Raw genomic sequence first — 71,845 nt, forward strand, 5'->3', positions numbered from 1 at the left:
GTGGACACACAGCTGTGGCTGGTATGGACTGGCTGCAGTATCCTCTTCTGTGGGAGCAAGGAGGAGAAGAGGAAAGAGATTATGAGTGAAGAGGGTGAAGAGAAGCTGTTTATATGGGCTATAGTAGATATCTAATTTAAGTCCTGACCTTAGGATGCTAATAGCTACCGTCTTTGTGTATGAAGGTAATCTCTATTAGGGAGACATTCAGAAAAAAAGACCCTGAATTAAATGCTTTGAATAGACTCTCTGAGGGACTTGCTCCTACACCTAGATGTGACAGTGAAGCAGCGACACTACCCTTACAAATGAAAAACGTAAGTGTGGTGGAACACTTAGCAAGCATGGATGTCTACCAGGTTCTGAGTTTGGACTCCTAAACATAAATGGGGAGGCTGGCATGTGGACCCACCTGAAAATTTATTCCCAAGGACAGACACTTGAAAACATCTAGCAAAGAAGACAGGTAATTACTAAGTATTTTGAGTGTGGTGATGCATCTAAATTCATTTCCCATTGACAAATGTCAGGCAGTTCTACCACAAGCATCTCACTCAGAGATGAAGTCTACTCTGTTGCTCTGTTCTGGCACTGGTGGTGACACTGGAGGCTTTCAAATTTGACATTGAGGCCTTACGGTCTGCATGTGCATCAGAAGCATGGTTAATTGTGAGCTATGATTTTTAGGATCATAGGATAATTCAGATAGAAAAGGACCTCAGCAGATCACCTAGTCAAGCTGTAAATGGGGTCAGCTCTGCAGTTGACCCATATGCATTTACAGCTGTAGATGTCATGTAATTCCTAGTGAATGTTTATTTTTTTCCTCTGTAGAACACACTTTGTTTAATACTAAGTGTAGGTGTAGACTAAGGAGTGTGTATTATTTATTACTTGTAAAAGTAAAAACTGAGAAAAGATTGCTAAGTACAAGTAAAAACTGAGAAAGCATTACTAATGTTCTATAAATAGTTTTGCTTGGCAAACAAATTTCAGATTTTTTTATGATCATTTTGGAAAGTCATTTCTTTGTCATTCGTTACGTTAAAAATGGCTTCTAGTAGCAGACCTAACTCTGACATCTTCTGTGCCACTCAGCAAGCAGAAGAACCACATGAAGTCACCTGGTTTGCATCACACATCTAACTCAGAGACAGAAAAATAGGGTTTACTGTTGAGCCTTGTTACCGAACAATTGCCTAATAAAAAAAAAGCAAAACCAAAAAACCAAAGCAATATTAAGAAATGCCTGTTCAACCACCCCTGCCAAAAATCTTTCTTAAACTACAATTTAGGATTAGCAAATATGCTCATTCAATTTTTCTCTCAGTGGGCCTGTTTTATTTTAAAATCACTTCAGAAGTCATAGAAATTTGAAGCATGAGCAATTTGTATTTGACATTTCATCCTATCTATCTATTATATAAGGATGATGTATCTGAACATGAAGGATCTTGAGGCATAGGAAGGTTGCCTGGTGATTCACAAATAGACCACAAAGGGAGTTTTCTTCTCTCTCATTCACATTATAATTCTCTGAAGGACAGTATCATTTTTATATCTCCTCCCTCAAGCAGCGTGAAGTCTGCATCCACAGAGCCTGAGTATTTGCCCTGGGAAAGCAAAACAACAAAGAGAAAACAAAAAAAAGTTTAAAAAATCTTAGAAAGTAAGGGACAAAAAAACACAACCATGTTTTGTGGTTGTTGCTAGTAAGTTATTTTTAAAATCAGTTGCATCTGTGTGCTTCTGGAAAAACAATCACATGAGCTATTACATCAAAATTTAAATAAGGAAGATTATTCAGAACAGTCCAATGCGTTTTACTGGCAGGAGAAATTAGTCCCAAATGTTTATGTAAGCATTTGACTGTTCAAACTATGTATATAGTAGTCCTTGATGCTTACTCCCTGCATGCTACGCAGTGTATGCACACAAAGTGAAAAGAAGTCTGAGTTAAAGTGCAGGCCCTTGCTTTTCAGTGACCAAGGTCTACTCTCACTCCACTCTTTCTGTGGGTGGGAGAGGGAAGTAACCTCTGGCAGAGGAACAGCAATAAACAGCTGGCGATGGTAACTTCTTAAACTGTTCCAGCTAGGTCTGCCAGATTTAATCTGATCATATCCCTCTTTTGCTGTCACGGGAAAGAAATAATTTGTAATTACCTAAACCGACCCTCTCGAATGCACTCTCTAATTTGAGGTGCCTCACCGTTCAGTGATTTATGAGATACATGGGACATGACTTTTTGAAGAGCACAGTAGTTAACAACTTATTAAAGCAAACAGGAATTGACAACACACACCATAGTTTTAAATTTGGACACATTGCCTCAAACAAGAGAGGGAACGGAGACGCATAAATGGCCACTTTTAAAAGGGCTCTGCTCTTCCCGGGCACCCTGCTAAAGGATTTGTGCATGTTCATCATGCAAGCATCCTGCATGGGTCCTCTCTTTCCATGAATCATCCCTTTTAGAACCCCTCTGATGTTGAGTGTTTCAGTGCTAAGAAGAGCAGTTATCTTCCGGTCACTGGTGGCCCAGACTCATTGCTTAAACAGAACAGATCTGATGGGTCAGTCTGATGGTCAGCAGTGATTATTAGTTATTACTTCCTTGTAATCTCGGAAGATTTTGTTCAGTAAAGGGCAGAGACCCCACAGAGATGTTGTGAAGATATTTCATGAGCATTTGGCTCATGAGAGCAAGATGTGATGAGCTATATGGCCCAAAGCAAAAAAAAAAAAAAGACAGAAAGAAAAGAAAAGAAAAAAAATCCCATAAAAATGAGAGAACCTTTGAAATTTATTATCTGTGCTACGGAAAATGCTTACAGATCCCAAGGAACAAGAAACCACCGAGCAGTAGACACAACAAAGGTAGAGGCAATGCCCTAAACCTTATAAGCTGCATAGATAAGGCTAACAAATGAAGAGAAGACAAAGTATTCTGTTTAATTCCTATCTTGCAGGTGGAAAACTGAGGCAGAGAAAGATTAAAAAGTGACTCACTCAACAGCACATGGGAAATCCCTGGCTAAGCCACAGATCATAAACCCCAGATATTTGAGGCCTTCAGCAGCATCATCACCAAACTCTCTTTTGTACCCAAACTCTTCTCTCTTTCACTGGTGGTGTTTTTTTTCCTGCATCAAGACTTTCATGTTACTTCAGAGCTGACCTCTGCTTCCCTTTTCTCTGTACAAAAGCTTATATATATAAAACTATATATTGCGGTTGATGCCACACCTTAGATCAAAGTGTGCCTTCTTTAAAAGGCAAGCAGTTAAACTTCAGGGGGGTTTGAGCTGACCCTTCTCCTTCCCTGGCATGACCCTCCCGAATGCTTGATCGAGTCATGGGAAGGACAGTGATGGCTCGGAGAAAGGCCACAGTGACCTCTGATAATACTAACAAGTTTCACTCCCTGTGAACGCAGCAAGGATTCATTAGTGCAGGGAGGATCCAAAAATATATAGGATGAAGAGAATTAGGCAAATTAAAGATGCATTCAATTTTGCCTCCTCTAAAACAGATTCCCAGAGGAGCACAGTCAATTTAACTAGTTTAAAAAGCTGTGGTGTCTTGAGGCGATGTACTTAACTGTTCCCTCCCTCCTTGCACTTTTAGCACCCAGCTCCTTGTCTTTTTCTAGTTGCCAGATGGGTTTATGCAGGGTTTTTGCCCCCCTCACAGCCCAACATAGGTTCTTTGCATGTTTTCCCTAGACCCCTGGCCCCTATCCCTGGGCTTGCCTCCATGACTGGCTGGCCAGCCCCCACCAACCCACAGCAGTGCAGCTGCACAGGCTGCTTTCTGGGTTACCCAAGGCTGGAAAGGCACTCAGGATCCCCAAAGTCTTTCAAATCCCTCCAGTTCCTCTTTAATGCGGAAAGCAGGAGTGTTCCACCATAGCAATCAATTGACACAGTGCTCCAGCACGGTCCATATGAGGGTTTAGTTGGAACCTCCCTGCAGCAGGCAGGCGAACCACGGAGAGCTGATAATCTTCTAATTAATAACACGGAGTTAGTGAATAACTCATGCTTTGCAAATAAGTCAGCACATGGAGGTCTCAAGACCCCAGTGTATCCAAAGGAAGCCCGAGAGAAACTAATTGACATCTGTGGGAGCTACAAGGTCTGTTGGCTAGCCTTGCAGCTCTCCACAGCTGCTCATGCATACACAGAGGAACTAAGGGGAGGCTGCAGGTGGCCAATTTTTAAGCAAAACCAGAAACCTCCACAGCTTCATCACTGGGTGAATGTTTGCACTCATGGACATGCAGCGAGGGGGTTAAACGGGAGCTCATGGTGTGATTTGGGTGCGCAGCAACCAAGGCCCTGCTTATCTGGCAACATCAAGGACAGAATTCCCCTCTTTAAGGAAAAATAAATGAATAAACAGTCTTCATTCTGACAGCGACTCCTGCCCCCTGCCCCAAAAGGAGCAACATTACTATGTCATTAAACCTTTTCTTTCCCACAGCTTTTCCTCACTCAGCATTAAATGAAGACCCAGTGCAGCAGAGGGAGCTGCAGATGTCAGCCCTGTGCCTCAATTTCCTTGGGGCTGATATCAGGAGACCCAACTATTTATGATGGTAGCACCTTTACTGCTGAGCAGCTGAGCCCTCGCGGGCAAATGCTGGGCAAATCACTGGCAGGGAACTTCTTGCCCTCACAGAGGTGGGGAGAAAGTACAACTGAGAAAAAAGAATATTATCAGATGGGAAAATAAGCCCCAGAGCCACTCCAGCTGGGGGAGAGGAAGTAAAATATTCCACTTGGCTGCTCCTGGTGCCAGCAGCCCCACCAGCATCACCCTCTCACTGGTGCAGCAGCCCCACTGGGGCTGGGAGGTTGGCCCTGTGACTTCACAGATGTCCGAGGACTGTCGCTTATGAGGGTTCCTTGGATGCCAGCACCATACCAGATCCTTCTGCATCACATAGGCTTTGGGGGTGATGGCTCACCTAAGCCTGGCAAGGGCTGTGTGCAACATGCAGCCCTGAGCTCACCGCTTTCCTCTCAGCACAAGCAGCAGCAGGGTGGTTTAAATCGGTTGTTTCAAAAGTCAGAGATTTCACATGGCAAGCGCAGGGAACCCTTGAAACAGCAGTAAAACACATGGCAGAGTTTCAGCTTTCCCTGTGTTTCTAAGTCTAGTCAAGTCTAGTCTTCAAGCATTTCTAAATCCAATTCATCTACAGAAAGCCTGTGCGCTTGCGGGTAATTAGCTTGGAAGATCTCTTTGTTGCCTCAGCCTGGCTCTGTATAATATGCTCTGGTGAGTCAAAGAATTTAGTTCACTTAGAATGGGGTCATGTTAAGAAACAAGCTTGCAATCCTCAAACTGTCTATGTTATTAGAAAAAATAAACCCTGCTCTTTCAAACCCTATTTACAGAGGCACAATGCAAGCCCCCATCAGCATAAGTGTCGTGACCCTCCACTGTGTGTGGTAGGTGCTCCCCAGGGCTGTGTCCTATCCTATCCACAGGCAGTTTTCAGTGTTAAAGTGAAGCCAAGGGTGAAGCACAGGCACAATGTAAGGGAAAACCACAAGGACGGGATGTTCCGGGAGTAATGAAACACCAGGGAAATTAGGAGTGGGATGCATGTATCTGGGAGACGTTTTGATGCCCTATTCAAGGGCTGAATGAAATGAAGTCTGTAGTATCACTTATCCCACTGGTTTTCCTCTGGCAGAGCATGGCTTTCTGGCTATTTCCACTCTTCTTTTCCTGTGCTAGTCACAGGGCTGTGTTGCAATGAAGGGCAGTGGAGCTCAGGCAAAGCTGAGGGTGTCTCATGTGGGTGAGCATCCTCCCACCAGTGAGTTTGCTGATGTAGTTTCGCTCTGTAGGAAGCTGGTAATGATTATGGGGGGACAGCAGCCTTGCTGTAGGGCTGGTGCTCCAGCGGTGCCTGCTGGTGGCACCCCCCCCCCCCCCCCCCCCATGCTGCCTCCCGGAAGCTACCCTGCCAAGGGCGCCATGGAATATAGAAGGGAATTAGGAGCCTTTTCAGGCAGATGCTCACAGGGTAGAAAAACAGTAACCCCTTTTTCTCCAAAGAGGGGAAGGAAGAGAGGGCAGGGGAAGGAGGAGAGGGCAAGGTGCTTCTTGTACTACCTTGCAGACCCCCTCTTTCCCTCATGTTATTCTTGCCCCTTAGAGCCTCATTTGGCAGGGGGCTTCAAGCCACCTCAGGCTGCTGTCATGTAACTTGGTCACACCACTCACTTGCTTCCACCTAGAGCTACTGTTCCCGGGCTTCCCACCTCCCCAAGTCTCACCTACAATAATCCCTATCATAAGCACCTCTGCATAACCCCCCTCTGCAGAACTCAGGGGGAAGCCCTGCCTGCTGCTGGTTGTAGAATGTCTCCATTGTGGCCCTGTCCAGCGGCTGTATATAATCTTTCTCTGCCAATATATGTCTTCTCAAGCTGAACCCCCACCTTCCCCTCCCGAAAATAAAACGACTATTCTTTTCTGGTTTAAGTAGATCTCGTGCAATAAAAAACATTTTATTGCTTCCAGTAATTGGTATTTAATTTGCAGGCCTTTACAACTTGCAAAGAACAGACTGCTTTAGCCGGAGAGCTGGTATGTGTGTGCACTTTGTGGATTTTATTCCACTGGCACTTGCTTAGTTGGCTGGTGTAAAACGATACAATTATGGTTTTGCAATCAGAAAGGCTGCAGATAAAGACCTGGAGAAACGTTAAAAGGTCCTGGGTCCAATTTGAAGCAGCAGGCAAGACAATATAATTTTAGGGGACGCTGCCAGCCTCAGACATCAAAACTTGACTCCTGTTAAGTGTTTTCCATTTTACTGTCAAAATATCAAAGGCTGTTATTGAAACCCAGGGTCTCTTAAAGTTGATTTTCTTTCTCTACCCTTCTCCCCCACCTCTTTCTTCCCTTTTAACTACCCCGATAAACCCGAGGCCAGGTAACCTGTGAAATGTTAGCCCCTCGCTCCGCAGCTCGCCGTGCAGGGGCGCTGAAGCCTGCCGCAGCACTTAATCCATTTTTGGGGTGAAATCTAGCTCCAGCCGACCCCATCCCTTACGATGGCCGCTGGGAGGGAGCAGTGGGGGCTTTGCCTCTCGAAGGCCACGGCTGTGGGGAGTCGCGGGGGACAGACTTTTCCCCGAGGGAGCCGCAGCTGCAGCACCCACCGATTCGTCCTCCAGGGCGTCAGGGCAAAGTTAAGCAGAAGGGACCGGTCGGCTCATCTCACTTCACCCACAGCCTGCACTAGTGGGGACTGGGGCCATTAACATAACCGCTGCCCGGCAGGCTGGGAGCCGGTGCAGCCGCGGGGATGGGGTATCCCGCCCTGTCCGGCATGGAGGCAGCGGGGCCTGCGGAGCCCTGGGAAGGATGGGGCGTACAGTGAGGAAGAGTTTGGAGGTGCATCCCGCTGCTGATCCCAGCCAGATCGGCTACTGGGGGGATCACAGGGCTACTGTGTATGTGAGTGCCTGCGTCGGTGAGTCTGTGCACTCACGCCGGTGTGCACGGATCCGCCTGTGTGCGAGTGTCCAAGGCGTGTGCGGGGTCTGGGGGGACTGAGCCGGACGAGGAGAGCACCACCTCGAAAAGACCCTCTAAAAACACGCGTGTCGTTTCCAACTTGTTTTAACTGTGCAGTCGCGGCGGAGCCCCCGGCTCAGCGGGGACCCTCGGCACCCATCAGCTCCTCCCGGCACACTGGGGGGGGGGGGGGGGGGGGGGGCTCCTGTACCCCTCGAGAGCCACTGACCCCCTCGCCCACGGCTGCGGGCAGCTAAAAGGGCGGGAGGCTGTTCTCCGGCTGTCCCTTGTTCCTATTTAAAATACAGGTAAATACGCGGGCTTCTGCCGGTAATCAACTGGCAAATGAATTATCCCTTCCCCTGAGTATTGAACTATTATCTGATTTAAGTTTACTCAAATGTTTCAACAATTTCATTCTGCTAAGGGAAAAGGGGCGACACATGACAAAGTTGTGCCCTTAACATAATAAATAAATAACCCCCAAATAGTCTTCTGTAGGAAAGAAGTTAATATACTCAATTATTTTCTGAAAAAAAAGATCATAACATCTGGAAATTGATATCAAATGGTGTACAATCCCTGAGAGACGATAAACTTCCACTGTATAATATTTCCACTAGAAATCTTAATAATCCCATAAATCTTCCCTGTGAATTGGGAAAATGTAACAGTTCATTGAAATACTCATTGGGAAATAATTGAAAAAATGTAATAGTTCACTGAAATATTCGTGGGTTGTTGGTTTTTTTCTTTCTTTGGTGCTGTTGCTAACTCTGTGCATGTGTGTAAATATTCCTACTTCATTTTAAAGACATACACGGAATATTCCCTTGAGCGCTGCATACCATAAAAGAAAAATATGCCCTTTTGACTTATTAATCATTATTACAGAGTTTAAAATCGCAGCGTCCCTCGCAGATTACTGGAGGAGGCAAACAATTCTCTCTGTGTGTATTTTGTGTAGCGAAAAGCAGTATAAACTTTACAGCTCGAAACTTTTTCTTTTCCCCCTTTTTTCTCCTCGTTTTTTCGGATAGACTCTCCCAGTCCTGCTCGAGCTAGAGAGGGCGACTGAAATGAAGGGGACTACTCGCCCGTTGTGCTCGCCCAGTACATGGTAATTAATTATACACACAGGCGATTGCTTATTGCGATTCACCACGTGAATGTTTAATTTTCCAGAAGTAAAAGTAGGTGAGTGAGGATTTGAGCGAGTCTGGGCTGCCTGTAACGAACAGATGAGTAATTCATGGAGCTGGAAAGATGCAGCTTTTAAAAGAAAAATAATGATAATTGTGATAGAGAAGAAACGATGAGCATGAGTGTGTTTGCATGTGCTTCCGTGCAGCGGAGAGGAGTACGTTTGTGTGGTTTTGTACTGAATTAATGGATCCCTTCGGTTGCGTTGCTACAAGTCGGAATAAAGACAATTAAGCCCTTAGCATTTCTGTCACACTCCATTAATTACTGCCGCGGCTCCTGTCCCGGCAGCTTCGGAACCTACTCAGCAGGTACGATGCTCGCCCAGCAGCCCCAGCCTGGGAAGGAGGCTGTTGTTGGTTTAAACTCGAGTCTTTCGAATGTTCTTCTTTTAACTTTTCAGACAAGATTGTTTTCCTCCCCTTTAAAAAATGTTTTTCTAAAAATAAAGCTCAACATAAATGTTTTAAGATCAGATTTGCGGCGAAACCGTTGTAATTTTCCCCATATGTCGCCACAGCGGCTTGTAGATTTTCTTTTTTTAAATAAGTATTTCCACTGAAGCGACCAAAAATAAAAATCTAATATGAAAATGTATTCTTCCCGAAGCGTTTCCCTCCTGTGGGCCGTTTTACGGCTCCCAAATAAATCTTTAAGGTTGCGGGGGGGGGGGGGGGGAGAGGGGGGGGGGGGGGGCGGGGTGCAAAAGTGCCCTGATGACGGAAAAGCAAGTCCTGCCATGATAATGTCCTTTATTAATATTATAGATGTGCAGTGTGCTAGATGGATCAATCGTATCCATTCACAATCAGGATTAAGAGAGCCTATTTTAATGAAAATCTATTAGTCTCTCACTTGAGACACGGATGTTACTTAAATCAATAAACAGCATAAAAGAGAATACGACGCAGGTTTCTAAATTAAAAAAAGAAAAAAATCCCATCTATGAAATGTGTTAAGATGTCTGTAAAATCCTGAAACCCTCGATCGATGTTTATAAATATTTAATGTTAGGGTTTGTTTTCTTTTTTTTTTTTTTTTTTTTAACACAAATTGAAAACCATTAACACTGCATCCATTCTTATTATTAAAACAAATTGTTCTTGGAATTATATGCTGTGGAAATGGAGCCAGATTGAAAGAGCACCCTCTGAAATATGTTTACCCGCTTTCATGTAAACCAATAAAAATCTGCAGGAGTCTGTAGCGTGAGCAGAAAGGTTTGATGTACAATGTCCATGATTACAGTCTCTGAATTAATCACGAGAGAGAAGGAGGGAGGGAGGAAGGGAGGGAAAGGGGGAGAGGGGACTCAGTTATCTACTCAACAAAATCTAGTTCTTCTGGTCAGCGCTTATTAAAGCGTGGTTTAAACCCGTGATTTTTCCTGTTTGTTTATTTGCCCCTTTTCGACCAAAATAAGCTGAATCCGGGGGGGGGGGAAGCGAGAGGGGAAATAGGTCTCGCCCTACGTCACACCATGAGCAAGTATACAAATGTAAATTCCTCTTATAAATATGAAATCCCATACTTCGCCTTGGAAATGCTTAAAGCTAATGAGACGCTCAAACTCATTCATAATCATCCCTCTCGTCTAACTCGGAGAAAAACCGCGGTGGTCAAGAGGTTCCTTTGAAAAAGGAGTAAAAACTAACACGTGTGTCGGTACCGCTTTAAATAAGCCCTCCTCTGCGACACCGGGTCGGGGGCTTTTCCCTGCCAGAGCTAGATTCCCGGCTCCTAAAGGTCCCCTCGCATTCCCGTCTCACCGGGTGGGCAGCACCCGGGGCCGGACACCGATGCCCGAGGCAGCCGGGAAGGAGGCGGCCCGGGGCGGGCTCTGCTTTGCGGTGGGGCAAGTGAGGATAAGGGAAAGAGAGGGGAGTGGAATGAGCAGGACCCCTGTTTGTCAAGTTAGGAGGCCCAGCAAGGCGGAGGACTCCGGTCAGGTGCCCAGGGGCGGTGGGAAAGGAGGGAGGGAGAGAAAGATTTGAGGTCCTGATGTCCTGCAGGTGCCCCGCAGGCTACTCTGCCAGGGGAGCCCTCAACAAGCAGCTGGTGGACAGTCCTAGGAGGGACTGGGGGGAGTTGGGGAGCAAGGAGAGCGAGGTGGCTTATGCTGCCGCAAAGGGGTACCCAGGGTGCCGAGCTGAAGCCGGGGGGTACCCGGGGTGAGAAACTGATCCGAAGGCAGCTCTGAGAGGCGCTGGTGACTTCTCAGTTTTGCGACAAGGTCCCAGGAGCTCCGTGCCTGCAAGGGAATGGGGTTTGGACGGCAGCTCCTTCCCTCCCTCCCTCTCTCCCTCCCTGCCTCCTTCCCTCCCTCCATCCGTCCCTCCTCCCCAGCCCGTTATCAGGAGCAGCAATAAGCCTAATTCCCCTCTGAACTCGCAGCCAAAGTTTGCAGAGAGGTCATAAGTGCCCCCCACTTTAGCCTACACCCGCACCTCGTGCCCTAGGTGTCAGCAAGGCCGTGGACAGAAGTGGGGGCCAGACCCACTCCCCGCCGCCCCGCCGGGACAGGCCGGGCTCCTCATCCCTCGCAAAGCTGCACGGATCGCGCAGTGGGGCCGTGCGCGCCCGAGGGGCTGTCCGCGCCTTCCGCCGTCAGTCCCCGCGGGGGTCAGCGTCGTGGGGAGGCGGCCGGATCCCGGGGAAGGTTGCGACTATGACCTGCTGCTGCTTTTTTTTTTCTCCTTTTTTTTTTTTTTTAATTTTATCATTATTTCCCTCTTTCCTCCCTCTCTCCCCCTTTTCCCTTTCCGGTGCTTTGTTTCGCTTTTCGCTTTCGGCAAGTTCCCCTCGTCTGCCGGGCTCCCCCCCGGCGGCCTCCCCGCTGCCGTCAGGGGCGAGGAGTGGCAGTGGACCACGGGTTGCCGCGCTACTTGCGCGCCCAGTGGCTGCCCCAGCCCGAGCTGCGCCCCGCGGGCTGAGGGAGCAAGGGGGGAACGGGGGACCGGCTTTTCCATCGAGCGCTTCCTAGCTGCCGGGAAGCGGAGAGAGATGGGGAGGGATGAGGGCAACGGGGTTTTTCCCTCTCTGTTTTAGGGGGGCTGGATTTGCCCCTGTGTTGGGGAGCAGAAGGGCGGACCCCCACACACGTGTGCTGCAGTCGTAGGGGGAGCCGCGGAGATGGGAGCGCGCTGGGGGCGAGGGGGAGAGAAGTCGGGTGTCCGGAGGAGGGGGTGTCAGTTCACCGTGCTGAAGAGCACCCTGCCACCGCGGGACTGCGGGAGGGGGAGGGAAGCAGAGCTATGAAATGTCTATCCACCCGTGTTTGCTTAGGGAGGTAGGACGGGGGTGGGGGGCAGACGGCGGCGCCGAAGGCTGGCGAAAGTTTCCCCGTTGGCGACTGCTCAGCTCCCCAGAGCCTCTCCGTGTCCCTGTGCCTGCGTGTGCCCGTGAACCCTTCGCCACCAGCGTGTGCGACAATCCACGCGAGCCCTTTACACGCGGGGGCTGCATGAGAGAGGCACAAGCAGCGTGTCGTGGCGGGATCCTCCCTCAGCCATACGTTACTACCACGTCTATCGTTTGCCTTTATTATTTATGTGGTGCCGTGTGATATACATTAGAGCCTGGGATTTGATTGGCGTTTGCGATGACAAGACCTGTTTGTTAAGTTGTAAGGCTTCCTCGGCTCCCTCATTTGTTAAATGAACTCTGGAGGAAGGATGACACCGAGACACAACAATATAATAAATGTCAGAGATATCCGCAGTGCCGAGATCAAATGATCAATCCTTGTCCCCTAGATAATCATTTTAAATTTGCACAGGGGAAGATTGATTCCCCCCCCCCCTTTTTTTTTAAGCCCTTTATTAATTGCTTCCCCTATTATTATTTACACACACACACACCACCACCACCCTTCCTCCTGTGGAGGTGTTAACACGGGTGCTGCGGGCACCTTTGGATTAATTAAACGTATTTTTAGTGTTTTAATGTTCTGCTAATTTTCGGAGCAGTCCCACACTCCCCCGGAACAGAAACAATGGCCCCTTGCTCCGACGAGGTTGCGACTCAGAGCAGAGGGTGGCGTGATGTTGATGGGCTCTGGTTATCCCCAGCTCGAGGTGGGAGAGGGAACGGGAAGGACGCAAAAAGCCAAACAACCAGAAGAAAAAATTCCACCAAATACCAAATAACCCTCCTCGTTAAAGCTCGATGAGAGGACGCAGAAATAACTAAATAGGTGGGAAGTCGGTTCTGCGGGAGGATGAGGTGGCGCGCGGTGGCACTGGAAATGCCGCCGCTGTTATCCGGGGCTGAATTTCAGGCAGCTATTCCGGCGCACGGGATTAATAATCATTACTAGAGCACAACAAAAATAACGGCAGCGTACCAAGAACAAGGTGGGGAAATTATTGCCATTCCTATCCTAAACCCGGCAGGATAAGTTTTGCTAGGGAGGAGAGAGAAAAGAAAAAAAAAAAAGAAAAAAAAAGAAAAAGGTGGATTTAATGCTCTATTTGTCGCGCACAAACTCTCGTGTTAACAAGTCATCCCTCTGCTGCACGCGGCAGGACAGCTCTACCGCCAAAGAAACGTTTTAGGTTTTAATTTTCCCCAGCAGTACCTTCAGACAACATAATAACATTAAACAAGAAAACAGAACCTACAACATTTACGCGTATCTAGAGAGCTCCCCTAGCCATGGATCCCCCCTTCCCTCACCCCAGGCAAGCAACCCCCTCCAAATCCTCCGAACACACCGACACCGAGCTCCGAGACACCCCATAACTTGTTTAACTGCACATGTTCCCCCACTCCCACGCACCCCCACCCGCCACAACAGGCAACACTTTTAAAACAGCATTTTCGGTTCGCCGATTTTTTTGATCATTGAATTAAGCGAAATTAGCCAAATAGCAAACCGGGTTGAATTCCCAATGACTACAACAAATGCACATCTCCGGCTTTTTATTCATTACCTTTTCTTTATTGTACACTCATTTTCTTTTCCTCTTGACAGCGATACATTTAATTGCAGGAGCATAGTTATGTGATTAGCTGTGGGTCCGTTTTTACCCTCAGTGTTGCCACGCACAGGATGTCCTTATAATCAATTAAGTCTTCCTCGACTTTCATTTCTGCAACGCGCTTACAGAATGCAGATACCTATTTTCATGTTTTCCTCTTCCCCCATCCCTCCCTTTTATTCCTCTCTCTCTCTCACTCCCCTCTCTCTCTCTCCCCCTCTTTTTCGCCGTTGCTTCTTTACTTCCCTAAATCAAGGTGCAAAGATGCCAAAGAGTGATGAAATGAAAAGAAAGCCAATTGCTGGACTGAGGTGGGGGAGATAGCTGCTCGGAGTCCGCCTGCAACTATGGAGCAGTCAGTAATTGCTGGAGACAGGGAGAGCTGGGGGCTGGGCTGAGGTAGCCATGTATAAATAGTGTGATCTCAAATTGAAAGGCATAAATAACAGCAGGAGTGATCTAACCCTATACAGCCCATCCTCTACGTGCAAAAACAGCGTGCGGAGGACGGCCACATCTCCGACTGCAAACAAGTGGATCTCTGTGGATAAGATCACCGGGCAGCCATGGAAGAACTTACGGCTTTTGTATCCAAATCTTTTGACCAGAAAAGCAAAGAGAGCAGCAGCGGCAGTGGCAGCAGCAACAAGAAGGAGACGATCACTTACAGGGAAGTTTTGGAGAGTGGGTTGGCTCGCTCTAGGGAGCTTGGAAACTCTGACTCTAACCTGCAGGACATGACCGAGAGCAGCAACCATTGCCCGGTGCATCTTTTCAAAGACCACGTAGAGAGCGACAAGGACAAACTGAAGGAGTTCAGCACAGGCAGGACGGCGGAAGGTAAGAGCGGGGCAGGGTTCCCTCGGCCCCGCGACCCTCACCGGCAGCCCCGGCCCCCTCCTCGGCCGCCCCCGGTTCTCCGCAGCAGGACTGAGCCGACACCAGCCCCGGTCCCGGTCCCTGCGGGGGGAGCGGGCTCGCCTCCCGCATCATGCCTCCCTCCTCTGGCCGCCTCCCTCCCGCAGCGGCGGGAACATAGGCTAAGAAACACAGATGCCTGCACCATAACACGAACATAGCCGTGAAAAATAACTCGCAACTTCTGTCCTTTCCCCCCCCCTCCCCATCCCCCTTTCTCCTCGGGCCGGCCCCAGTTCACATCCGAAATCGATCCCGTGCGTTAGGCATTCGCTCGCCCCGGGGAAGGGGGCAGCGCAAGACGTCAGACATTTTTGTCTGCCTGTGTATTTTTGTACGAAGAAACCTTGTCCGGGCAGTTTTAATGCCATAAGAGACCTGCTCTTCCTGTTTCCGGGCCGTCAGGATGCTGCTGCTGCTTCTTCTGGGAGAAAGCTGGATGTGGAAAGGACTCTCCCTGGACATTTTGTCTTGTTTTGGTCAGCTTGTCCTAGTCAGAGGAAGGAGCTGCCCGGGCCCGGTGAGACAGAACATCCTCGCGGGGAGAGGTACCGGCCGGCCCTGTAGCCTGGTCCCTCGGTCCCCTCCTGCCCTTCTCACCTGGGCCCGGGCAGCACCGCATCTCTCTGGCCTGCCCGGGTCCCTAGAGCTAAAATGCCATTCCTTCCTTTAGAGCAAAGAAATTAAATTAAAAAAAACCACAATTTTTAAACCAAGCCAGCTAAAAATCCCGCATAGGCTCGCAGGGGAAGGAGAGAATAAAAAGGGCGGGGGGATTAGAAAGTTGAGAAAGTGTTTCTAGGCAAGTTAGACAGGCGGACCTGCCTGGGGAGCTACTGGCTAGCACGGGGTAATAAAAACCGGTTAATAGGTTAGGGAACAACAACCAGTCTTTCAGCTGTTTCCTACTGTTTGATCTTGTTTAATATAACATTGGGGGAAAGGCAATTTAATTTACAGCCCAAACGCTTATTTAATATCCTCCTCTCTTCCATCCACCCTCCCCAAACAGAAGGACGGGTCATAATCCCATATTCGGGTATCCATACTTCTGCGCAAACCAGCACCGCTCAGCGCGGCTGATTTTCCTTCTCTAGTTGAGATTACGAAACGAGAGGGTTCAGTTTAGAGGAATCATCATTCGCACAGGAGGTGGTTTAAAAAATAATAATTAAAAAAAAGCAGGAAAATAAAAGTATATTAAAAAATATAACGCCAACGAAAGAAAAGCCACCCATCTTTGCTACTCTCCCTTTTCCCTGTGTATCGAAATTCTGGTTGTATATTTAGCTCATCTAATCTATGGAGAGGGGCTGGGGGTGGGGATGGAAGGGAGGAGTTGGAAGGAACTGAGATGCTTGTGACAGTTTAAATTCATGCCAGGTTTCAGTCTAATTCCAACTGATTCCGGCGTGTGATTTCAGTCACACCGATGTGCTAGTTAATATTTCATGCCTATCGCGGACATGCTGTAGCCTCGGATCTCCGAAAGGAGACAGAGCTTTTGAACGCGCCTTGTTTTCCCTAGGCATTTTCTGGGTGAGAACCCTCGTCTTTTCATAGGGGTTCCTCTTCCCAGAGAAATGTGAACAAAACGCCGTTAAACCCAAGCGGCGAACGCCCCGCTCTGGAGGCTAGACCTTTACCAAAGTTTTCTGCAGCCGATATCCAGCCCGGAGGAACGGTTATACGGCCAGGGACAGTTTTCTTTTGGGAAGTGAAAACGAGCTCTTCGGCTTGGGTCCCCGACTTACTTAAGCACTGATGCGGTTCCGGACGTTTTTATTATGTTCAATTAACTTACGATCTGCAGTTAGTCATTTGGGTTTTGGGATGCCCCCAAGTACATAGGTTAATATGTATGTGCATGCGCACAGTCGTGTGTATGTATACACACATATATACATAAATATAACACGTGTATTTGGTGACGGAAAAAGGATTTAACTCGGAATTATCTGCAGATGTGGCTTCCGCCCCCTTCCCCTCAGCCCCACACGGCCCAGAATGTGAAGCAGGACAAAGGTGGCAGCCGGAGCAGGCTGGTCCCCGGACTCCGCCGGTGCCCGCGCTGGATGCGCTCCCCGGGATGTGCAGGGGATCCCGAGGAACCGGTTCAAGCTCCAGAGGTGCCGCTTGCTCCAGCACCGACCCTCTTTCGTTAGCCGGATTTAAAAGAGGGCCGGTGAATTAGGCCGCCTGGAATTGAGGCAAAGAGTGCGTGTGGGGGAAGTAAGGAAGAAAGGTAATTTGCCAAAGCAAAATAAATCCCCTTCCAAGACAAAAAAAAAAGAAGCAACTTTTTCTCCCTTGCCTCCCCAGCCCTCCTTCCCTCTGCCCAGGAGGAGCTCGCTCCGAGCCTTCTTGGGCTCCATGAGAGCTGGGATGGGGAGTGGAATCTGCTGTTTTGGAGGGGCTGGGAGTCACCCGTGGTCCTTGAGCTGGCTCTCCCCCGCCTGCCCGTCCAGGCCCGTAGCCCCGTGGGTTTCGACCTGCCGGCAAGTATTTGAGGGAAGAAGCAATGATAAGAGGGAGAAGGACTGACGGTCTCTGTCTCATGCCCATGGAAAGTTTCTTTTACGAGGCAAATATTTTCACCGTGCCTTCACTATGACAGTGGTGGGGAGCTTCTTGCATAACCCTCTCTATATTACTTTGAGAGAAAACGGCGACGGAGAACGCCCTGTCCCTCTTCTTTTCCCACGGCCTGGAAGTACCAGGGAACCGGAGGTTTTCCTACTAGCCGCTTCCCCGAGCTGCCCGTGCCAGCCGGCGGCACGGCTATCTCCTCGCCCTGTAAGGAAAATACAATTAATTATATCGATATATATAGTTTTGCTGATGGGACATCAGCCAGGCAAGGCAGAGCTGCTCCTTCCTTCCCTCCCTTCCTCTCTCTCTTCGGCCGGCAGCCGAGGTGCCCCTGCCCCTCGCGGACCTGACAGCGGGGCTCAGCCCCGCCCGGTACCCCCGGGCCCAGCTCGCCCCTCCGGCCTGCCGAGCCTAGCCAGGCCCGGGGATCCCCCGTCCCGCTTCCACAGGTTGGGTTGAGTTTGGGGAAGGAGAGAAGGGAGGGAGCGGCCCCCCGTGTGCTGTGGAGAGAAACTTCAGAGAGATGAGAGGGGAAGCTCAGTGTCGTTTTTTCCTTCCCCCTCCCGGTAGGGATCTACGAGTGCAAAGAGAAGAGGGAAGATGTAAAATCAGAAGACGAAGATGGACAGACCAAGCTCAAACAAAGGAGGAGCAGAACCAATTTCACACTAGAGCAGCTGAATGAGTTGGAAAGACTTTTTGATGAGACTCACTATCCGGATGCCTTCATGAGGGAGGAACTAAGCCAGAGGCTGGGACTGTCTGAAGCTAGGGTTCAGGTAAGAGAAAGGCTCTGTTCCTGGAAACGTCCTCATCTCACTTCCTAACTGCCAGCGGATCCTAGCACAGTGCCCCGCTTCATCCAGAGCGGGGAGGTGAAGGCAGAGACGACACGTGTGATGGGGGAAGCTGTTTGCAACTCCGCCGTACCTGTCCTGCCAAAGAGTAATTCTGCTCTGGAAATATCTGTCCGTGCCTTCCGTTTCCTAGGAAGGCGGTTTAATTTCTTTTTTTTTTTTTCCTAATATATTTTGGGGTGGTGATGGTGGGGTGGTGATAGCGTTGACAAGCCTCTAATAACTGAGCAACTAGCTATTTTTTTACAATTATTATACTTTGCCTTGCAAACGTGCCATTAACTCCCCCTTAATCCTCACTTTCTTCCCTCTCTTTCTTTCCTGGGGCCGTTGAGAAAAAAAAAAAAAAAAAAGCTCCCAGGAAACAATCGCTGTGAATAAGACTAGACTGTTTGGGTGCAGAAGGACGGGATTAGCCAGAGCAGGGGGAAAGGTGCCCTCTCTGATTCGCACACAGGCATACGAATGCATGGCACCCCATCTGCTGGTGTCTCCCCTCGGCCCTCCCTGTCTGCTTCAGATACAGCTAAACACCAATTAGCCTTGGAAACCTTGAAAGAATGGTCCGGGTTGCTGCAGTTCTGGGGCCATTAGATGGGGTCTGTTTGGGTGTCTCCACATTGATTATTTTAAGATTACATTTTTAGTTTGATGTAGGGGAAAAATACCAGTCCCTTCCTCCCTTAAGCCATCTAGGGAATGCCTTCCCAAAGAGATATATGCATATATATAAAAAAATATATAAATGCAATTAATAAGATCAACCTGTGGCTCTCTGAGCAGGCCCAGAGCAGGAGAAACCTGAAGGAAATCCCGCCTTGGGTTATAACCCTGTGTTTGGCCTAACAGACCCTAAACCAAACCAAACTCCAAGAAGAAAAAGCCACCAAGACAACCCTTCCACTGAACAAACCGCCTTCACACCCCCGAGATAGAGGTGCACATGCAGGTGTGTAGTATCTATGCATGTGCTTGTGTGGGTATGTGTGCACAGGTGGAGGAGGTCTCCGTGCTCACCTTCATCGCCAGGGCACAGTGAGAGGAGAAACCCAGCCCCGAGCTACCGTGGGGAGAGAGGCTGGCTTGTGTGTTGTTCCCCCTCCCCCCCCCCCTCCCCCCAAAGCATGATCCCCCCCAGGAGGAGTAGGCAGGCAGGGCTCGCTCCTCGGCAGCCCTTGCCGGAGTAAAGCACTACCTCTCTTCAAACAGCTGCCTCCTGGAGGCATTTCCTGAAATAAATAGAGTAGCTAGGTTGTTTTCCTTCTTGTTTTGGTTTATTTATTTTTATTTTAAAGGCTCTTTTCTCCCTTCAGTTCTTGCCTTTTTCAGTATAAAGTGAGCAGGGCTAGGGATGGTGCCGAGCACATGCCTTAGGAAGAGTGGCTTGCGGGGGATATTGCAGGGGTTCAGTGTGCTGCTGGTCCTACTTGCTCCTGGAAGATTGATCTAACCACAGCATATAAATTAATGAAAAGATTAAACTTTTGCTGAAGGGGACATCAACTCTTATGTCATCTTCCCAGATCTTCTTACTTGGGCTCTGTAATATCTTTCCAAGGCCTTGATGTACTGTTTCTATAAAAATAAATTACTTGTAATTGAATTCTGCACTCTTTCTTTCAAGTACTTTATTACTGAGCAGCACCTTAACAGGATGTTCATAGTTACAGGAAAATTGGTGCTTCAAGTGCTTGCAGATCTTAAAACAGCACACCAAGAAAAAAAAAAAAGGGAAAAAAAGGGGAAAAGGGAAAATGGATAATTAATTGGCAAATAAGCAGAGAGTTTGATACCCATCAATACATGGAAGCAGAGAAAAGAAGTGAGGAAAAGGGAAAGTTGTTTTTTTTTAATACTTTCAGAATTGTTCTCTAATTCCTATTTGAACCGCTTGTCCCTTGCTGTTAAAGGATATAGTTTCAATTTAGTGTGGAAATTTGCTGTAAATAAATTGAAGCTCCTATGGTAGCTAGTCCTTATTAACCTTTTATTTTTGGTGTTGTACTGGAAACTCATATCACCCAGCTGTCAGGGTTATAATTGAAAGTTATGAGACCATAGTGAGGAGCAGGCAGTAATTCAATTACAACAAATATCTTTGGGTTTATGGTGCAGGGCTAAATTAAATGTCATTATTCACTGTCTCTAATGGAAATCAAAAGGAAATCAGATTAGAGCATTTGTGAAAGAAATCACTGAGTGATCCTTAATGAAGAAATAACTGTCTAAAACAGTGTACTGTGCTTTACTTAGCATATTCATGACTAATTGGAATTGATCGTGAATCACACCAAGACTGATTTATTATCGCTTAACGCAGTGGCTAATTCATCACTTTTATTCCTCATAATCTTATTTTTTCATAGCTAAAGGGAAAGGGCACTTCGTTTCCCAGATTTAAATATAATTTCTATTTGAAAGATGTTCTGATTTGCAAGAGAAGTTGTTTAAAGGCTGCTTAAATTCCTTCTGACAATTTACACTACTTTGGCGGGGGGGGGGAGGCGTGGGGAAAACACACAAGGAGATTTCCTGCAAGCTTTTGCAATCAAAAAAAAAAAAAAAAAAGTACTATTGTCTCTGAAGCTAGATGATATTTTGCCTGCCAATATTTTAAAATATATATATATAAATCCCTAACGGCCCAGTTAAAAGGAGAAGAGCTCTATGTTGTTAATACTGGGATATTGCTCGTAGGGAAAAATAGGCTGTGCCGAGCTGGGTGTTTCAGGGCAGAGAGGCGACAGCGGTGATGCGCTGGTCGCAAGCCGGCGGGGAACGGGACCGGGACTGGTCTATTTGTCGGTCTGTCGGCTTCGCTCTCTTCCCTAGCCACCCCAGGCAAGCAAAATGGTGCTCCAAACCCGAGAAGGCCAATTCCTACTTAAGAAAATCACTGATGTACCCGAGGTAATTAATGCCTTTGGAAGCCTTTCTTTGCACTAATTACTCCGTTGTAAATGACCATCATTAAGGCAACTGAAGAAAGCTTGAAGGGAAAATTTGATATAGGAAGTGCAGTTAGTATTAATTAACCGTATGAGCTCTTGGCAAGTGCAACAACATCAAAGGTTGTAGGTGTTTGCTCAGCTACAAGATTTTATCAGCGGTGAAAGTCAATGTTTGTCCATATTCGGTAGATTTTGGTGTAAGGATAAGGGCCCGAAAAACATTTTGGTCAGTGCCTCTGACAATCGTTTGGGGAGAGCCGCGAAACCGAGCACGTCGGAAGGGGAAGAGTAAGAAGGGTCTGGAATACCCTTGGAAAAGAGGCAGCCGAGGCGCAGCGGTCTGCTTTATGCTTGTTGCAGTAGGAACGGCTGGAGCTGGGGCAGGATAAGGATTGTTGGATTGCAGGCAGTTCCCGCTAATAAGCGCTTCTTTACTCCCAGCCTGCAAAGATGGTGCTCTTGTCTGTACAGGATGCTGCAGAAGAGGAGTTTGCTTTCTTTTAACGTTTGGGAAGCGAGGAATGATTTAGACCTTTCTGCTCAAATTCGGTATCTAGCATCTTCTCGGAGAGCTTCACCATTCATGTCCAAGTCCAGCTTGGGGGAGGGCAGACGGTCCGGTCCCTTAGGACCAGACCCGGAGCTCGACCTGGCCCCCGGCGGTCTGTACCCGGGATGTCCGAGGTGTCACTGGAAAGGGACCGAGGGTCCCACTCAGCCTGCGGGTGGGATTATTTTGGGTGTTTGTGGGGGAGGCCCCTCGCTCCGGGCGGGTGGCACAAACAAGGACTTCCACTGGCCGCCCGGGAGGTAAAAGGGGGCACAGAGGTCTCGGTGCGAAGCGACCGGCTCCCTGTGCCCCGGGTGCGAGGGCAATCCTCACTTCCTAGGTTCAACTCCTGCTGAGAAACCGCAATAGAGAACAGGACCCTTCCCCCCTCCCCCGAAAAAAAAGACAGCCCCACCGCAGCACATAGATGGGTACATCCCTCTGGGCTGAGCTCCGAAGAGAGACCTCAGCAAAGTTGTGGGGAGCCCCTCGCCGCCTCTTCCTCTCCCCCTGAGAGAGCCCTCTCTCAGCAGCTGCCTAGCCTGCCTCCATATATTTCTGTCGTTTTGTTTTTGTTTGCGTTTTCTTTTCACAGGTCTGGTTCCAGAATAGGAGAGCAAAGTGTCGAAAGCAGGAAAACCAGATGCACAAAGGTGGGTCGGGGCAGCGGGCCGCAGGGAGGGGATGGCCAAGGAGCCGCGGGCGCCTTCGCCACTCATCCGTCCCCGTCTCTCTCCGCAGGTGTGATCTTGGGAACCGCCAGCCATCTAGACGCCTGCAGAGTGGCCCCCTACGTGAATATGGGAGCCCTAAGGATGCCTTTCCAACAGGTAGTGAGCTCCGGGTTTATTTTCTTTCCCCCGGCAAGCTCCGACCCTCTATCCTTTGCACGGGAGGAAGCCGGACACGTTTACAAGTGCCATTTATATACAAGTTGGCACGTATTAAACTCGGGCTATAAAGCTTCGTGAAGGAGCGCTCGCCCGCCCGCCTGTCGGGAGCTCAGCGTCCCTCGGGCCCGGCGACCGGGACGAGCGGGGGAGGGGGGGCACGGCCCTGGGAGGCGCCGCCGGTGCTAAGCCCTCCTCTCCCTCTGCCGCCTGCCGTGGGCTGGCACTCAGCCTTGGGGCCTCCCGCCCTCGTGTCAGAGCCCAGCTGGCCTCCCGGGGTAGGGGAGCACCGGGGGACCCCGTGGGGACGGACTGGCCTGGTCCTGAACCGTCCAGGGTGGGCTTCGGCGCCAGAGCAGGGTGTGGGAGGAAAGTCTCCCACTCGAGGGGCGAAGAGAATAAACCGTGCAGACCCTTGCGTTGCCGCTCTCCCCCTCCTTCTCCTGCGGGCTGCCGAAGCCTCTCCCGACGGCAGCGGCGCCGCTACGGGGCCCGGGCCCCCCTGAGGGAGGCCGCCTGGGAAAAACCGGACGAGGGGGTGAAATTCTGTCCCGCTTCCAGCCATCGCTTGTATCCCTCCCTCTTCTTCTTCTTCTTCTTTTTTTTTTTTTTTTGTCAATTAATCGAGGAATCGATTTTCCCAGCCCAAAGGGACCCTCCACCACCTTCTCGGTTTCAAAGACACGTGGAGCTGACAGATTAATTGTATTGATTTTTTTTTTAAGACATATTTGGACCAAAATAATTAAATACATAAATAAATTCCCCCCCCCCCCCCCTTTCCCCCCACAACTCCTTCCTGAACCTGCCCGGAGCTGAAATCTCTCAGTCAACCCCACGTGTTCGTGTAGGTCGAGCAAGCTCTAAAGCAAACACCACCCCGCTGTACAGGGGACCCGTGGCCAAAGAGTTTTTAGCAAAGTAGAAACAAACATCCCTGAAAAAAAAATATTAATATATTTATATACATATATATTAGCTATTCTCTCAGTCAACCCCACGTGTTCGTGTAGGTCGAGCAAGCTCTAAAGCAAACACCACCCCGCTGTACAGGGGACCCGTGGCCAAAGAGTTTTTAGCAAAGTAGAAACAAACATCCCTGAAAAAAAAATATTAATATATTTATATACATATATATTAGCTGTTTCGCTTTTATAGATATATAAATTAGGTATTATATATATTGGCTATTTAGCATATATATATATAAATAAATATATATATATAAAAACATTAGCTATTTAGCACTTGTTGGCGGCAGTGCGTTGGGCCGTATTTAACATATATATGTTAAGTTTATTTTACTTTGCACACGCACGCAGGATTAGGTGCGTCTCCGCGCCCCGCGTTCAGAGGTTTGCGGGGGTCTGCACCGACCGGTGGCTCCGGGGAGGGCCGTGGCACGGCGTGTGTGTGTCGGTGCTGCCCTATGTTGACGCCGTGTCTCTGCCGCCACTCCCCGTCCCCCTTCCTCCCCCCCTCCCCACGCAGGTCCAGGCCCAGCTGCAGCTGGAGGGCGTGGCCCACGCGCACCCGCACCTGCACCCGCATCTGGCGGCCCACGCTCCCTACCTGATGTTCCCGCCGCCGCCGTTCGGGCTGCCCATCGCCTCGCTGGCGGAGTCCGCTTCCGCCGCTGCCGTGGTGGCCGCCGCCGCCAAGAGCAACAGCAAGAACTCCAGCATCGCTGACCTGCGGCTGAAGGCCCGGAAGCACGCCGAGGCCCTGGGGCTCTGACACGCTTCACACCAGACCCCCCCTACGCCATACCACACCATATCCCCACCTCACCCCGGGGCGGGCGGGCGTGTGTGTGACCCGTACGGACCTCCGGTCTGACCCCGCTCATCCTCCTCTTCCTCCTCCCCGGGCCGCCCTGCCACCTTCTTGTTATTATTTTGTTTGTTTTTATTCCTTTCCCCTTTCCCAAGGTCTGCGAGCGCTCGGCGGCAGCCACCCCTCATCTCACACCTTTCCCCCCGCACCCTTCCCCCGCTTTCCTCGCCCTCTTCCCGCTCCCCAGCCCCAACGGGGACTTGTCGGCCCGGGGCGAACCGGGCGAAGAAGGGAGGCCCCGGCGGCCGTTGACGCTCAGCGCGCGCGCGCGTGTGGCGGCGCGGTTGGGGACTCGCACCCACGAGTCAGAGACTCCGCCGAGGATAAAGTAGGTGTGAGGAGAGAAAAGAGAGAGAAAAGAGAGTTAAAAAATCACCCCAAAAGGGAAAAATACTGCAAAAACAAACCACAAACCCCCCAAAAGGAAAGAAAACGATATCTAAATTATGTTAATCTGTGAACACTGGGGACACTTTGGAATTCTTTTTGACCCTGGCAAAAGTGATCGCTCCAGCATAAACGTCACCTGCTGCTGTCAGTTTTGCTACTACCTTGTGCATGTGTCAAACGAAACACGTTTTGAAGATCAGAAATATATTAGAACTAAGCTAAACAACAGAAAAAAAAACCAAACCAACAAATAGTAATAATAATAAATAATAAATCCTTGGGGCTGGTCTCCATTAAAGATGACATTTCTTTGTTGCCAACAGTATTATTTCACTGCCATGAATCTCTTCCATCACTGAGGAGCTGCTGCAGCAGAACTGGTTTGAATTTAAATGTGGAATTTCAGATCTGAGGCAAGGCAGGTTTTTTTTTTTGGTTTTACGTTTTTCTTTTCTTTCCTTTAAAAAAAAAAAAAAGGAAAAGCAGCAATAACAAAAAAAAATGTGCGTCTCAAATGGCCATGTCCTTTGAAAGGAGGAAAAGAATTTGCTAATTATTAGTGGTCACTTGAAAGATGGGAACAATAAGAAATGCACCTGTTTTGCCAGAATCATCTGAACTCGATGAGCTGCGTTGTGCCATAGAAACAGGTCAAGTTATTTTCATTTTTTTCTTTTCCAAAATGTCTGGATCTTTCGATCAAAATCTCTCTGTTTTTACAGGACGTAGAAAGAATGACTTATACAACAAAGACGGACATATGGTTTTAAGGCATAATACTGATGCAGCGTTAATTTTAGTGAAATGCAATTAAGTGCAGTAAAGTGCAATACTGTAAATATTATAGATTAAAAAAAATAAATAGCCGTACTTATTCTGTTAAAAACCAATTCTGCAAGAACCATGAATTAAGTCCTTTATGCTCAGACTGGTGCTTTGCAGCTCCTTGCCAAAACGACGGCCCAAGTCTTCTATGAATGGATAAAGTTACATCTATCACATATGGGAAGAGGTAGATGCCATGATTTCTAGTCGAGTTAAATGTGCCATATTTTTGGGAAGTAAACTGAAGAGTCTGCATGACACTTTCACAATTAGTTTAAGTCAAAGAATCCAAACCAAAACTAAAGAAACAACCTGCAAAAGTGTTTTGTAGAGGTGGACAAGTTCAATATTTGGGCATTTTAATTTTTGCCTGTGGTTTAGACCCCAAGTCTTAAGCTAATGCTTAAGCAAAGTAACTACCATAAATCCAGAAAACATGGGGAGTAGGGAAATCCTTTAAATTACATTACCAAAGTGTCTGGGTTTACTGACCCCCCATGTTTTACTTTTCATGGTATTCACTTCAAATTAGTTCATTATATGTTTTCTGTCTTAATTTTTGGTGGGAAGAAGGAAGTGCAAATATTGGTCTTGTCTACATCTAACAAGGATAGCTACTTGTTGCTTTTGTTACCAAGGCCTGTGCTGATGGAAGGTTATCCTCTCAATAATACTGCTGTTAAGCCTGCTTTTTATGTCTCATTTAGCAATCCATTACTAGTTTTGGCTTTTGCTGATATTTATCAAATCCAAATATTACTGTAGGACAAAAATCCATGCTGTAGAAAAATTTTAGACACTTGTCTTCTTTTGTTATTTCTCCTTCAAGTTTTATTATTTTCCAGCAAGCATAACTTCTGGAATGTCAAAGTTGTGCCATTTCCCTTTTATTTATTATGTGAGGAGTATTTATATTTTGGATTTGCTAGAGCTGATAAATGTTACCTGCCTTTTCTACCTCTCTGTGAAAGCCCAGTACGTTTTAAAAGCACGGCCAAAACATTAAGGTAGCATTACTCATTGCTGAGGAATACAGACAAAGATCTCAGGCAATTAACAATTTCTCATTGAGACAAAATACTACCTAGAAAGTAAAACATTATTCATGGTGATGTATGAATTTCTGGCTAAAATAAGAAACATTTGGAGTGGCTCCAGCACTTGTAACATATGGATCTGAAAAATAATAAACATTACTACAGAGATGCTTTAGGCTGTAGCAAGTAACCTGTTGTACTGGATACTGACAGCCATCAAAGGAGAATTCGATACACATTGTTGAGGACTGGAGGCATAAAACTGTTGCCTGAGTGGAGAGTGCTTGTTACCTGTACCTCTGATGTAATTGTTATCCTTTCAAACCGTCTTTTGAGAATTTAAGAGAGGCTTATGTGATTTTTTTTTTTTTTTTTTCCCAGTCCTGTGCTGGACTTTCACAAAGGAGTAATTTTTACCTTCAAACAATTCCACAGAATGAGCTTGTTGGAGCTGTGGGTTTAGGATCTGAATTTTCTTAGACGTCTTCTAAGGGAGGCTGTGAAGTGCTACCGATCTTACAGTTGTGTTACAGGATGCACGTACAGTATGCATCTGCCTCAAATTGGAAGGAATAACTTTTCCACCTTTGCTGTTTTACTAGGTACCAACACAGCAAAAGTGCTTCTAGGTTTCTCTCAGATATTTTGCTACGTACAGTTTCTTTCTTGTATTCAAAAGCCAGTGGTAACTTAAACACAGTTCCCTGCTAACATGAAACAAGGCTGGTAGTGTAACATACATCTTTTCAGAATGAAAAATTCTTACAGTTTCTTCTGATTGCTTTCAATGGATGTCTCAAGGACCATCTTGCCCTCTACTGCAGAAGGGAAGAAGGTGGCAAGGTTTGTCAGTTTAGCCTATTTTGAGAGAAGGACCATAGATCAGCCTGGGGAAAGGGGCAGGGTGTTGCTGTGAATCTACCAAGTCACTTCATGATGCTCTTGCATTCCATTTAGCATGAAAGGAAACAGTGCACTGTGCAAGGGTTGTAGCTGAAACTGGTTCTGCTTTGCTTATTTCTCAATGGGCTAATTGCATCAGTGGTGGTATAAAAGCTTTGCCTTGTTTTGGATGATGCACTCAGGTGGCCTCCTTGTCATCCTTAACATCTCTTGAAAGAAACGAGGAGTCCTACCTGGGCTACCATGAACTGTATGTGTCCCTAAGTGTAAGTCCCTGTGGCTCCATTCACCGTGTGGAGCACCAGGGACCCATTCAAGTTGAGAATCTGGACCAAAGCATCTGCTGCGTTTCTGTTAATGTGTGGTCTTTTTTTTTTTGTTTTGTTTTGTTTGCATTTACTTCATTATTTTTCTTGAGGGAGTTGGAGGTTGAAGATAAGGTAGTCAAGGTCCTAAGATACTTATTAAATCTTAAAAGTATTGTAATTGTGTTAGATTCTCAGGCATGACAAAACTCTTTTTTTTTTTTTTTTGTACACCATCATACAGCCTGATGCAATCTTTCATTTGAGAAGTGTGAGATTTCCAAGATCACCAGAGCAGTGGCCACTGGGAAAAATTCCCTTGGAGGAGGCCTTCAGTTAGTGTATGTGGATTGCTAAAGAATCTTCCTCAAAAGTATGGTTTGGTATTTGAAAAATAACTTGAATGAATGACAATTGAATAATGCTGTTTATAAACAAGTCCATAAAAAAAAAAAAGGCTTTATGCATGACATGGGCCCCTTTATAGTGGAAAAATAGTCTCTAATTTTTTTTGAACTGTCAAATAAGCTGAAGTACTTCATCCATTTGTATCAAAATAGCAAGCTGATTCCACGGCTCATTTTTATTGACTTGGAAACGTGAAAAAAAATTGTACTGGAATTTTTTTTTTTTTGCTTAGTAAGGTCATATAGATGTAGTGGCATTTTGGTTAATAGCATAATACTTAGCATATAATGTTTATTTGCAAAGCACTGTATTATAAATGTTTATTATTTAACCCTCACCCATTATGAAGTAGATAAGAATTATTATCCCCATTTTTGTAGAAACTAAGGCATATAAATTATGGGCCAGGTTCTATGACCCATTGTCAAAACTGAGTATTATTACTTTTGGTTTTGTAATGTAGTAGCATACCCCAGATCATAATCTGACATGAACTTGCGGTGCTAGACACCTTTCAAAATTGGAGGAGAGGCCCTGCTCCAATAAATTTAAGCTCCATACCTGGTTTCAGCAAAAGTCTTAAAGGGAGCATTAAATGTGTTTCAGAGTGGCAGAATGTGTCTGTGAGTTATTTCCACAGAACACAAAGTTACTGCCCAGTCCTCTGACCCATATGTCACTGGGAATTTGCTTTATGGCGCAGTGGAGCTGAGCTGCAGCAGTGCTAAGACTAGAACCAAAAATCTGAGTTCCCAACAGCATGCACAAATTGCTGGAAAACCCTGGTTTCCAACTTCCTCTATTATAAATTTATCACACAGCCCACATGTGCTGATGTCAATTCTTTGCATGCTCTATCTGCTATATCTTTTAGTCATGTGTTTACCTGTAAAATAAGAATAACACACGGTCTTGAATTGACATACCATTGATGCATTGTTGCCTCAAAGACAATAGACATATAGACCTATGGAAATCAGATCCCTAAGGCAAACCCAGATTATGATTTTTTTTTCTTTTTTTTCTGACAAAACCCACACATGTTTTCTGCTCTTTTTAATGTGCTAGGCAAAAATAAATTGTTTCTCTTTTTTTTTAAACAGAAAATTTTAGGTTTTGAAGACGTTATTGCTTTGGAGGTGGCAGGCTTTTCCCCTCTTCATTTTGAAGAAAATTTTCAAAGTATAGGAAAAAGATTACACATCTGTCTTAGAAATGTGTTTAGTTTTATATCTAATATCTAGTGATCCAACTGGTGTCCTTGTCATTGCTCATTCTCTACAACCCTCTAAAGTGCATGCAACCACTATGGTTGCAAATTTTTTGTGTTCCTGGTTAGAAAGGATGGTCAAAGTGCCCCACTCCTCATCTGTAAGCAGCCTACTGACCCCACTATTTTGTTTTCTTTCCCCAGTGTGACAGAATTCCCATGGCTAACAAGTTTCCAAACAGCTGTGGCTAATATGGCAAGAGCTTGCTATTGTCTACTGGTTGCAGTAAGATGTGGTAGGGCCAGAGAAGGTCTGATACTGCTTGAAAATGTATATAAAAAATAACAACCCTAAAATGCAGTGTGCTACAGAGTGTGATCTCCTCTCCTTAAGAGTAGAGCCTTCTGCTTTATGACCCATGCTTTTTGTGAAACTGCATCTCTTAATCATATCTTGAAAAGGTGCAACATGGATCCCATCAATGTAACCCAGAGGCTAATATGCTGGTTATTTTTGTTGGCCTTTCTAGTCAGGTTGGTGGAAGGCCATAGGCTTTGGTGTTTGAGGCATTCTTCAAAAGGGGATGTGATACCGGATACCCCTCAAATTTTGTTTGTCTGTTAGACAGATTTGATGCTAAAAGTTGGTTCCTAATTTTAGTAAATCAGCCTAGAAACTGTTTGATTTCTGATAAATAGTTGAAACTTGATGCAGTTCATACACCTTATGTTGAAATTTGATATTTAACTAAAATCAGTTAAATGTAGAAAATATCAGATTTTGAAGCTGAAGATATTTATTTAAAAGCAACGTTTTCATGAATCTAGGCTTATGGTATGTATTAATTACATCAAAGACAGGCAAATATCTCTGTTTCTTTGTATTAATGTATGTGGATGTTTTATTTATTTTTTTGTTTGAAAATTTCTAAAAGTGTATTTTAATTATGTTGAGTGTAAATTTGACAATGCTTTGCATTTATTTTTATTTTTTTAAAACTTGTTGCTTTTGTAAACCTATGAGCAGCCAGTATGATTTGCAGTACCATTGCATTATTTTGGTTATGTACACCTGAATTTCCAGACATTTCAGGGATTACTAAAATGAAAAAAAAAAAAATCTCCAAAATCAACTCAGCTCAAAAGTTTGTACCCCTTTGATATTGTGGAAGAGAAAAACAAGCAAATAACTTTTTTCTTTAGGTTTCAGTTATGCCAGCATGCTCCTACATGAATTCACTAGACATGCTGAGTTCCAGTTTCAGAGTGTACTATGTTGAATTACATGATATGAATTTACATCTTGTAAAAGTGAGATATGAATAAACTTATAAATATTTGTAATCATGTGTTAACGGATAGCCCCAATAACTACTACCAAAGGGACTATTGATAACAAGTCATTTCCCCCCCCCCCCGTTAAAATAGAGCTTTTTCTTCTGTATTTAATGCTTTTTCTTTTTTAAGCACCTTATATGCTTTCTCCTTGCACGGAATGAATGCAGCACATCTTACTCTGAAGCCATGCCACTTACAGATCTGTCTTTGGTTTCTGTGTAAGTTTTACAAAACAAGGTATAGCTTCTTATTAATCAGAAGCTACTTTTACATCCTATCACTATATATATATATGTATACATATATATATATATTGTTTGTTTGGTATCCTGTTATATTTTTAAAGGATTGATATTTTTTTTGTCATGTCAGGAGAAATAAAGGAGTCCTCATAGCGGACCATTCTAGGAATTGTACTTGATGGCCCCAATCTGTTGTCTGTTCAAATCAATAGGAGAGGCACTAGATCAGGCTTTTATTTCCAGGTGATTAAGGAGTTTTTCCAACGTCCCTGTTTGTTGGTACATTAGATGTAATTGTCTCCTATAGTTTTATTCTTTCTAGTTGTAATCCAGCATTCTGATGTTGAAAAGGATACCAGGGAGTCCTCATGTTCCCGTGCACTGTGTTGTTTCATCGATAGCACCAAAGCAAACTGGGCTGGTGGAAGTCTTTCTGCTAGTTTACAGTCTGTGCAGCAGGTCCTAAACTTCTGAACTCATCACAGCTGTTAGGTTAGGCTTGTCTTGTTTGAAAGCCAGTTTGTCCAACATGTATGTAGCATTCAAACTTCATTAGCATTACAAAATGGGTAGTTCCATATCCCAGCTCTTACCCCAAGTCCTCCCAGCATGTCTTTTTTTCTTTCTCATCTGCAGCTGGCTGTCTAAGCTGTCTAAGCTGAACTCAAAACCTGTTTGTAGCTTTTCTGCCCTTGCATTTTCTGCAAGTATTTACATCTATTGGAGCTCTGACCTGGAACATAACTGGAAAGCATTTGGTAGAATATTCCCACATCAGGGTTACTGTTTCTCTCTAAACCAACACCACAAACTGACATCCTGTTTTTCCTGTCATAAGCTATGTAAGAGACAGGCTATTATAAGAAAATTAATCCTTCCTTTCTGTCTCTTAAAGATATGTGGGCAATGAATGGTTGTCAGTGTCATGTACTGTAAGAGCAATCAGAAAAAATATAAAGTGTGTGCTGAAAGCTTAGTTTCACCAGAAGACCATCTAATAGCAATCTTTAAATAATTATGTTTTGACACTGATTTTTTGTCTATTCATATTCAGTTCAGATGTTGAAAAGAGAGATAAGTTCTTTTGGCAATTTGGTTGTTTGGAAGAGGGTTTTTTCCCCTCTTCATTTTTGTTAATTAACATGTTTTTCCAATGGCTACTTGTTCTCTTGATTTTTGAAATCATTAACAGCTCTGAGGGAGGTTTACTCTCTTTTGTCTTTGGGTATATTTTTATTCTTTTTTTGCTTGAGAATTTATTTTTAATTCCTTCAAAATTACACTTTGACCCTATTGCCATCAGCATTTTTGGCTGCAGAACTGTCTCTAGTTCTCTCTGTAGGATCTGAATTGAATTGGATAAGAATAAACACAATAATACCTTCCTCATGAATTGTCAGTAAATTTTTTATTTCTTTCCTGAGTAGCTTCTCTCTTAGACTGCTATTTTTTGAGCTGCAAACATGTGAAAAGAAAATCATAAGGTGCTACACAGGAAACAGAACTGAGTATCTGCTGGTGTGAATACCTGTGAACTGTGGAAATTTTACCAGTAATGTGTGGTTCAGTTCTATGTTGCTTGCATATCCAAAAGTTCAGTTAAAGTTGGACAGAGATCTGTATACTCAAGCCTGCAGAAGCCACCACAGAAAGACAGATTTGTGTTCAAGGACCGCATGCAAATGACTAGAGATTGGACAACAGAACAAAAGGAATTGTATATCATTTCATTTCCTCAAATCAAATACTCAGACTTCATTACCAATATGATTAAGGGTAGTGATCCTACTCTTACGTTTAATTGCAGGTTTATAATTGCTACCAAAGGGCTATAAAACTACAGGGTCAGAAAGCTGTATCCAAAAAAGGGTCTTAATGCCTCACTCTAAAGTTAGACTTCAGAGGAATTTAAGCACTTATTTCCAAAACCTTAACACAGGGCCCTTGGCCACTTCTCAAACTCTACTGAAGCCTGAGGGCTGCAGGTCCCCTAGTTCCACACATTAAATTTCTCCATGAACCTCATGTTCTACTTCTGTGTGTGCCTGGCACCTGACAGGTCTCTGTGGCTGGGTGGCTTGCTCTTAGCCTGAGTTACGAAAACCAGGCATCTGTTTCATCTTCAGATGTTTCCAATCAGAAGTCTACATCACAACTTGTCAGTGGAAGTAAGGAGACACTTTTAGCAGATACATCTCTAGTGAGTATATTAAGGTTTGTCTTAGAACCAGACTAGCCCAAATGTAGCCACCTTCTCAGTAGACAGACATGTCCAATTCCATGGCAGGTATCTTCCATGTTCTTCCTTCTTGTGTCCTTCACTGCCTAAATGACAGCAGTTCCATTACTTTGTTTTCTTCAGAGGGGGGAAATTTCTGTTTACACAATGACTCAGTGACTAGTAGATTCACAAAGAACTTTACAGTCTGGGTTTCCCTGACTTCCTTTGCCTGAATAGATGGAGTAGCTGAAAAGGTAGAGCTCTTGGTCCTGGAGATATACTTTGCAGAACGTGCTAGACATGGACCTCTTGGATTGGGTTGACTGTAGCTGAATACACTTTGATAGCATAGGAGACAAATGACATTTCTGCTATGATTTCTGTTCTAACTGGTTTCCCTACTGTGTTTTCTGATATTATAGTCAACTAAAGCACAAATTGGTTTTCTACAGATTCCTGGGAAAAAGAATTATCTTAGTGTTTTCCCTAGGTGGGGCTTAATGCAATAGCATTTGAATATTTCCTAAGTATATCAGCTGTGCACCACAAAGTTCCTAGATTTCATGAAGTTTCCAATTTTCCTCTCTTCCTGGTTGCAAAAAGACTTCTTTAGAAGAGCGATATAGATGTACATATACATTTAAACACTAATAAACAAATCCCTCAAAAAATGACAGAATTTAAATTGCCACATACATAACCTTAGGGTTTTTAATGAAGCAATCTCATATGATTCCATCTCACATTATCACTTACATTCTTAACACAGGACCTCTGTTTAAGTTGCTGCGTGAGGTAAACCATGCTCGAGGAGCAAATTTGGACTGTGAAGAGAATGAAGCCATTTTCTAAGAATATTCCTCACCTGCATGAGATACCGGTAGGTGTCTGTATGTAGGCAATGAGGGGAAAACATGGCTTCATCATTAGCGCAGTAAATGATCATGTAGGAGAAGCAAATGTGGCCTGCTACTGACTTTCAAGATGATACATTGAAGGAGGTAAGGCATATCCAGGATATCACCAACTGTGTGCTTTCTGTTTTCTGGGGGTTAAAGTCAGAAGACCAGGAGTTGATGTACAGAATGCTCACTGTTGATTGTCACAAGTTTAATTGACACAAGCTATGTAGGTTTGGGACTTGGAGGAAGCAGATCACATTACACAGTGATGTAGATTCATGCAATATGCCATTGACTTACAGTCTTACATTCAGCAGGTCATTGTGTCTTTCTGCTTCAATCTATAAAATGGGTTTAATGACACTCTCCTAATGTGTACATAGGAATGTCACTCTCCTAGTGTGTACACAGAGGGACTATGACCATAAATTCATTAATCTTTATAGTACACTGATACACTAGATTTGCATGCATCAGCACAAAACCCATGAGGCAACAAGTAACTCTGTATTCAATGCAATGTTCAGAGGATGTGCAGTAAATAAAGCATGAGGATAAAGTGAAATATTGAGCAGCTGCTTTATTTACTGAACACTGTGCACTGAATAAAGTTGGGGTCTTGTGTAAAAAAAAACCCAACCAAACAACAAAACTCAATTTTATGGGCATTGAAGCCCTCTGATATTAGGGATGTTGAGGGAAAAGAGTTTAAGGGGCTCTTCTTATTAGGGATCAGTAAGAAGTAGGCTTGCAGCTCACATAACCTTTCAGTGCAGTGTGAGTCTTAATAGTAGAGGAACGCTCGCAGGTATTAACTGCAGCCAACAGTCTGTGCCTTCATCTTAGGCCAAATGATATTTTGAATTGGGAAAAACAGTCCCAGTCCCCTTTTGTTTTCATCCTATCCAGATGTATCCTATTGCACCCCATATACTGTGTTCTCCATCATCACTTTTGATCCGGTGCTGGTGTTGCTGGATATATAACTGTTCAGACTGTAGAAAGCTCAAGGCTGCAAGCAGAATCTAAGCTGCCTCAAACCAAGGGAAACAGCTGGAAGATGCAGAAGCTGGCCACATCTGAAGGAGTTTCATTAGGACATGCACAAGCTCTAACCTATCATTAAAGGGTGAGATGAAAGTTTTATCACTGGATGACGAATGAGGTCTTTCTTCAAGGACTAATTTAATTTAGTTTATATAATTTTTGCCGTCTACGAACATGTATGTGAATACTTGCGGATGAACGGAATTTTCTGTGTATCAGGGCTGTAGGCCTATTGGTCATGACAAAAATTTTGCAGGTGGTGCCAGCCATTATTAATATAGAGAGATTGCTACTGCTCCTCCTGTAGTTACTAACTTTGCTATAAAGGGAAAGCTGTAGTGTTGATAAAATTCTGAACTGCTTCTCAGTGTGGTAGAATTAGGACAGAGTCTGATTTCCTGGGCCTTTTATTTCTGGGCCTCATGTATTTTTTCTTTAGTGTTTGAGACTTGCACTCTTACAGGGACACATAGCTTTTGTTGACCAGTGGTAGGCAGAGATAAATTTCTAATATAAATAGGTGCCCATGGCTTTGGAAAGTCCCGCTTGGGGTTGTCATGGGAGCCAGGGTTTGAACCAGGATGTTGTGCTCTAGGAACCCTTCATCCTTGTTGCTAATGGATTGGATATGGAGCATTTGGAAATGTTCCATTTGGAAATAAAGCATGTCTAGGCCTTGAATGGTGTTCAATACCTTTTCTTCAAGTTCAGTGTTTTGTTCATGGAGAAGCAGAAGAAAGATTTTTTTGCCATGAATACTCTTCCTGAATAAATGATACACTAGATGATACTGTGAAGCTTGGAGTAATTTTGACGGAAAAAAAAAAAAGGCAGAAAATAAGTGAGAAGATGCTGCTGAGTTCAAATCGCTTATCTCCTTTATCTTAAATATTCAAGTTCTAGCCTTTTATCAAAACCATATATGTCTCGGGAACTGAGAAAATCAGGTTCTCAGTGCTATTACTGTGAATGTCTCTTTCTGAGCCTCATTCACTTTACCTTGGACCAAATGACTTTTGCTGTTGCAGAAAGGCATAGCTTTCCTTGGTGAGTGATAGCTTCTCTCAGATTGTTTCAACTGCTTTAATTTATCCACTTTCTTAGCTGCTTGGAGTTCCTTTATTCTTTTTATCTGGATGCTTGTTCCACATCCAGTCTTGCTTGGTAACTGTGATCTGTAGTGGTCTTTCTATTAATAGGCTAAACCCAGATTTCACAAGTGTTCACAGATTTTTGAAAAATGACAATAGAAGTACCTCACTGATAGACCAACACTGAATTTTGAAAGAGTAACAGCCGTACTGTTATCATGCACCACAACAGAGCTAGGTCACAAACCAATCTAGTCTCAGCCTGTCATGTGGATTGTAACTTGTGAAGTTTATAGGACCTAGCAAGTCATATCTTCTTGATCTTAGATCTTTATGCTTACATGAAGGAAAAGCAATGCTAGCAAGGATCTGTAAACTATTGTAGAATATCATAATGTATTGCAAATAGAGCTATGTCTTACCTTGACTCAGAAGTTGGAGTATCTTGCTGGTAGCCACCATTCTGTGCTTAACAGTGACTGCTTGTGTGTTTTCTGGTGATAATGAACAAGTTGGTTTCAGTATTGAAAGCCTTGAGTGGCTCCAGACTTATCTACATAAAACCACATCTCTCTTGATGTTTCTATTGGTCAGTAAAGAACAATTACTCTGAAAACCTTCTAGTGTACAGTGGAGGCTGTTGTAAAAATATTTCCTTCATGATCTGCTTTCTGAAGTGGTCCAAGATAATTCCAGTTGTTTGTCCCTTAAAGTATGCTGTGAGTCACATCTGTATATGTAGGCTTTTGGGGATTGATATGGCCTGCTTTTGCTCTGGGTTGATGCTTTGAGGAAAGGTTCTTCTTAAAAAGGAAAGCAAATGTTTAGAATATCCACACATTTTTTACAACACCATGAAGGCTGAGTAGTGCTTGCATACTTCAGTGTGATTCTGTTGAAGGTGCAAGATAACTGCTGATTACATCCTCTTTTTGGTGTGAGTTGCATTTGGTGTTTTGGTTTTTGGTGTGAGTTGCATTTGTTGATACCTCTGTTTTCTCCCTGACCATAGTCAGAAGTGGACTTGGATGAAACTTGTATGATGCTTTTTCTGCTCACTTGTATGTGCATTTGTGGCTTCTCTTCTTGGGTGTCATTTTATTTTGGCCTTTACCCACCTGCTTTGAGCATGTAGTGGTTGACAGAGAAGCAACCTCTGGAAATTTAGTTTCCCCCTTACTGCTGGAAGTATGTTTTCTTTGCAACAGCCTGTTTTCTTCAGGACTGTTGCATGAGACAACCTTAGCATGGGTATGGCAAGGCTGACCCACAGGGACAGTCTCCTAAGTTCCTTGAACTGAATGTTACTTTTGGAAATCATATCTGAGACATTTGAAAATGACACAAACTCTCTGTGCTGCAGGCGGACAAGGTTAAAAGAGACTTCCCAGTTCATAATATAAAATTCCACCCAGCCCTGGAAGGTTCTTTTTCAAGCCTCCAGAGATCACAGGACTACAGCCTAACAGGTATAACAAACACACTTTGGGGAACTTGCCTTTTACTTGAAGCTTTCCTTGTCCCCTACATCTTGTTAGTGAAACTCCTCCTCCTCTTGTTTTATACACTGACAGGAGTCCCAGAAAGGTCAATTGTTTAAAGATTGTATATGTACATGCCATATTGTGTTTATAAACTTTGCGAACTACCATCTCTTGTGTCACTGAAATGTCCGCGTTTTGAGGTAAGTTAGGTTTTTATCATTAATAAGATTGTTATTTAAGTGGGCTGTTGTACCTATAATACATATGACTGGAAATGGTGGCATTTGCCTTTTGCATGTGAGCATAGGAATAAATAAGTTTATCTCAGAAACTAACTGTAGCTATGGCAACAGATACATGCTGTATTTCATCTTTGGACACATAAGCAGCCATGTTAGAAAAGAAGTTATTTCAATAATGGCTTTTCAATAATTAATTGCACAAATTTTACAAGTCAAGTTAAGAAATACTGCCATAGTCGAACTAATGAGCATTAAGTGAATTTTGATACTCAACAGTGATTTTTCATGCAATTAAATACTTTTCTCAGGTTATAGTTAAAAAGCTGCCTGAGAAATATTTCCTAGAGAGCCACTAACAAAAACAAAGTTTGAAGTTTCTCAAGTGGAAATAGGATTCAAACTTTTTATAGCTGTCCTTGTTACCATTTTATATTCATAGTGTCTCTAGCAGGATAACAAATATCTCTAACTACATGTCCACAGGCAGAATGGTTTATAGCTGAATATTTATTTAACTAGTACTTAAATGCTTACCTAATTCATAAGCATTTGTGTTAGGGATATGTGGTTCCTACAGGCACGTTAGTGGAGTTTCTAATTTAGATTGTTTCTTGTTAATAATTCAAAATAGTGCCATCTTTCCAAAATCTTAAGTATTGTCCTTGGCTGCTGCTTTGCTTGTACCATATCTATCTGAAACTGTAAATCCCTTCACCCTCTTGCAATATCAGCTGCTTCTGAAACTGCAGTAAGAAACATGAGAGAGCACTTTATGTCTTTGCTTATAGTAGTTATAAAGAGCCCAGGCTGCGTGCTAATGATCTCAATAATGACTGATGACTACAGAAGTTTTCGAGAAAGAAGATGTTGAAAGAAGCTAAATAGCAGAAGCAAAAGAGAAAGAAAATGCTAAATCGGACCACCAGCATTAAAACCTGACATCAGCAGCCTGGAATCTTCAGGTGAAATTCATACCTATCCAGAGGATCAGTATAGGATATACACATCAATTTACTCTTTTAAACATGTCCTGGGTTCAGCAGTAGCATTCATTTTTCTCCTTCTTGGTAGCTGGTGCAGTGCTGTGTTTTGACTTTTGGCTCAGGAGCAGAGCTGATAACAATGATGTTTTGGTTTGGCCAAGGACTTTGTGAGCCTCATGCTCTGCCAGGGAGGAGGGGAAGCCGGGAGGAAGCAGAGACAGGACACCTGACCCAAACTGACCAAAGAGGTATTCCATACCACAGCACGTCATGCCGGGGATGTAACTGGGAGTTACCCAGAAGGGCTGGGAGACTGCGGGATTGGAGGAAGTATCGGTCAGAGTTTGGTCGGGCTGGGGTGGCGAGTTATCGGTTGGCTGGTGGTGAGGTGATGTATTCTCTTCCCTTGTTATTTCCTTTATCATTATTATCATTGGTGGTAGCAGTAGTGATTTGTGTTATACCTTAGTTACTAAACTGTTCTTATCTCAACCCATGGGAGTTGCATTCTTTTTGATTCTCCTCTCTGTCCCTCCAGGAGTAGGGGGAGGGAAAGAAGGGGGGGAGTGAGTGAACGAGTTGCCTGACTGGGTTTAAACCACGACAAAACATTATTTCAGTAACTGCTAATTTTCAAATTAGCAATTAGGGAGAACTGCAGATTAAAAGGAGGTATAGGTTCTGTACCATTTCACCATGAAGGGGTTAATTTTGTCATTAAAGAAACATGCAAAGAAAAGTAAAGTGAGCACAGATCTGGGTCAAATAGAGACTTTGGCAGCAATTCCAAAGCTAAATCCTTGACTGGCTACTTTCTTTGTACATGTACATTTTATTAGGTTTAACCTCAAATTTGTATACAAAATTGGCTTGTGCAGGTCTGTGAAAGTTGTACTAGAGCTCCTGAGTGGCTTCTCTAGATTCATCATCCTTCCTGTTTGTCATCCTCTCTGTAAAATGGAATTCCATTTTATATGCTGGACATGCTTTATGATGAGTGTGGTGGAATGAGGATATTCTTCTTTACATGTGTGCCCAGACAGTCTGTAAAGGCCTGAAGGCACTAGGAATGTGATTTCTCACCTCATGAAGGATTACACAAAACTGATTCTTCAAGCACCTTGTCCCCAGTGAGTCTGCTATAATAAACAGTGTTTTCATCTGAAGGGATTCACCATTGTAGAGGAAGAATTTAATATATTCTGGTTTTCTGAAGACATAATTTTGCCTCCTCTTTCACTGCAAAACCCCTGAGCTAAATATTTGTTTATATTTGTGAACATGGTATGTCTGTCTGTGATGCTGGTAGGGCAGATTTAGATTTTGTTCAAATGTTTTGTTATGACAGAAAATTGCATTTATATTTTAAATTTACTATTTCAAAAATAAACACTACAGACAAAATTTTCCATCCTGACCTACACAGCAGCTCTCAACTCCAATAGTCTGTTCTTCCTGCATGAAGGAAACTCCCATTGATGTGTGGATCTGAGAGGAGAATTTTGCCCTAAGGGCTCAATTTTGCTCTGAGATTGACATATGCATATCATCAAAAATAGAATAATCTATGCATTTGAGGAGCTATCAGCAGCTCCCATGCAATGCTGTTGCTCTTGGAGATTTCTAACATCCTACTAAAATGTGTGATAGCGTGGGACCTATCCTAGGTCTAGTGTTTGAGCTAACAAATCCTCCCCCAAGCAGATGAGATTGAAGCAAAAAGATGATCTTTCTTTGTTATTGTATGTCGTGTTTTAAACCCAGTCAGGTAACTCGTTCACTCACTCTCCCCCTTCTTTCCCTCCCCCTACTCCTGGAGGGACAGAGAGGAGAATCAAAAAGAATGCAACTCCCATGGGTTGAGAAAAGAACAGTTTAGTAACTAAGGTATAACACAAATCACTGCTGCTACCACCAATGATAACAATGATAAAGGAAATAACAAGGGAAGAGAATACATCACCTCATCACCAGCCAACCGATAGCTCGCCACCCCAGCCCGACCAAACTCTGACCGATACTTCCTCCAAACCCGCAGTCTCCCAGCCCTTCCGAGTAACTCCCAGTTACATCCCCGGCATGACATGCTGTAGTATGGAATACCTCTTTGGTCAGTTTGGATCAGGTGTCCTGTCTCTGCTTCCTCCCGGCTTCCCCTCCTCCCTGGCAGAGCATGAGGCTCACAAAGTCCTTGGCCAAACCAAAATATCATTGTTATCAGCTCTGCTCCTGAGCCAAAAGTCAAAACACAGCACTGCACCAGCTACCAAGAAGGAGAAAAATGACTGCTACTGCTGAACCCAGGACATTGTAATTATTCATAATATGACATCTCAGGCAAATTTAACAAATGCTTTTTATTCTATATCACTTCCTTGAGTAGCTCTCATTCTAGGGCTTTCTCAGGCAGGTACTCAGTCAGAATCTGTCTGGCTTCATGTGATTTTTCACATCCTTTGACATTGTCTGAGAGCCAGCTGCAAAATATGGCCTTTTCCTAGAGGAGTGAGTGGGTTACACTTGTTGTAAGAATTATACTTTCATTGAGGCTGGAATAGTACTTCAGTGTCTTATTTCTTCTTGGTGTTCATAAATCTAGAAAAAGTTATCTGAGGAGAAAAAAATCATCACCTCATCTCCTTCTTGCACAGCAAGCCTCTGTGGTCTTTTTTTTCCACCTGTTTTCCTCCAGATTTTCCTGCTGTCCTAAATAGTATGACCACTTACCTCTGGTGAGCACAAGTTTGGATAGAAATCATTAGTAATTCCCATTGATTTCCCTCACCACTTCTTGTCTCACCCTTCCTTTCCCATTTGTGCTGGTGGTGAAGTTCTGCTCATCTCAGCTACAATGCATTTCAGGTAGCATTAGCCGCCTAACAAGCAAATTCTGAGTCCAAAAATAAGGTCTATGCTTCTTCTAGAGGAAGACACTGTTGAGCAGTTCCCAGCACTGCCTACTGTGTCACTTTCCCTATGTCACACAGTTCCTCTAAGGACATCAAAAGGGTTCTTCAGAGCAATTGATTAAAAAACTTTTAAAGTGAATGGGATGGCTTGTAGCTCACAAGAACTGTGATGGTATGAATATTCCATTAGTTTTTTAACAAAGGTCAAATGACCACAGTTTGGGAATGCAGATTCATGTAAACAATAGCATACTTCATCCCCAGGGACTGGTTATACAGCTTGGAGTGGGATAGAACTAGTTCAGTGCCCAAAACTCCTACTACAGGGGATGGAGGTCTAGTTAATTCAGTCAGTGGAGTGTAGAGCAGATGCTTAGGAACTGACTCATTTACAAAGGGGACATGTTCTATGTTGCCTGAGATCTCAAAGTGAAGACAGTTGTTTTGATGTAATATGTATGAGGGGCCTTCTGGAAAGGAAACTGGCAGCCTGAAGGGTATACTAGAGTGTCTGAAATGGCAGCTGACTGAACCATGGATCTTCCCATTGAGTAGACTGACACCTTATTCTTTTGTAGGCATCTACATTGTTAACACCTAAGTTTAGGTATCTATATTTTGAACAAAATTCCTCTCCAGAGTCACTAATTCCTGAGCCATGACTAATTCCTGGAATTTGGTCACATTGACTATGACATATAGTATAAGATTAATCTAACAAATTGAGTGGTATTCCTTCTTATTTTGTATCTGATGTTTTCCAACAGCATAGATACTTTAATAAGTAAAACAAATAGCTTATCTTGTGAATACTGATAATAATTTGTTCTTATTTGGATGTTTATATTAATAAATGCTTTTGGAAAAAGTCTCTTTTAAAAAGCATGAATATTTGCAGTCAATGCACCAAAGTGATTCCAAATGTCATAAAAATATATTTCTAGCTGTTACTTGAACCTATGTTCAGGGACCTGTTTTCTCACTGTATGTCTGTGCCTCTCCTTCCTGCTGTAGTGATACTTAGTTGCTGCTTGGAGCTACAACATAACTTCTCCATGCTCTCACATCTGCTTAAGCTTGAGTCAGAAACTACTACTCCAAACCTTTCAACTTCAAAATGTTTCACAAACATTTAAACTAATCACAGCAATATCCTTCAGTAGGAAATACAACACATTTTACATGTGAGGAAACCAATAGAGAGAGAGATAAAATAGTATCCTGAGAGACCACATCAAATCCTTAATCTCTTTGGGTCACTAAGCATGCTGCCAGACAATATGGAAATGTATGAGCTGTAAAGCAATTTGTGGGGTTTTCAAAAACTGTGACTATCTGAGGTAGTGGTTGTGACTAACTCTTACAGTATGCCCACTGTGGGTATGATTGATGATGCTCTCATGCTGTACAGGGGGACAGCTGTGATGGTAGGACACTGACAAAACAATGGCTGATTGTCATACTCCTCACATCAGTCTCCTACAGTGAAAAGCATATGTCTGAAGGTCATACACAAAACACTGACTTTTGGAAATAATACCTCAAGGTCAACAGATCAGCATATATGCAGCTGAAATATGATTTGGTTCCTCAAAATGGCATAAATGTCGGACTGCACTGTTTTCTGTAACAGAGATGCCTTAAATCAGAAATAGATGTAACCCTCTGAAGGTGAAAATTCCACCTCCTGAAGCTGATAAGGCCAGCAATGAAGCATCTGTCATACTCCTGATAGACACAAGAGGACACTGGTACTAGAAAGAAAAGTTATTTTATACATTTATAGGAATTCAATTCCTATAAGAAAGACCCCCCCCCCCAAATTAAGCATAAATTTAAATCTCTAAGGCAGCAAAAACCTGCACTGATAGATTCAGCAGGCTGAGAAAAAAACCTAAAACGAAATAAAGCACAAAAATCCAGAGCCTTTCCTTACGATTTATGTGATGCAGCTGAGTGCATCTGTAGTGGGCACTCATGAAATCACTTTTCATTAAATCATACTTTTCCTGCCTTTAGTTTTTTCCATATGTCATAAACCAATACTGCTTTTCTCTTCTGATCAGATGAGCTGAGTATCTTCTTCTACTGGCAGATGAGACCTCAGGCTGCATCTTGTCTTCCATCATAATGGAATCCACTGTACAGGAGCACTTGGGGTGGCACCTCTTGGTAATATTTTTTTTTACTACACGAGAGTAATCGGCTGATGCTTCCCAGAATTGTTGGGCTGCTAAGGCTCTGGTAAACCCTGTATATGCCTCAAGGAAAACCGTACATGCCTCGCAGGGGTCCAGGAAAGTAGGTGAGTGATGGTAGACTACCATGATCAGAAAAATGGCTAATGCTTATAAGAATCCTGTTGCTTGAGGACCATTCCCTGTTCACTTGCCATGAATAAGGAGGGAGCAAAGTTGAATGAATTGTCTAGCAAGGTTGGTGAGCTGGGTATCCCTTTCATAAACCTGGGGCTTAGCTGGAACTTTCTGAAGCAGTTGTGAATTGGAGACTGTCTGCTTCTGAAATCTCTTTTTCTAGGTCAGATTGCCAGCTGCAGAACACCAACATGTTCACTAACACAACTTGTTACCTTGCATCCTGCTTTAGGGCTGGATTTTGTCTCTTTACTAACTGGGTTATGAATGTGATGTGACTCAAGGAGAGACAATTTAGCCAATGGAGGCAAAAGTCCACCTGTGGTCCTCAGGTCTGCCATATGCCTCTCTCATTCCAGCACATGGCATGGTCTATGGCCTAGCCTCATTAAGACTGCTACTCTCTTCCTGGAGCTAACACGTCTACTGTGATGTTCAGAAAAAAAAATCCCAACACTGAGAGCAGAACAGAGACCTAATACTATTTTTTCAGGTATTGTTTCAGTACTGGAAGGCTGATTATCTTTCCTTGTTATGTCGTACATTTTGAATTTTAAGGTAACCTGATCTGAGAACGGGACAGCTTTTCCCTCCTGATAGAAATTCTTCTTTCCAAGCCTTAAAGATAATAAAACTTGCAATGCTGATATTCATTTATCTTATTTGCCAACATTAGGAAGTGTAATTCTATTTCTGCTTTCAAATCTCTTTTCAGCAAGCTTTTTTTCTCACCATCCCTTCTCTTTCTCTCTCTGCTTTACCCTCTCTCTTGGTGCTCAACCTTGTCAATGCTCTAGTTCATTCACATTTTACATTGCTGATCAAGGTAATGTGTTTAGGATTACAAAATGTTGATGGGTGTCCAAATGAAGCGGTAATGCTGTAGACCTCTTAATCTAGTGTATTTAATTAGAAATTTCTTAGGAACCCTCAATTCTTTAAATACTTTCTTGAGTGAAAGCTATAGGGAGACACAGTATCCAGTTTTCTTTAAGAACACCAGCTAGGGTAGGGAAAGTACTTGGTATTGATCATAACCAGCCCCAGGAATTCAGGCTCATCTGAGGGAGGGTTGTTCAATGAGCTGTGCAGGTACTTATCTCTCTATGTGAGTTTGATCACAGGACTTTTCCCTAGTCAGTGTTCTCTATATATTACAATTACCAACTTTGACAGTCAGGAATAATTTGTAACTTTTAGGTATTTTTAGAAGAATGGACCCCAGATCATGTTGTTGAGGATATTGCATTACGGAAACAGAAGGATTAAATGATAACAGTGTCATTATTTCTAAATTGCTGAACTTCCGTTCTCCTCTAAAGTTAGTAAGAAGAATGGTAGTAATCTAAGGACTCCCTTTCCTTTCACAGGGCTTCCCATACCACATAGTTCGAAGTCTAGTCTTTCAAAAATTCTTTTAAAGCCAAACTCTGAGAAAATTTTCAGAGTCAAAGCAATTGACAAAACTATAAACTTCATTTTTGGAAAACTATAAACTTGATTTTTGGTGTCTCTAGAGTTTAGCTCCAAACTCTTTGGAAGCTTTCCTAATAATCAAGAAAGGAACACAAATTATTCTTGTATTTGAGCTGCTTCTAGTAGATTAGAAAATCTCTGCAGTAATCCTGTTTTCACTCAGTCACATTTTCTTTAAAATAGTCCATTGGCAGTAAAAATTGTGTGTCATCTCAGTTTCATGACAAATATATTTTGAAAAGAAAACTGACATTTGGAAGATTTGTTCAGTCATTTTGCAATTGCGCACGTGTGAGCAGCCAGTAAACTTTTCGAGTTAAAAAAAAGAAATAAGATTGTGAGCAAGTTTTTATGATTGAAATGGTGCTAAATATACAGTTATATCTTCAGCTGTTGTAACCACTATGTACCTTGAATGATGTCAGTAAAACCACTCTCTTTTGGTTTTGTTAAGGACACAATGACCTACGCAGGTCCAACTTGAAGCAATAAGCTTTCTCACTGACTCAGGAGAATCTTGCCAAAATCAAAAGGGAAAAAATCCGTTAATATTTTTAAGCTGTGAGGGTTTAAAGTGATGGATTTGCTCAGGGTTGGGAGGAAAAATTTAATCTGGCTTCTTGTTTTGGATTAAGAAAAGTGCTTCCAGAGCCCTGAGTCTGAGTGAAGGTTGGCCTCACATTGGTCTGTAATAGCAGCACTTCTCTTGGAATCTGTAGCTCTGCAGAGATTATGAGAACATGGAATTTGGAGAAGGAAAGTTTGGCTATGTCAGAGGATAGTTTATTTCCCTGAAAGATTTGAATATTCCATAAACAGAGTATAGACCAGAATTTATGTGTAAATCCCACTGAATTTACACAGTGGGGAGACCAAAACTGTAGTAGCAGTTATTTTAAAAGCCATGAATTGTGAAAATAGAAGATGAAAACTTTTCTATAAATTTTTGCACTGTCCTATAGCATGTTGTTGCTGCACTGTAAGGATTTTAGCCAAAACATGGTTTTCTGAGAACCTGGAAGGAATTATTACGATGATATTAATTCATTGGGTCTTTCCATAAAGGTGTTACTATCCTGGTCTAACCTCAGATTCAGCTTTGGCTTGCTAAATGCCTTAACAAAATCTGATATTACGTCCTACCTCCTGGCAGGAGCTCATGGCCTGATGATGTATGTTTATCTACAGAGACAACTTTGTTTATGTGGTCGGGAGACAAAGAAACAACAGCTTGCAACATTACTCACTGGGTCAGCTCTTGCAGCAGCTTCAGGTTTTTCATGAATTTTCAGATGTGCCTATGCATGACGTTCATATAGAAGATCTTTTATAATCACCTGGCATATCACTGAGGTGAACAACACATTCTCTGCCTTTCAGCATAAAAAAAAAAAAGCAGATGTAACTTTCAGTAATTTTTTATTTATCCCCCCACCCCCCCTTTCTTCTGGCTCTGCTTAAGGCTGTGTTTTGTTAGGTTTTCCAGATGATGCCCTTCTGTCTTCTGGCAATTCTAACCACATGGAATTCAAAGACTGCCTTTATTTATAATGGATTTTCAGACATTTGACAATGTGCTTGGGCCTAGAGTGTAGTTTAAGCCTTGCTCATCATATTCAGAGATCTGTCATACTGAGCATGGATGAGAGAGTCTTAGAAGCAGCAAGCCTGGGATTTCCATGGAGGGTATAATAAAGATGTAGCCAAGGACAAGCAGAGGAAAATATTTTCCCACCTTGATGTATCTGTTATGGTATTTGCCTGCTTCTCTTTTATACTGAAGGTGTGAGTTTCTTTGCTTTTTTTATTTATTACTGTACCACTGATCTTGGACCAGATCTGCTAAGACCTGTGCATCTTGAGAACAACAGATTTACTGGATGTGTGCAGGCCATCTGTGCCCTGCATGTTTAACAAGTCCAGTCCTTCCAACAACTGCTAGATTTACTGAACTTGTGCTATGTGGCTTAGACACCTAGGAAATGATGAGAGGAATTGCCCTAGTCCTAGTTCTTCTGGGGATTAGAAACAAGAGAAGTATCTTCCACTGTAGGAAAACTGACCTTCAAGGAGTGCTTCTGCATTCAGGATATTTATTCTGTGGGCTTTGGACAGAAGACAGGTTCAGTGACCATGAGAAACCTTAGTATCTGAGAGAGAAATCTGTTTAACAGTTAATATGCCTTCAGGCTCTATAATTCCTCCAGACAGCAAAGCAACCTCTGTTGCTTTAAAAACTCCTTCAAGGTGTCATCCTTATCAGCATGGCACTTGTGAACCATTGTGCTAGCAAGCCACAGAGTGTGGGATTGGGTCTGCAGCCCTTACAGGTTAAGGATCCTGGACGATCGGTCTGGTTAAGGGCCGCAGAGCTGGCATAGATACACAGTGATGGGAAATGGGCAAAATACTAGGTCAATTTCTTGTACACAAATTAACTAATTTGTGTACAAGAGGAGGTAACCGATCATGCTAGGAATAAAAAAGAAGGAAGAAATCGTCTCGAGTGGAAGAATGAAGCAATGAAAAGTTTCTCTGCAGGGAAAACTCTGGATGTGAGGAAGATAACAGTAGAAGATGTGAATGACCCCATACTCTTTATCTGCTTTCAAAAGGGAAAACAGAAAATAATAGCTCTGTCTGCAAATAGGTGGTACTGAAGTCCTGACAGGTTTCTTTGGTTTCCAGTTACTTAGGCAGTCAAAATTAACTGTGAAAATGTTCAGGAGTATTTTGCTCTGAAATACTGAAATAGAAGGGTATTTTTTTTTTTTTTAGTTTTTTTTTTTTTTTTTAAGGAAAGTATATTAACAAGGTGAAATCCATAACAGTCAAAGTCTCTGTGGCTGAAGAGAAAACTTTGCAATTTATATGGAGCAAGACCCTATTTACAGAAGAGGTTGTGACTGGGATCTGGAACAAATAATTGGAACATCAAGAATTTACTCCTCACAAAGTAGTTCGAGTTTATTAAAATAACCAGTTTCTCAGTCCAGAAAGAAAGTGGGGACTTAGCTGATAACCCAAAATAGTACAAAGAAAGATGCTTGAGGAAGTTATAATTGGAGTCCTACAAGAGCAGCATCTGGACCTGCAGATGGTGTGGAAAATAACGCAAGCCATAAACTGGAAAAAGGTATGCAATAGATTACATCACTGTGAAATAGTTTGTAAGAAGCAGCATACAGGAGATCAATGACAGCACCATTTGCTCTGGGGGATTCTTCATAAGAGCAATTCATCAGAAGATGAATGGACTATCACCCTGAAAGCAAGTAAGACATTTATTCATTTTAAATTGGATATTGGCGCACATGATGGTGTGTTGATTGAAATAATGTTATCCTCCTGACAAGAAGCAGATAATGGAGAGTCAGGGGAGGCTTACAGGGGTAAGCTAATAGCAACTAAAGGTAACATGAGGGTAAATAAAGTAGACAGATACAGTCTGTATTAACTTTATGGAGAAGACCATCCATTATGGAATAAATAATATGTTGAGCCTTTGTTCTCACCAGGATGATGTGCTCATGGGAGAGGACAGGAGGACAATATACCTGAGGAAGCGTTAGAGGACACCAGCTAAGGAACAAGTTGTTTCTGAGCAGAACACACTTCAGTGGAGAAAGTCAGCATCCTTGCAGTCCCTCTTGTTATTCAAATTCCATTCCTCTTAAGGAAGAGGCTAAAAGAGGAGGTGGGTGATTTTACAACCCCAATAATCATAAAAGGTGTAGGAGAAGAACGTGTGGGTACAGTCTTTTTCCATCTCTAGGGAAGAAAAGAGGGACAGAATGTTTTGTGAGTGCTTAGACCTGAAGAATTGAATAAAGAAATAAAAAAAAAACCAACCCAAATCACAAAATCCAGTCACAGTAGTTGTTGGGGGATAATTTTCAGGGAAGCTGTTTAATACAAGATATTTTTATATGCTAGATGTATCAGCAGGGTTCAGGGGAATGTCTTTGGGAAAACACAGCACGCTTTGTGTGCTTTCCATATTTTACTGAGTAAAGCCTGTTTCTTCAGACTTCCATTTAGGTTGTGCACAGCACTCTATTTGTATCATCATGAAATACAAAAAAAAATTTGATAGTAGAGAAGGAATTGGGTCACCATAGATGATATTTTAATCTGGGAAAATGGTAAAAGAAACTGAAATGTCAGAAGAGAATGTCTAGAATCTCTGAGCACCCTGGAACACAATCAGAACTGCCAGGTTAGTGTGCCACGAGCAAAATGTAAATTTTCTGTAACATAAATAACACACCTGAGAGAGAAGCTTATTTGACAAGACATATAGGTAACAGTGAAACCACTGCAGTTGACAAAGAAATAGTAGATTTCTTGGAATGATGGATTGCATTAGGACAATCGTACCTTATACTGCTGCCTGAATAAATAAACAGAGAATGCTCCTATACAATGACATTGCCTGACCTTAATAAAAAAGTCTAAGAAGTAAAAAGAATTAATTTGAGAAGATGGTATGTGCAAAACTATATTGTCCAAAGGTGCTTCTAAGAAGGGTTTTGGTGCAATCTTCTTTCAGGAGAGTGGTCACAGCTTATAGACCAGTAGTTTATGCATAGTAGATGCTAACAGGAAATGAGAGTTAATAAGCTCAGATAGAGAAGGTGGCTTTGCCTTGATTGTAAAAGACTTCATGTTTTAGTTGTGGGAGGCCTTAGCTATTACTATTTTATTAGCTGAAATCGACTGCAAACCACTTATTGCTGTTACTGAAAATGGCCTTGTGAACACTCCAGAGGATTCACAGCTTACTTTTTTTTCAACTACAAATGGAGGATTTGTAAATTGAATCTGAACCTGGAAGAGATTTGGAGATGCAGACACAGTCTTTAAAGCATTTGACAGAGGTGGCAAAGTTCAGCTTTAGCATGTTACACTAATAAAAACATACTTTGTGTTCTGAGGTGAGCTAAGGACCATGAGTTTCAAATTGACTACTTAGGATAAGGGTCTACACAAAGTAATTAAGATTAAAATGATAGTGGCAAACCCCAGAAAATTTCTCATCACTATTATCAGTGTAAAGGGAAGTGCTACTAGTGCATGAAATCCTGTTTCAAGAATCATGACTCCTAAGTTGTTATTAAAAAGTATGTGAAAAGTAGCCATGGAAGTTGATAGGGGTTCTTTGAGGAAATAAATTCTAAGGGAAAGGGTAGAGTTATTTTGACCTTAAATGAACAGTAATATCGAAGAGTCGCTTAAGTTTTGCTGTGTATGCCAGAAATAAAGATCAAGGTGTAGGAAAGTATTGTATTGATGGTACAGAAAAAAAACCCCACGGTTGGAGCAAAGCATACATAGATTATTTACATTGATTAGAGAAAAAAAGTTCAAAACAGAACTCTGTGAACTACGTACTTACTATTATTCTGACTCCTCTGAGATAATTTTGTTGGGAGATATAGGAAACTGTGACCCTATAGAAAGCCCACACTGGAGCAGGCTTCTGGCAGGACCTGTGGCCCTGTGCAGAGAGGAGCCCATGCTGGAGCAGGTTTCCTGGCAGGACTTGTGACCCTGCAGGGACCCATGCTGGAGCAGTCTGCTCCTGAGGAACTGCACCCCATGGAAGAGACCCACACTGGAGCAGTCTGTTCCTGAGGGAATGCACCCCGTGGAAGGGACCCATGGTGGAGCAGGGGGAGAATGGGAGGAGTACTCCCCTGAGGGGGAAGGAGCAGCAGAGACAACGTGTGATGAATTGACCGCAACCACCATTCCCCATCCCTCTGTGTTTCTTAGGGGGAGGAGGCAGAGAACTTGTAAGTAAGGTTAAGACCAGGAAGAAGGGAAGGGTGGAGGTAAAGTGTTTTTAAAATTTGGTTTTATTTCTCATTACTCTACCCTGATTTGATTGGTAATAAATTGAAATAATTTCCCCAAGCCCAGTCTGTTTTGCCCACGGCAGTGACTGATGAGTGATCTCTCCCTGTCCTTATCTCAACCCATGAGCCTTTTGTTATATTTTCTCTCCCCTGTGCAGTTGCGTAGGGCAGTGATAGAGCAGCTTTGGTGGACACCTGGTGTCCAGCCAGGATCAACCTACTGTGCTATTCCCAGTGAGCTTCTATTCAGTAGATGGGTGAAAATCAGTGTGTGAGACAGGAAACAAACCCAAAGTGTTTAGACAATAGGTCTCCAGGTTATGTACTAGCCACAAGAAGCAGCTGTCCTGTCTTCTGACAGGAGCACGTCTGGTCTTCCAGAGGAAGCAAGACACCACCTCATACACTGTTGGACAGTTTAGTTATTATTGTGACTTCATGTGTTTGCATTAATAACTGTTTTAATTATAGCTGTCGTTAAATTCTGCCTTGGAATGGAACATGCGGTACTTGGGGCTGTGCCTTCAAAGGCTGAGCAGCTTGGTAGGGCACTGTGAGGCTCTTGTTGCAGTGCACAGACACCTGGATGCAGACAGAGGATTATTCCCAGCACCTCTGCTGCTGAGTAGCACTGAAGACCACAGAGGGAAGAGCTACTGAGGGCCAGAAGGCAGCCAAGAGGCAACTTGCCCTCCACCTATGATTGATTGGCTAAAGACCCTGTGGGAGATAGGCCATTTGCTCCTGCTGGCAGAGGAGATGCCAACCCACCCAGAGAGAGGGATTCTGAGAAATCTCTGAAAGGGGAACCTCAAGGAATGTCCCTCCTCCAGCCAGCAGTCATTCCTGCGGGAAACACTGCCTGCCTCCTAAGGAGGTGGTGAGTTCTAGTGACTGCAATATGAGGCAGAAAATCTCCTCCTGCCCATTTTCAGGGCTGTGAAAGGCCTTCAGGATTTGGTTCATGGAGAGTAGAAATCATAAGGCTTACGTTAATATGAAATAGGCTGACAGGTACTGCAGGTGAGACATTTTTCTGGTATGCACAACTTAACTCTGGCAGGTTAAGATGGTGTGACTTGGTTCCAAGCCTAATAAACCAGCAGAACTTGTGTTTCCTATGAATGGGAGCATTCATTTCAATGGCAATGTGTGTACACGTATGTTTGTGTGTGTGTGCATGTAGAGAGAAGAGAATCACTCTTCTCCCTTTTCCTCATGTCTTGTAGCGTACAGTGTGCAGACATATCCAGTCTATCAGCTCCTTCATAAGGAATATGGAATAAAGAGTCCAAGGAAAGTTTAACAGCTTCATAGCTTGTAATTCTTGTTTGGCCACATTTTGTTTGTCAGGAGAGCACAAGAATGAGGCCACACATAATTTAACACCTTTGCCTATTTAGAGTTTGTTAGTATAACTTTTTCTGAGATTGTTTTTTTAAAAAATGTTTGTCTGAATTTAGTGGTTGTGAAGGAAAGTGATGGCCCAGAAGGCTGTAGTTTTCCTTGAAGAATGGGCATGGGATGAACTCCAGCAGAGTGAGCTTCCCCATATTACAACCCTGATTTGACCTTGAATGACCTTTTGCAGGACCCAGTAGAGTCGGTCTTCATCCCTTTCCAGTTCTTGGCCTTTTTGCTAAGACTGACAGCTGGGCTATGCCAAGTGTGGTGGTGCTTCTGGGAGGCTGATCTGCATCCAAATCAGAGCCTGACTTTTTCACACAGGCACAGTGTTGTAATAACCTTTCCAAAAATAAGGAGGTTAGCGAGCACAGCTAATGAGACAGAGATCTCAGGGTGAGTATTTCAACACCTGCAGCCATGGAAGTGCCACCTTTCCCAAGGGCTCTATTATTACAGCTGTGCTTAGGCTCTAATACTTACTGGGCCTTGTACAAATCCAGAGGAAGACAGAAAAAAGTGTGGGAGGAGAAATGGTTAAAGCGACTACCCCTCCTACTAGATCTCTTTAATAAGGGAGCACAGGGAAATAAAACAGCTTTCCCTACCACAGTTAAGGGGACAAAAAGACTTGGTTATTCTAGTGTCCTGGCTACCACAGTGTGTTGATCCTGCTGCGCATTGAAGGCGGATGATGAGAATCTGACCTTACCTCCAGCAAGTAGGTAATGGCTCAGGCAGCAAATCTTTAATTTTTTTCACTCCCAAATTTTGATATGTTTTGGGGTTTTTTGAAAATGAGGTCCCACTCCTGAATTTGCTTTAGTGAAAATTTGCCAAAGGCCACCCTATGATGCTTCTCAACAAAGATTCTCCAGCCTAGGAACAGTGTCTGCAAGCCTTGCGCTGGCATCACCATAGGGGCTGGTGTACTGGCCACTGCAAACAGTTTTGCACCCACCCTACCTGCACCCGAAGGTGGATGTGCTTTAATCCAGGAGGTTTCATGGGGCTGGTGATGTTTTCCAACGCATACAGTAAGTCCTGGTAATTGTGTGAAGCTATGACAAGAAAGATGCTAGGACCCTGTCTGAAGCCAGCTCATGTTGCACTCGCATGCTGGTCAGCTTGTTTGGAATGGAACGTGCTATATTCTTCCTGAGCAAGGAAGGAAGTGGAGAGCTGTAAAAGAAAACTACACAGGTCACTGGATGGTCAACAATAAGGTCTCCATCCTTCACGCACTGGGGCAAAATCCTGCAGGGAAGCATGGCCTCTATTTCTGCACCGCTCTGAATTATGAGTGTTAACAGCATTTAGAGGAACCCTTGGTTTAATGCAACATTCATTTTTTCCTGGTAAGATGTGACCAAAATCTGAATGTAGATTTCGATTTCAGTGCCTGGAAGCATAACCCTGAGTGTATTTTCTGCTGGGGGTCTGCCTCGGGGCTGTGATTAAGACAGAGGTGTTTAGACTGTTTATCAATTCCCAGCAAAATTCTGGCTGTTTAGATCCAGAAGGTTTGTTGGGCACATCTCTGCAGAAAACTGCTCTCTTGCATTTAATCTTTTTCGCATGGTATCAAAGTTAGCAATGGCTAGGGAAGAAATTACTATTATTATTCATTAACTCTGGTCTCTCAAAGGAACCATATGTGCAGAGCAGAGGGAAAAAAATGCTGTTGGTTTTTAATCCTGAGTTGCTGCTACTGATTAAGTGTTTCTTTTTTTTCTTTTCTCTTTAAGAAAAAGGTTTTTTTTCCTGAAGCCTAAATGTCAGGAGAGTAGATATCCTTGAGGTGCCACTGTGTCTTCAGAAAGCTTTTGTCCAGCAGGCCACCCTGATATCAGCCAGCACTGGTTTTAAAGGATATCTGTAAAAAAATCATGGTTAGGCTCCTACATCTCAGGTCACAAGAGAGTGTGACTATTAACAAGTTCCAGCTGCTTTATGGAGTTTCACCAGCCATTTGTGGATCTTTTTTTTTTTTTTCCCAGGAAATCTTTTAACTGACTTTTTTTCTTTTTCTTTTTTGGAGGTATATTAAATCTTTCCATTTTTTTTTTTTTTAAGTTCACATTAAAATCTCCATTTGTGTCCATGCTGAGGAAGTCTTTAATTACATTAATTTAAAAAAAAAGAAGAAGAAAAAGAAGGAATAGTTCTGATTTTGCTTTCAGTTGATCTATGATTGTGCCATCTCCTCTCTCTAGTTATGTTTTTTTTGTATTTATTTTCTTAGCAAGGTGCCTGTTTTAATACTGCAGCTGATAATCTAAAAATGTGTGAGTTATGTTTTATTATACGCAAGCTGCATTATATGGATAGAAGGCTCTCCTGGGCTGTCTGAGCTGTGCTGTGGTCAGGGCTGAGGAGATCAGCTCCAGTTAAACCTCTCTCTCTTCCACCCCTTCCATCCGAGGTTCCCACTGGAGTTTACAGCAGCCTCAGTGATGGTGGCAAGGCAGCACTATTCAGGCAGTACCCAAGCTCAAGGAGGTCCAGCTGTGGCTCCTTGCAGTCTCAGCCCGCTCCTGTTGCTGGAGCCAGTCCCAGCAGCTTGATGCCACCTAAGAACTGCCTTACTCTCTTCTCTGAGCCCTTTTGCTCAGTGCTGTGCAGCTGCCAGAGCTAGAGCTCAGCACTGGCCAGTCTGTTCTGCCTCCATGGCTGTTATTTCAGAACAGGAAAATGCTGAATAGGAAAAACAAATATAATGATGATGTTTTTCTCTCCAAATTTAGGGGTCTAAAATTTTGGCACAAAAATCTTTGTTTGGAAATTTGGGCCCAGGTCATGAAGAGAGCAAACACAGTGACTTACTTGTAATATCTGTATTTGAATTTAAATGAGAGTAGGCAAAAGGATTTCTTCATTTAAAGTTGCAGTATTCAGAAAATGAGAATCAGCTCAAAGTTGCATACTGTGAAGAAACCGCAAGAACAACCCTTCGCCAAGTGATTATTAATAGCAACAAAAATATGCAAATTCTTTCTTGCAGATTTGATGTTTGACACATTTCTGTTCATCCTACATGCATATATAACCTCTTGAATGTATGTATATCTACATCACACACGTGAATGAGTACTTACAGTAAGTATATATATCTATACACACTTATATATATTCTGCAGATGGGGGTCATCATTCTAGGTAAGAAAGACAAACACAGAAGAAAATAACATTTTAGTCAGTATCCATTCAGGATTTTATAGGAAATCTGGGGCATTGCTATGACAATTCCAAAAATCGTTAGCTAATACCCTTTAAATTCTTGCAAACGCCTACTCATTTACTGCAGCAGCACAGAAAACTCTATCAGGAGTGCGTGTTAAAGCCAAATATATATAGAAAACTTAGAAAAATCCTCCTTCTTCTGTATAATTATTGTTTTTCTCAGCATAAATGTAAATTGATGCACATAAATAAATTCTAATTACCATGAACATCTACGAAGTTTGGCATGAATTAGGAAATGCACCTGGAACTTTGTAACTCTTATGTAAAATTAATAATAAATGTTTTCTTGCCAACATCAATATGTTTGTATTATGGTCATGAGACTCTGATGCCTAAATTATTTAACACATTAATTTTTTATCTCCACTCAAGTTTACAACATAAAGTTGCTGAGTTTGGTATCAAACGTGGTGGTTCAAATCAAATTGATATTGCATTTTAATTAAGCGTTAGGACATATCTCTCAGTCTTTAGTCAGGCAAAACGTACTGGAGTAGTCAAAACTTGCTTTTCCTCTGCTATGCAGGTGCTGGCAAGGCTGGAGATGGACAGGCAGAACATGCAAATATTGCCTCACTCCCTGCTCTGTTCTTTTATTTGACACTTTTACATTGCACCGCTTAAGACTGTGCCACAGAAAAAAAGGTCAGGAATGAGTCACAGGCCATACCCTCAGCAGCACTCTCATCACACTGGGAAATACATGTGAATGTGATTGTGAAGGTTCCCAGACTGTGAAAAGGCCTATCTTCCTATCCCCTGAAGGATGCCCTTCCAACACACATGGTATGTGAGTGGAAGGGCAGCCATGCTTGCATAAGTGCCTAGTTGGTGAGATTTTGGGGTGGACCAAGGATTCGAAGGAAGCTTGTTCTGGATGTGCTCACAAAGTCCTCTTACGGAAGCAAAGGTCTTAATCACGCAGGATCTGCTTCAGGTTTTGATTCCCCAAGTGTTCATTTGCCAGGTTCTCACTTTGATCCCTCACCTTCTCCAGCCTGTGTGCTCCTCCTTTGTCCTCTTGGGCTGGGTAAACTACATATCTCAAAGAACCACACAGGCAGACATAAGTTACTGACAGGTCTTCTGCTCCTCCTTGCTCTAACAAACAGGCAGACCTTGCCCCCTTCTTGGGGTGAAAACTGATTTGTCACTACAGGAAAAAAAGATTCAAAAGTGCAACCTTCCATGAACTAATGTTCTTCCCCATGTTTCTAATGAAACAGTGATTTTGGAAAACACTGGGACCAAAACACTGTCTTTGTCCAAGGATAACCTTACACATGACAAATGAGTAACCTGAGAGCTCTGAAAAAATGTTCTTATGACACTTTCAACCCACATGGACTCAAGGCATTCCATTGAGATACCTGAGTTTGAGTGAATGCAATGTCACAGATGGGTTTTTCTCACTTTGGTGGTGATTGCGGAGAGCTAAGTAGCTGCAAGGAGAGCCAGTTGACCTGACCAGCACCTCCCCATCATAGCTCTGAGGAAAGAAGGGTCTTTGTCATGTAATTGCCAAGGCTGGGACTGTTTAAGGACTGTGGTTAATCATTAGTAATTGACCACTAATACATTAGCAGTTCAACAGTTTTCAGTATCATCTCACGTCTCATTAGCATCTCATGCCCACATTTTTCTGCATTGCATTATTATCCTAGGTTCATAGATATTTCATTCTACAAAGAGTAACTTCCTGTTATTTTATCCAAATAACAAAATATGGTTGTCTGTGGTGGACTGACCCTGGCTGGCCACCAGATGCCCACCAAAGTCACTCTATCATTGTCCTCCTCAGTTGCACAGGGAGAGAAAATATAATGAAAGACTTGTAGGTTGAGATAAGGACAGGAAGGGATCACTCAGCAGCCACCATCATGGGTAAACCAGACCTGACTTGGGGAAATTAATTTAATTTATTGCCAGTCAAATCAGAGTTGTGTAATGAGAAATAAAACCAAATCTTAAAACATCTCCCCCTTCCCCTCCCCGTAAGAGACACAGAGGGACAGGGAATGGGGGTTGTAGTGTGTTCATCACACATTGTCTCTGCTGCTCCTTCCTCCTCAGGGGATTACTCTCTCCCAGCTCCAGCATGGGGTCCTTCCCACAGAGTCAATCATCCATGAACTTCTCCAGCATAAGTCCTTCCCATGGGCTGCATCCTGGCTTCAAAACTCAATCCACTTTCAGCTCTTCCTTGTAATCACTCTAGGCTCTTTCCTTTGGAGGCTGAACTGGTGTGTGGACAATGACCTCTCTTGTCAGAAGCAGGTGCTTCTCTGGTGAACCTTTCTGCATTCTCATTCCCAAAAGAGGGGAGAGGGTCTTCTATATGGTGCAGCACCAGCTGGTTTCCCCTCTTCTGGGACATACACCATCCTCTTATGGAGCATTGCCTTTTTTATCAGTTCCTGTACTGAGCAGGATGCTCCCAAATTAATTAACATCTCAACCTCCTGTGAGCATCTGGGAGGCTCAACCATTGCCTGAGCTTATGTTTGCCGTGAAATAACTCTGCTCTTAACACATTTCTCTGTACTTTGTTCTCTCCACTAGGTCAGTTCTCCTTGAGGCAAGAGGATTCAAATGCTGCCTTTTATTCAGCATAAAATGAGATGGTGCTCTGGTTTTGGCTGATGTAGAGATAACTTTCTTCTTCTTCCAAACTTCTGAGGCCAGACCTTGTTGCCCTGCTTTATATTCTCTCTGCACCAGCCCCATGAGAATATTATGGGGCTCCATGCACCAGTGCTCTGTGTTGGGGAAGGACACAGCTCTCATGACTGGTGATGGATGCAGATGAAAAAGTGTGTCAGAGGCATTACTCCCAGCTGACTTTTCAAAAATGACCTCTGTATGTTCCTACCTACCACTAGTCTGTCTTTCTATGTTTTTTTACTGTCTTTTTGGTGTCACTGTTTTTTATCTTCTTCACCAGAGATGCACACCCAAAGTGTTGCTCCTGTTTTATCATTATGTTTGTTTTCTTCTTTGCTACCTTGTATATTTACCTGCAAGTTATCTCACTAGAAGATACACATCCCTCGTCTGTCATTCTCTGGCTTCTTCAGTAGTCTGCTTTCCTGCACCTGCAAGATACTTCTTTCAGAAATTCTCCTTTGTGGCCATGTTTCCAGACAGAAGTAACTCCTTGCTAAGGATTCTCGGTTTGAACTGGAGCTCTTGTAAACTCTGGATTTAATGCACATTAGGCTCTGCCTGACATACAGCTGAAGGTGAGTAGCCAATGTGTTTGTCAGTACTTGATTAGATGACTGTTACTCCATGAAAACCAAAAGGAACCTCAGATATAGCCCAGGCTCTGCCTTCCTAAGCCATTGCCTACAGATGTATGTCTAACTCATTTTACAGACCTCCACTTATGAAGTCTTCACAACGTTTCTGCATCTTTGGGATTAGAACAGATTTCAACATCTAGCTTAAACTTCTACGGCTGTAATTAGAGCTTGCTGGGTTCAGCCTCTTCATTACGTATGTGGAGAACAGCACGTCCCTTTCCTCCTTGCTATACTCTTTTCCAAGGAAGACTGTTGTCATCCTTATAGATGCAGGAATTTAGGACTGAACTGAACAATCCTGTAACAGTTGAAGTAGTTGCTACTCATGGGAGCAACCTGCCCATCTCCTGTAGGAGAGTGGTCTCTGTGATTCTGTATATTCAAGCTCAGGTCTTCACCCTGATGACAAGACAAAGTGCACTGAAATCAGTAGCAGGCTTAAACCTTTATTGACTTAAGGGGACTAAAAAATATAGGACTTTTATTAGTATTGACCTCTAACAGATGGTAGCAAAATAACTGCTACAGAAAACACCATGACATTAGAATCACATCTGGCTTGGCGGTGCTGGAAGGGACTATACAAGATCCTATATAAAACCCCAAATGTCTGTGAATGTTTATGATTTAAAAGTTAGTGCAGGCTCTGAGACTGCTTACTGAAAGAGAACTGTCTGCCTACAGGGGAGGAAGACTAGTTCTCTCCCAGTCTCATCCTCTTTCTGGTTACCAGCCCAGACACCTCCCCCAGATCTGTTGACCCTGATCTCTGCTGTTGTGTGAAAAGCGTGTTAGAAAAGAGCTTTCTTCAGTTAGACAGAGGTTTTTTTCATTGTATGGCCAAAGCAACATGCATCTTATTTTTTACAAAATACCAGACCCATGATTTCTAACTTGTGTCAAGTCCCTTCTCACATGAATGAGTATGAACTTACCCTTCTTTTTCTTAACAGAGCATAGGTGTAAAATACTTTTAAATCCTCTGCAATTAGGGCATAGAGCAGGGCTTGAGTTGCTTCTCAGTGAAATCATAATCACAAATATTTCTTGTATTACATTATTCAGTGTGAGGGCTCTTGCTAATTCCGCATCTCTGTGCAACAGGCATGTGTTTTGGCTCTATAATCAAGATAGTTTGTTCAAGACTAGCATTTTCCTGATTCTTGTTGTCTTGCATCTTGTAAGCCGAGTATTTAAGTTTTAAGAGTAGCGTGTTTATTTATATATGTTGCTGCTAATCCAAACTGCCTGCTAAACTAATCCCTTGTTAAAATGAAATCAAGTCAGCTATTTTAGATTACAAAATTAAAACAATAGCTCAGTCAGACACTTCACACATCTGTTTTACTTTTCCTGTATAGGTGTGCAGTTTTTCTTACATTCTTTCTCTGCAAAAGTGCCACCAATTAGCTGTACTTTCCTTTCCTTTCAGTCTTCTCTTGTGACCTAAGTATTTTGTTTTCTCTGTTCTATTGCTGATTACTTTTGAAATGCTGGCTTTTTTATGTGTTTGTTTTCTTTCTCGCTAATACATTTTAAAATGGATAAAAATTTCATGTTTATTACTTGTTAATATGTTATCATACTCTATTACCCAAATTTGGACCAGAGGTAATTCCAATGTGGGAAATGCCAAAATAATACATTCTTGGAGAAGAGATCTTAGATAGATATGGAAACCCAAAGTAGGCTTTGATTTACTTACAGTCTACAGGAAATGAAGCATTACCGTCAATATGGTACATACAGATTTTAACTGAAGATAACTTTATTTCCAGCTTTACCTGCTGCTTTGATTTAAAGTGCTTTTCACATCATCTAATTTTTCATAAGCTTTCACATGTTTAAGGTTTGGCTTTTTTAAGGGATTGTATAAGTTTTCATTTTGTGCAGAAACCCCTTTCTTATTTAGTATATTTGCAGAGCACTTTAAAATGACATCAGGTGAGGGTTCCTCCAGCCTCCTGGAGCCAAAAATGTGGAACAATTCCCCTTGCTCCTGCAAGTGGGGTTTATCTCACTGCTTTTTAATAAACTGTTTTTTGGACTGTTATTCTGAGAGGTTGGCCTTGTTTCAACTGAGGTAACTGTCAGGCCCACTCTGATTCGATATAATTTTCTTGATCCATTTCTTTCATCAGCCTTCTTTGAAAGGTGGAGAAGCAGCCTTCTGAGGCAGGTTGACCCCATCTTGGTCCTATATTTAACTTTACATCAACCACTTGAAGAGCATTAGCTGAGGAACTTTCAGGTCTCCACCTGCCACAGAATCATGAGTGGCTGTGCATCAGGAGGTGGAAGAATTATTACTTCCCTTCTACTAAAGAGAAAGTAAACAGAGAAAAATCATATAAGCTAAATTCAGGTTGCTCTGTAACACAGGGAGGCTGTGACATGGCCAGGAAATAAAGCTGATCCAGCTTGTTTCCCTGAGCCTGTGAGAGCCATATCTATGTAGTGAGTGCAATTGTCCTCTCAACACCCTTCATGAGGGTAAATGCCTCCTGCCACTGAGCACTGTTCCTCTGTCCTCATGGGTACACATTCCCATTTCCTTCCTAGCAGGTCCTTCAGAACCAAGCCCCTGTGCTTCCTTGAATGGTGGCACATGGTCTTTAATGTTTCGTAACATATTCAGACAGGCTTTATATTCTGTAGGGTTATGATACCAGTCTTAACAAGAACATAATACTGTTGCAGCCTTGGACCCAGCAATAACTGCACTATTCACACAAGCTCCTACAGAAGGTGTGAAAGCACAGCTTACCTTCATAAATGTGGTCAAGAAAAGCAGGGACAGCTCCCTTCCTGTGTCTGGGACTGAACGTCCTCCCTGCCAAAGGTCTCCATCTCCTGTGGTAGCACTCAGTGTCTACACAGACCTGCCTCCAACATTTTCTGTGAAGGATTGTAAAAGCACATGGCAAGTTGAAGTGTGTGGCATTTTGTATATCCAGCCCACTTTCTGGATGGGCTGTTACTTACTTTTCTGTTATTGCTGTAGGGTGTAGGCATGTGCAGTCATTGGTGAGAAGTGCACAACTAGATCACGGTATTAATAATTTGCCAAACTTCTCACAAGGGATAGAGGAATATTTCAGCAAGTCTGCCATGCACTGTTCTATTGACCTTCCCTTGTCATGAGCTAAACCAGCAAATAAGAAATAGCAGGGGGTTATCTCCTCATGCTCACTCTCATCCTGGAAAGAAAGGTGTTTACCTAGCTTAATAAACAAGTCCATAATGTTAGTGCTATGAAAGAACTGGTTTTGAGAAAGACATTTACAATTTGAATGAAGTTACCCTCTGTTTTCCGATCACATTAGTTTCTTCTGTGCTTATAACAGCTAGAAGTCCAGATACCTCTGGGAATTGCAGGAGAGTTGCTTCAAGCATACTGTGACACACAAATACATTGTGTTTATAGTGTATTTCCTGCATATAATCATCTCAAATGGAATAACTGACTGTGTGGTGTCTCAACCATGCTTTTGCTGTGACATCCAAGAAAACTTACAAGTGACTCAGTCCTAGATAATATTCTCAAAGACATACTGGTTTGTGTTAGAACAAGGTGATGGACTGATGATTTGTTGATTCATGAAAAAAGGTCCTAGTATGATGAAAACAGGTTCTAGTATGCTATTTTGTAACACTGTGGCAGAATATTAATTCTGATTATTGACATATGTTCTATTTCTAGCATTTTCTGTTCCCTTCTTAGCCATTTCCGGGTTCTTGTGATATCATTTTACACTGTAATAGCTTTTGAGCTGAAGGATAGTGGACTCAAGAAATTCAGTAATTCTTGTATTCTACTTTTTAAATATGCAATCTGTTCCACTTTCTGTTACATCTCTTTTTAAAGTCTCTTGCTACTTTGATAATTCCCAGTGCTGCAGTATCTGCATTTTTCCACCATGTTTTACCCCTACGTACTACTGTATGATAGGAAAGTGTGATTATGGCTTTCTAATGCAGTGTTACAAACAAAATCACAAAGGTATTTTAAAGCCCAATTTCTATTGAACAGTTGAGAATATGAGATAGATTACCCAAGTGTCACAAATCAGGCAACTGAGCAGGCAAAGTAGGCAAACCTCCAAATCCTCAATTAGAGGCCTTTTTACTGACCATTTGTTTCTCCAGGGAACACTGAAGCTATAGCTAAGAGAAAAGAAGGGACAACCAGCATTACTCCAGACTTCAAACTGAGCTTCATGAGGAGTGCCAGCAGAGAATGAGCTACAGTAAACACCTGGGAGCAAACCTATGACTCTAATCTGGAAATGCTTTTCATCACAGACATGATTTTGACACGATGGGGTGCAAGTAGGTCTCTAAGACATACTATGACATGCTCCAGTATCTTCACTGAGCTGAGAAGTACTGTGCATGCTGCTGGTTCTCAAAAGCTTTATGGGAGGCATATTGCAGTGGAAAGCTTGGTGGAAGGCAGCATCTTTTACCTTGTCCAAAACTGCAGAGTTGAATCCTCAGTTTATTAATTCCTTATGTTTACTGATTTGTTTGTCTTTTTTAAAAAAGGGAATGGTTTTCCCAGAATTGCTAATTGAGAAGCTGAAATTAAGCTGGTGTTTTCCCTTGATCCCATGCTCTAAGCAAAGAAATGAGCAAAAGTCACTCTTTATGAGGAGAGGGGGACACTGTATGGCATGGGGGGGAAGGGGAAGAAAGAGGGAGAAGGAGGAGGAGGAGAGGGAGTTGTGCAGATTTCCTGCCCACACTTCAAAAGGGGCTCTCTTCTCCTGTATTATTTCCTTTCCCATTAGCTTCACTTTGTTGGCTTATGGTTCCAAAATGCACCAGGAGTCAACTCCAGTGCAAACCTGATATTAAAAACTAACAGGCTAATGCCAGGGAAAACACACTCTCCTCCTGGTTTCAAAGACAGATTTTCTTTTTTCATAAGTGCAGCCATACTTTTCTAATAAAAATTCATTAAACAATGGTTATGAAAGATGAAGGGTGGGGGAGGGGGAAGGGATACAATCAAGTGAGTCCCTTTGAACTCACTTGAAAAAAATACAAAAGCAAACAACCAAGCTGTTAGTGTCACACGTTTCCCTTATGAACAGAGAGGCCTATCCAGGTTTGCTCACAGTCAAGAGTAAAGATGAGCTAGGCACCTTCTCTAAACTTCTCCCTTCAAAAACTGTAGGATTTCAACTCTGTAAACATGGATATGGGGTCTCTTTTGTGTTGCTTCAGTTTACATTATTGTGGGTCTAAACGAGTCTAGTAGAGACTGCTTAATTCGTTTATGTAAAGTAAAAACAAATGTAGAAGCCCTCGCTATTTTTTATTGTTAACATCCCATTGGGAGGCAGGAGAGTAAATATTTTAGAAGTTTAAAGAAATCTACTTAAGCTTAATAATAATGCTGGGTTTCAAGTAACAGAGAAGAGTACAAGTCACTGGAAGATCAAAGATTACACTGAGTTTTATAGCAAATCTGGGCATAGATCTCCTGGGAGGGGTAAATCTTCAGAACTCTCCTTTCCCAGTCTTTCATGGTGATCGTTTGACATCTATGGAACAAGAAAGTGGGGAAGTGAGAATTCATGCAGTTCTCCTGTGCCCAGGGAAACGGGAGGCCAGAAAAATGACAGAATGCTGACTTTCTCGCTAGCTTATATCTAAAAAATCATAAATTAAAAAAAACAAGATAAAAATAAATAATAAAAGAATACCCTTTCTTGTCCTGGATCAGTTTGCAATCTTGTGCTAATTGGAGTTTGAGTGAGTCATCTCTAAATAAGATTGCTGACAGCTTCCCTGGGTTTCTGTTAAGTTCTAGTGCTTGTCAGCAGATTTTCTGAATCATTTACCTGTTGAGATACACTAGACACTCTTTACATTCTTTCCAGCAACATTGTCTCTTTCATCCGAAACAAGAAGAGGAGAATGAGTGCTGTATTTTGGGCCATGGGCATGATTGCATATAAAAAAAATGGAGGAAAAAAAGGAACACCAAGCAGAAGAGCTGATAATGAATGATGCCACATAACAATACTGTAATATCAGGTATGTGTGTGGATGTGTTCAGGGGATTAATATTTAGAAAGCATAATCAAGAATCTCCAGCATAGGAATAGAAACTGGGCCACATTGTTTTCCCATGGCTGAGAAAGTTTCCACTGGTTCGGCTTCCAATTATAAAAACACTGGAGTCCTCAGCCATTACACCAAAGCTTGTAAATTTCCTAATGAATATTTAAAATAACCCTATGGAGTTTTTTAATGTTAATGTATTTCATCCTTCGACTAACACGAATATCCTACAGGGCTACCATCGTGTTTAGCTACATGGTTAATTCCATTCTTTTCTTTTAATGCTAAAATATAATGTCAAAGGAAAAAAAAAAATCTTTGTTTCATCTACTTCTGGTGTACATTTTATGTGTTATTTTGCCACACTGAAGTTTCAGATGCAGAGCAGACCCACACAGACATTTTCTTTCTATGCTCTCTTACAACACAAAAGCGACTCATGCACTCCCCCCACCCCCCAAAAAGCAATTATTGAAAATCAATACCATAATAACAGTGAACAGAGCTGTATTTTTTCCTTGATAGCCAATTATGAGCAATTTACTAAAGTTGTCAACTCAAGGCAAAACAAATAGTGTTAATAGTATAGATTTCATAAAGACCTATCTGTCTTCTTATTGCTGCAGTCTGAGAGGAGTTCCAACTTCAGCTTGGTAATGGAGCAATAACTCACCCAGAGACGGAGAGAATACCATCACCAGCACTGGTTGATTTTGGAGCAGGGAGACTGAGCACTGTTGCTGTGCAATATGTCCAAATATGTTTTCCTCCCCATAAATAACCACTGGGTTTTTACGGGAAAGATGGGGAACGATGATACATAGCAATTTCTTACATGATTTTGGGGTGTTTTTGGACTGTGCAGTAACCCACTGCAGTATTTTGTTAAGAATTTTGTACTGAGAAGTTAATGCTGACTTCAGGCCTGAAGGCAGGCAGTGCACATTTACCATGTGTTTGCATAGCATCTAGCACAACAGGAACTTCACGGCTTCTCAGTGCTACTGGTGTGCCAAATTATAAGACAGAGGAGCATAAAAGTGATGTTAATATGGTAGATGAAAAGTTTGGTATCAAATCAAACAGATTTCTTTGTGTTGATGACAGTGTTACTAGACCAAGTTCTGCCAAATTGTTTTAACTGTGGGAAGCTGTGTCTCATACATTGCAGCAAACATGACAGTCTCCGCCTCTGTGAGAGGAGCACAGTGCTGATCTTGGCATTGTGCACTTGCAAATGAGTTCTCACAAAGCAGGGCTATGTCCCGCTTTCCTGTGACAGAAAACGGCAGCAGGGAGAAGGTAAGTAAAAGGCTCTGTGGATCTGAGGTGTTCCCACCAGGTAAAAAGATGCATAGGGGGCAAGTTTCTTCCTCTGGTCCTTCAGAATTTCTCAGAGGTGAAGGATGTCCATGTGGTGATAGATGTGCTGTGTATATCTGCACATCTGAGCTCGACCATGAGCAGAGTTTTTCTTTAAACCCTTGAGAGTGTGCAGAAAAGTATTCTAGTGCCAGCCCAGGGCATGCTGAGAAGGAAACCTACTTTGTGGTTGACTCTCCAAGTAGCCTATGTTTTTTGCTGAAAGCACTGGGAGGATGGGCAGGATTGTGCCAAACACGCTCATGTCCAGGCTGAGCTCACCTCTCCCCCTGAGGTCAGGATATGAGTTTGAATCTGAACTATAGCCAGGATCTGATGCAGATGATGGATGGAAAAGCCCTTTGGGGCCTGGAACTTTAGCCTATGCTTAGCTTTTTTTGTGCTCCCCAGCTCAGCTGTCCAGCTTTCTGGGAATCCACCATTCTTAGTCCCAGACTTTGCCTCTATATTGGTGCAAAAGCAAGGTGTGGGAGCACAAACCAGTGTCAGCAAGCGTTCATTCCTACATATATGAAGGGCAATTGTGCATAGTTTCCAAGCTGCGTTCATCCTCTGGCCTTTAAGGAACATATAAACCCACAGCAGCAGCATATTACTCCAGGGAACAGAGGGAAAGGAGACACGAGGCTTCTTGTAAGCTTCTGCCATTCCTGGCCTCTGAAAGATGTGTGCGTGTGTATTTGGCATTTAAATTGAATTTCCTCCTTTTTCATCCCTTCTCAGCTAAGCACTGGAGGAGCAACACTGGCCTTCCACTTGCAAGGAGCTGCCAACAGCTGTGTTTGGTGTGATGTCTGCCACACACATGTGGCTCTCCCTAATGACGGTCTGGCGAGGGTCTGAAGACAGCAGCAGCACTTGCTGGCAATTCTGAGACACTGTTCTGCTTTCCTTTTGTGCGTCTTGGGCTTTGGAGCAACTGCATGCTCTGCTCTCCTTCCCTAAGCGCAGCTGTCAGTGAAGAAGGGGTGTCTACACTGGAACTCACTCCAAATGCTCCCTTAAGCTGTCCTGTCTGTTTTAATCTGCAATCCCCTTTCCCACATACTGGAACAGCTGACTCAGCTGTAAACTCCAGCTGGTGCTCACAGGGCTTCTTAAAATGCCTTAAAGTGTTTCTCTGCTGGAGACTGTGAACGTCGTGAACATCTCCTATGCCATAATCCCATCTGCGTGTGACAGGGGTGAGCACTGGTGTCCCACTTTCCCTGGACAGATTCAGGGAGAAAATATTCCTGGAAGATAAAGGGTTGATTTTTTTCCTCATGCCTAATCTGTTTCTAGCCAAGCTGAGCCTGGTGAGCAAATTTTAGGTGCCTCTTTAAGCGTTTGCAGATCCCACTAGCAAAGAAGAGGAAACTGGTTTGGGGAAAATAAAAACCAGCCTGCACATGAAGGAGGAATTGGAATCAATTTCCATGTCAGGTTTAAGGTCTGTTTTAAAGTTAAGGTTTGAAGCTGAGGTGCAGAATCAAAGTTTGGTAGCACTGAAACGGCAATCTGTTCCTGGAGATTTCTTCGCTAGCAGACATAAATACAAGAAGCCAGCTAGCCTTAAGGGATTTCTACCATCTTGGGTTGTGCAGGAAAGAGAGCTGGAGTTCTTGGAGCCTTGTCATGCTATATTTGTCCTAACACTGAAACAGAAGGGGAAGTATCTTACTGCTCAACAGTGAATGTGTGGATGCAGGGATTTATTTAGCAGATCAGAACAACTTCTAGTGCCATTTTAAGGCATGAAGTGAGAAAGACCATCTTTAGGTGATTCCGCAGGGAGTGCTTTGTAAAATTTGACCAAGATGCTGTCACTAGTACAGCTTTTCTTGAGTGAAGAACAATCTGATCTTTAATTGACCATCAGCTGTCAAAGGCAAAAATTAATTTTGCCAACAACAACTACCAATGAGTAGATGAAGGATTTTGCTGCTGTTTTTGTGTAGCTCTGTGCTTTGCTGCTTGGCTAAACCTTGACAGTACTTTTCCACAAACACTGGCTCTGAAAAATGGTCCTTTCCAGAGAAGGGCTAAGAGGCTTTCGTTGAAAATGCTTGCCTGAAAGCAAGGTGGCATGTTGCTGGTCCTTGTATACTGGTTCTCACTGCTCTCACATGTATACAAGAGATATGGGAGTTGTCTCTCAATGGTTGCTATTCAGTGTTTGATGCATGACACTAATGAATATTCACAACATCTCACTCTATGCCCTTAATGTGTCTAAATCAGTAGCTTAGGCACATGTTTCCTCATGTAGCCTCCTCCAGATGGCAAAACAGAATATGAGCTCAAACTAGATGTGAATGGTCCTCTGGAGCAGTGTCACTTGCCCTCTCTGTTGTTTACAAAGAAAAGTCACACCTTAACTTATGTGCTGAATTTTGGTGCCTCATGTTTGCAGGCCAATATGAGGAAATGTCCTCTGTTTGTACTGTGCTACCAAAACCATCACATCAGTGACCTGCTCTGTGGAAAAGGTGCTGCTGGTAAAACACGCTTTGGAGAAAAACAGCACTAAAACTCTGTCTTGAATGATTTATTTTGTACACTGCTTCTCTTCTGGAGTGTGAATTGTGTGTTAATAGCTTGCAGTTTTCTCACATTTGTTGGTTATTTGAAACTATTGTCTGAATAATTTCTATGAATAATTCTTGATCTGTAGGTCTTTCACACTCATTTCACTGGGATTATTTGAAAACTGAAATTCATCTTTCAAGCTGAGTTAGTTTTTATTGGTCTCATAGATCATAAAATGTATTTCTTTTCATGGAACTGACTGTTGAAAAATAGCATGTATTGTCATATGAAGAAATACATTTGGGCTCCTGATGAGCAAATCTCATCTGTTTGTAGGTTCTATGTGGTTTGTTTGAACTATCATTCATAGAAACAACCACAGTATTAAACAAGCTCACCAATTCACCTAGACCAGTCCCCTGAAATCTCAAGTAATAGCAGAGTAATTCAAACATTTGAGTATGGATTCAAATACTTACAGATTTTTAGCATCTAAATTAGCTGGGGAGTAATTTTCCTTATGTTTTTGATCAAGTTGCAAGTCCTGAGATCATTAACCACTTTCTTGTGGATGTTTTATTTCTCTTACATTTGGTTGATGTTGTGTGTAGAAAACCAAGGGAGAAAGAGAAATACAGAATATCAGCAAGGTAAGATGTAAGACTGGAAGAAATCTCGGGTCCCTGCCATCACCAAGGCTAGGCACTATTTTAAAGAGGAAAAGTTAAATATTTATAAGCCTTAGAGAACAGTTTATTTTGGATTAGTTTTGCATATGAAAGTTTGGGTTGGTTTCTTTTTATCTCGGGAGGCTCTGTTATGCCTGTTAGTCACTTCTCTGCAGGAGTACCTCAAGGAACTTCCTATTGAGTTTGTGAGTAAACTGTAAACATTCACATTGGCTGTCTGCTTCTTGTCCAGAAATGAGACCATGTATAGAAGTCCATTTAATACTTCAGTGATTTTTTTCATAACAGCACTATCATGCTCTGCGGCATATTCTCCTTATTTGTACTGGAGAACTTCTGTTTTTTATGAGCATCCTGAAGTGTAAAAGCAGACACAGGGAAAATGGGGAATTAGTTCTTGAGATACTGTGTTGTTAAATTATCTTCTCAGTGTCAGCCATAAATAGCTGGAGTAGTAACAGTGAGCAGAACAAACAGTAATGCTACTGAATACAAGCATGAGATGGAAAGATTTTTATCCCAGCCCAGCCCACCCACCCCCTCCCCCAAATGTTTACTTTCTAGTAACAAGCAATAAACAATCCAATGTAATTTACACCTCAATCCATTTAGATCTCATAAATGAGGTCTAATTTTATTAATCACTCTTTAATTAACCAATTCAGAATCTTGTTTCTGTCTTAAAAGAAGGTAGGTCTTACAGGTTCAATGCCTATCTTTCAAGCATTTTGAAATCTACTATACTAATAAGAATGTTTCCACTGTGTACCATGGATATAACAGTTCTGTGCTCACTGTCCACCCAGACTGGGTCCTTTGAAGGATATATTTTTCCTAAATGCAATATTGCAGTACTACAGGAAGACTTTGGGGTGTGAATTTGAGTTGTCTTCACACTCACAGACCCCCAGCAGACGGCTCGCTGACCAGCACAGGCAGAAGCAGGAGGTTACGGCAGTGCCATTCCAGAAGTGTATTTGGGCAGTGGCATGGCATACACCAACCCACAGGTTTGCTGAATTAGGTGAGTAATACTGGGGGCATACATTACCTGATGTGGGATGCCAGGAGATCATAGAGCTGGAAGGGATCTTGAGAAGCTGTCTGATCCAGCCTTCTACCCCAGGGTGGGTCTGCGGTATCTGTCTCATTCTGGCAGATGTTTGCCTAAACCACACTGATGGTAGCACCATGGCCTTGCCAAGCAGTCTGTATTGGTGCTCTATGGTCCGTACTGTTAGAAAGATTCACCTAGATATTATTTGAATCATTCCGTCTATTATTTTAGCCAAAAAATTCAGAAGTTATCAAACACAAGCGTGAGAAAGAGATTATCCCCTTTTTGCAGGACAACTTTTACACATTTGAAGACTATTACTGAGTTTTGTCTCATATCTATTTCTTAAATTCTTCCAGTTTCTTCAGTCTTTCCATAATTTCAGGTTATGTCCTCTAGATACTCATCTTTGTTCTCTAAATGATACCTTCTTGCAGTGCCTGACCTGAACACAAGACTCCCATGGTGGCTTGTTTACTGATATGAAGGGTATCTTGTGAGCAGCGTTTCTTTTTATATACAGCCCACTATGTTACTTGTTTCTGTCAGAACAGTGTGATATTGTTTCCCTTTCTTAATTCAAAGCTGATAATTCTGAT

At 43.0% G+C, this 71,845-nt stretch overlaps 1 protein-coding gene and 1 long non-coding RNA gene across 3 annotated transcripts; both read left to right on the top strand.

Annotated features, from left to right (window-relative positions):
* Positions 1–14,022: 14,022 nt before the first annotated feature.
* On the top strand, positions 14,023–24,571 carry SHOX (SHOX homeobox). Of its 2 annotated transcripts, XM_057404431.1 has the most exons (5): positions 14,026–14,573; positions 17,814–18,022; positions 22,197–22,254; positions 22,343–22,431; positions 23,983–24,571. In XM_057404431.1, exons 1-5 carry the CDS (start codon positions 14,300–14,302, stop codon positions 24,226–24,228), a joined length of 876 nt encoding a protein of 291 aa, XP_057260414.1. In that variant the 5' UTR covers positions 14,026–14,299; the 3' UTR covers positions 24,229–24,571. The 2 variants fall into 2 exon arrangements, with proteins under 2 accessions (XP_057260413.1, XP_057260414.1); XM_057404430.1 differs by having other exon boundaries at positions 14,023–14,573; positions 22,197–22,431.
* An 807-nt stretch (positions 24,572–25,378) lies between these two features.
* On the top strand, positions 25,379–44,028 carry LOC130596660 (uncharacterized). Its single transcript, XR_008971577.1, has 4 exons — positions 25,379–27,181; positions 28,032–28,128; positions 33,976–34,086; positions 43,931–44,028. It is a non-coding gene; the product is annotated as an uncharacterized LOC130596660 (long non-coding RNA).
* The last annotated feature ends 27,817 nt before the right edge of the window (positions 44,029–71,845 follow it).

The sequence above is a fragment of the Pezoporus wallicus genome, unplaced genomic scaffold, assembly GCF_028554395.1.
Source record: "Pezoporus wallicus isolate ANWC-B61680 ecotype Strahan unplaced genomic scaffold, APGP_CSIRO_Pwel_v1 contig_5787, whole genome shotgun sequence".
Taxonomy (NCBI): domain Eukaryota; kingdom Metazoa; phylum Chordata; class Aves; order Psittaciformes; family Psittacidae; genus Pezoporus; species Pezoporus wallicus.

Bases quoted from the DNA above. Each gene is read 5' to 3' on its own strand.
- SHOX (XM_057404430.1), top strand. From the start codon at position 14,300: ATGGAAGAACTTACGGCTTTTGTATCCAAATCTTTTGACCAGAAAAGC. The intron at 14,574-17,813 runs GTAAGAGCGGGG...CCCTCCCGGTAG, and splicing joins CACAGGCAGGACGGCGGAAG to GGATCTACGAGTGCAAAGAG. The intron at 18,023-22,196 runs GTAAGAGAAAGG...TTCTTTTCACAG, and splicing joins TGTCTGAAGCTAGGGTTCAG to GTCTGGTTCCAGAATAGGAG.